Source organism: Nicotiana attenuata, chromosome 3 (assembly GCF_001879085.1).
Source record: "Nicotiana attenuata strain UT chromosome 3, NIATTr2, whole genome shotgun sequence".
Classification (NCBI taxonomy): Eukaryota; Viridiplantae; Streptophyta; class Magnoliopsida; order Solanales; family Solanaceae; genus Nicotiana; species Nicotiana attenuata.
The window spans coordinates 72,259,270-72,331,358 of NC_031991.1; the positions used below are offsets into that span (position 1 = coordinate 72,259,270).

Below are 72,089 nucleotides of genomic sequence, written 5' to 3' on the forward strand. Positions count from 1 at the left end.
CACCAAAACACATGAAATTTTCAAAGAAACTTAAGAACTTACAATTTAACAACCGGACGTCTGAATCACATTAAATCAACTCCATTTGCACTAAATTTTTTAGGTAAGTCATAGATACTGAAATGAACTTATACCAAGTTCCAGAACTGAAATCCGAACCCGGTAGCAACAAAGTCAACATATGGTCAAACTTAGGAATTCTTTTAGCCTTCAATTTAATAATTTTCGATAATTATGTTAAATCAAGTTGGGGACTTTCGCATTTGATTTCAGGCATACGCCCAAGTCTCAAATTATGATACGGACCCACCGGGACAGTTAAAAAACTGATCTGGGTCCGTTTACACAAAACGTTGACCGTAGTCAACTTAAATGAGTTTTTAAGGCTAAATTTCATTTTTTCATAGATTTTGCACATAAAAATTTTTCGGAAAAAGACACGGACTGTGCACACAAATTAAGGAAGGGTGAATGGAGCTATTCGAGGTTTCGAAACACAAAAAGAGGGCTAAAACTGAAAATGACCTATCGGGTCATCACAGCGACTAGGCAAGCCTTGTATCTTTTAGCTTCATTTTTATAATTCCTTTTTCTCACAAAAACCCATTTATGACCAACTGATTTTATACCAGCATGTGTTGGAGTACTAGTTCAAAGACCTCTCTTTTTATCAAGTGAGCTCAATTCTGATTGAATTGCATTCGTTCGCCGGAACCAGAAGTTAAAATTTTGGTAGATAGGGATCCCGTAACTAAAGGGCCTGATACTACCACTTGGATCTGGAACCTACATGCTGATGCTCACGATTTCGATAGCCATACCGGTGATTTGGAGGAGATCTCTCGAAAAGTATTTAGTGCACATCTCGGTCAACTCTCCATCATCTTTCTTTGGCTGAGCGGCATGTATTTCCACGGTGCTCGTTTTTCTAATTATGAAGCGTGGCTAAGTGATCCAACTCACATTGGGCCTAGTGCCCAGGTGGTTTGGCCAATAGTGGGCCAAGAAATATTAAATGGTGACGTAGGCGGGGGTTTCCGAGGAATACAAATAACCTCTGGTTTTTTTCAGATTTGGCGAGCATCTGGAATAACTAGTGAATTACAACTCTATTGTACAGCAATTGGGGCATTGTTCTTTGCAGCGTTAATGCTTTTTGCTGGTTGGTTTCATTATCATAAAGTGGGCCAAAATTGGCTTGGTTTCAAGATGTAGAATCTATGCTGAATCACCATTTGGCAGCGCTACTAGGACTTGGGTCTCTCTCTTGGGCGGGGCATCAAGTACATGTATCTTTACCGATTAACCAATTTCTAAATGCCTTTTTGCTATTTTTTCCAATTAGATCTTTGTCGACATTCTTCGACAGATCTGGGTTCAAGATCATCGCTATCTTGCATAATGTTAAGTGCAACATTATATGCAAATATATTGTCCACCACTATTTCAAATTGATTTAAATTAATCCCATCACTAGTATAACTTATTAAAAGTTCCTCGCTCACTTGAGTCTCGAGTTCATTGATTTCTTCAGGAATCTCAGAACTAATCAGATCTTTGGTCGCTTCATGAGATCCCTTCATATTATCATTTTGATCGTTTGTCGATTTTCTTTTTCTAGGATTTCGATCCTTAGAACCCAAAGTCCTACCACGCTTTAAGCGTGCTTTAGGTTCACTAGCTCTCATGCTAGTAGATGGTCCTGCTGGGATATCAATACGGATAGTGTCACTACCCCAGTTCGCCCTCCGTGAACCATCGTGACGGCACCTAGTCTCTACGACTAGGTAAGCCTAAATTGCGGAAAAGAAACCAAAATTTGCCGAAGTAAAACAATTTAAAACAGAAATAAAGGAAATAAACAACTTTTAAGGGTGCCGCTCGGCATACACAATATTTAACTCTCAAAACCAACACATAAATCCAAGACCCGAAAACCCATGAATCACAAGCTAAAGGAGTACTACATAGCTCTAACTCCAGAATGTCTAACAAGAACTGAAATACAGAAGGGCTAATACTAAACAGCAAGAATGGAAAGAGACTCCTCGGTCTGCGGACGCGGCAGATATACCTTGAAGTCGCTATAGCAGTCGCCTCGCCTCAGGGGTGGTAGGACTGAGTCGAAGTACCTGGATCTGCACATGAAAAACATGCGCAGGAAGGGCATGAGTACACAGCGGTACCCAGTAAGTGCCAAGCCTAAGAACTCCAAATTTCCCAAAATACGCTTTCGATCAAAAAGTCTATCAAATCTCGTCCGAATGACCTGAAATTTTGCACACACGTCACATTCAACACTACGAAGCTACTCCAACTTTCAAAATTCCATTCCGACCCTCGGATGAAAATCTCACTATCGAACCGGAAACTTCAAAAATCTAACTTTCGGCATTTCAAGCCTAAATTAGCTACGGACTTCCAAAACACAATCCGACCACGCCCCTAAGCCCGAAATCACCCAACGGAGCTAACAGAACCATCGGAATCCCATTCCGAGGCCGTCTTCACCTTGTTCCGACTACGGTCAACTTTCCAACACTTAAGCTCTCATTTAGGGACTAAGTGTCCCAAAACTCTCCGAAATTCAAAACCGACCATCCCGGCAATTCAAAATAGCAGAATAAACACGGGGAAGGCAGTTAATAGGGGATCGGGGCGTAAATTCTAAAAACGACCGGCCGGGTCGTTACATCCTCCCACACTTAAACATTCGTTCGTCCTCGAACGAGCATAGAGACATACCTGAAGTAGTGAAAAGATGAGGATACTGGCTGCGCATATCCTGCTCGGTCTCCCAGGTCGCCTCCTCGACCGGCTGACCCCGCTACTGAACCTTCACTGATGCAATGTTCTTTGACCTCAGCTTCCTAACCTACTTGTCCAGTATTGCCACTGGCTCCTCAACGTAAGATAAATCCTTTTCCAACTGGACTGAGCTGAAATCCAACACGTGCGACGGGTCACCGTGATACCTCCGGAGCATCGAGACATGAAATACCGGATGAACTCCTGCCAAGCTGGGAGGTAAGGCAAGCTCGTAAGCAACCTCCCCAACACGCCTCAATATCTCAAAAGGGCCAATAAACCTCGGACTCAACTTTCCCTTCTTCCCAAATCTCATAACGCCTTTCATAGGCGAAACCCGAAGCAGAACCCGCTCTCCAACCATGTAGGAAACATCACGAACCTTCCGGTCCGTGTAACTCTTCTGTTTGGACTGGGCTGTACGGAGTCTATCCTGAATCATCTTGACTCTCTCCAAAGCATCCTAAACCAAGTCTGTGTTCAATAATCTAGCCTCACCTGGCTCGAACCAACCCACCGGAGATCTACATCGCCTACCATATAAGGCCTCGTACGGTGCCATCTGAATGCTGGACTGATAGCTGTTGTTGTAGGCAAACTCCGCCAATGGCAAGAACTGATCCCAAGAACCGCCAAACTCAATCACACACGCACAGAGCATATCCTCAAGAATCTGAATAGTGCGCTCGGACTGTCCGTCTGTCTGAGGGTGAAATGTTGTGCTCAACTCCACCCGAGTACCCAACTCCTGCTGTACGGCTCTCCAGAACCGCTATGTGAACTGAGTACCTCTGTCTGAAATGATAGAAACTGGAATACCATGCAGACGGACAATCTCCCGAATATAAATCTCTGCCAACCGCTCCGAAGAGTATGTAGTACACACATGGATGAAATGCGCGGACTTGGTCAGCTGATCCACAATAACCCAAATGGCATCGAACTTCCTCAAAGTCCGTGGGAGCCCAGATACGAAGTCCATGGTGATCCGCTCCCACTTCCACTCCGGAATCTCTATCTGCTAAAGCAATCCACTCGGTCTCTGGTGCTCATACTTCACCTGCTGACAATTAAGGCACCGAGTTACAAACCCAACTATATCTTTCTTCATCCGCCTCCACCAGTAGTGCTGCCTCAAATCTTGATACATCTTTGCGGCACCCGGATGAATGGAATACCGCGAACTATGGGCCTCCTCTAGAATCAACTCCCGAAGCCCATCAACATTGGGTACACAAACTCGACCATGCATCCTCAATACCCCGTCATCACCAATAGTCACATCACGGGCATCGCCATGCAACACTTTGTCATTAAGGACAAGCAAATGAGGGTCATCAAACTGACGCTCCCGGATACGATCAAACAAAGAAGACCGAGAGACCACGCAAGCTAGAATCCGACTGGGATCCGAAAGATCCAATCTCACAAACTGGCTGGCTAAGGCCTGAACATCCATCGCCATAGGCCTCTCTGCTGCTGGTAAATAAGCCAAACTCCCCAAACTCTCTGCCCGGCGGCTCAAAGCATCAACCACCACATTGGCCTTGCCCAGGTGATACAAGATAGTGATATCATAATCCTTCAGCAGCTCTAGCCATCTCCTCTGACGCAAATTAAGGTCCTTCTGCTTGAACAGAAGCTGGAAACTCCGATGATCAGTATAAATCTCACAAGGAACGCCGTACAAATAATGACGCCAGATCTTCAAGGCATGAACAATGGCAGCTAACTCAAGATCATGGAAAGGATAATTCTTCTCATGTATCTTCAACTGTCTGGACGCGTAGGCAATTACCCTACCGTTCTGCATCAATACCGCTCCAAGGCCAACTCTCGAGGCATCAAAATAGACAGTATAAGACCCCGAACCGGTAGGCAATATCAAAACTGGGGCTGTAGTCAAGGCTGTCTTGAGCTTCTGAAAGCTCTCCTCGCACTCTTCCGTCCACTGGAACGGAGCACCCTTCTGGGTCAGTCTGGTCATAGGTGCTGCAATAGATGAAAACCCCTGAACAAATCGACGGTAATAACCTGCCAAGCCAAGAAAACTACGGATCTCTGTAGCTGAGGATGGTCTGGGCCAACTCTGCATGGCCTCCACTTTCTTCGGATCCACCTGAATACCCTCTCTCGAGACCACATGACCCAAGAACGCCACGGAATCCAACCAAAACTCACATTTTGAGAACTTAGCATATAACTTCTTCTCTCTCAAGGTCTGGAGCACTGTCCTCAGGTGCTGCTCATGATCTTCCCGACTCCGGGAATATACCAGAATGTCATCAATAAAAACAATCATGAATGAATCAAGATATGGCCGGAAAACACTGTGCATCAGATGCATGAAGGCTGCTGGGGCATTAGTCAGCCCGAATGACATAACAAGGAACTCGTAATGACCATACCGAGTCCTGAAGGCAGTCTTCGGGATATCTGGCTCCCGAATCTTCAACTGATGATAGCCTGAACGCAAGTCAATCTTAGAAAACACACAAGCACCCTGTAACTGGTCAAACAGGTCATCAATACGAGGCAAAGGATAATGGTTCTTCACTGTCACCTTGTTCAACTGGCGATAATCAATACACATACGCATAGAACCATCCTTCTTCTTCACAAATAAGACAGGAGCACCCCAAGGTGATACACTGGGCCAAATGAAACCCTTATCAAGTAATTCCTGCAACTGCTCCTTCAACTCCTTCAACTCAGGAGGAGCCATACGGTACGGAGGGATAGAAATGGGCTGAGTGCCCGGCAACAGATCAATGCCAAAATCAATGTCTCTATCGGGCGGCATGCCCGGAAGATCAGCTGGAAACACATCAGAGAAATCCCGTACTACTGGGACTGAATCAACAGAAGGAGTATCCATACTGACATCTCTCACATAAGCTAGATACGCATCACAACCTTTCTCAACCATACGCTGAGCCTTAAGGAAAGAAATAACTCTACTAGGAGTGTGACCTAAAGCACCCCTCCACTCAACACGCGGTACACCTGGCATGGCCAGTGTCACGGTTTTGGCGTGACAATCAAGAATAGCATAATGGGGCGACAACCAGTCCATGCCCAAGATAATATCAAAATCAACCATGCTGAGCAATAATAAATCGGCTCTGGTCTCAAAACCACTAAGAACAACCAAACATGACCGATAAACGCGGTCCACAACAAGAGAATCTCCCACAGGAGTAGAAACATAAACTGGGGAACTCAAAGAATCCCGAGGTACCCCCAAATACGGAGCAAAATAAGAAGACACATAAGAATAAGTGGAGCTTGGATCGAATAGAACCGATGCATCTCTGTGACAGACCAAGATAGTACCTGTGATGACAGAATCGGAGGCGACAGCCTCAGTACGGGCTGGAAGAGCATAGTATCTGGCCTGGCCTCCCCCTTGAGGGCGACCTCTACCTCCCCGACCTCCACCTCTGGCTGGCTGGGCCGGTGGGGTAGCAACTGGTGCTGGGATCATAGCCTGAGAGCTCTGCGGGGCATGCTCTAGCTAAGGAGTCTGCGGAGGTGCACCCCTCCTAAGTCTAGGGCAATCCCTCACCATATGGCATGTGTCACCACACTCAAAACAAGCTCTGGGAGGATGTGGGGGTTGTGACTGGCTCGGGCCAGGTCTGCTGGACTGACCACTGGAAGCACCCCGTGCAGGAGGCGCACTAGACACTGGAGGTGCATAATAAGGCTCCTGAGGCCTAGGTGGAGCTGGAACACCACTGGCTGCTGGAAGAGCTGAATGAACGGGGCGACTCATATGACCCCTACCGTGACGACCTGCAGCTGGGGCACGAGCACCAGAATAATGGCCCGACTCTTGAGACCTCTTGGCCTCCCTCTCCTCTCTGTCCCTAGCATGATACCCTCAATCCTCCTAGCAATGCTCACCACCTGCTGATAAGATATATCCATCTCTAACTCACGAGCCATGCTAGATCTGATGTTGGGAATAAGCCCCTCAATGAACCGGCGAACCTTCTTGCGAACCGTAGAAACCAAAGCTGGTGCATGTCTAGCCAAGTCAGTGTAACGGATAGCATACTCCGAGACAGTCATGGTACCCTGGCGCAAATGCTCAAACTTTGCGCGCCAGGCGTCCCTAAGACTCTGGGGGACATACTCTCTCGTGAACATATCTGAAAACTGGGCCCAAGTCAGGGAAGCTGCCTCATCCGGACTGTCTAACTCATAAGCACGCCACCACTGATAGGCGGCTCCTCGAAGCTGGAAAGTAGTGAAGGAAACCCCGCTCGATCCTGATATGCCCATAGTACGGAGGATATGGTAGCACTCCTCAAGAAATCCAAGGGCATCCTCTGAGGCTAGTCCACTAAAAGTCGGAGGCTGATACTTCTTGAACCTCTCAAGCCTCTTCTGCTCCTCCTCTGAAGCTGCTGCCCTCTCCTCGGGTTGAGCTGGGGCTACCGGCTGTACAGGAAAAGCCTCTAGGACTTGATCAACATGCACTCGCTGCTCAGGAGTGCAGGCGGCGGGAGTCTGTGCTTCTCCCTCGGCCTGGGATATAGCTGCATCGAGGGGAAGCAACCCTGCCTGAGCTAGAGTGGTGTACATAGTCATAAACTGTGCCAAAGTCTCCTGGAGTGCTGGAGTAGTAGTAGCAGACGCATCAGGTGTCTGGACTCCGGCTGGTACTGCTGGTGGTACCTCGGCGGCAGCTCGCGCGGGTGCTCTGGCTGCACCACGAGCGCGTCCTCGACCTCTACCCCGGCCCCGGCCTCTGACGGCTCCAGTAGGGGGTGCGGGTGCCCGGTCATCTCGAGTAGCACGTGTCCTCACCATCTGTAAGAGAATAGAAGACAGAAGTTTAGAATTGTGATATCAAAAATCTCGCACGACAAGGAAATCAAACAAAACAGAATTTTCCTAACAGTTACATAGCCTCTCGTATATAAGTACAGACGTCTTCGTACCGATCAGCGAGACTTTAATAAACCGACTTGTGATTCATGACTCCTATGAACCTAGAGCTCTGATACCAACTTGTCACGACCCCGGTTCGGCCTCCGTGAACCATCATGATGGCACCTAGTCTCTACGACTAGGTAAGCCTAAATTGCGGAAAAGAAACCAAAATTTGCAGAAGTAAAACAATTTAAAATAGAAATAAAGGAAATAAACAGCTTTTAAGGTTGCCGCTCGGCATACACAATATTTAACTCTCAAAACCAACACATAAATCCAAGACCCGGAAACCCATGAATCACAAGCTAAGGAGTACTACATAGCTCTAACTCCAGAATGTCTAACAAGAACTGAAATACAGAAGGGCTAATACTAAACAACAAGAATGGAAAGAGACTCCTCGGTATGCGGACGCGGCAGATATACCTCGAAGTTGCTATAGCAGTCGCCTCGCCTCAGGGGTGGTAGGACTGAGTCGAAGTACCTGGATCTGCACATGAAAAACATGCGCAGGAAGGGCATGAGTACACCACAGCGGTACTCAGTAAGTGCCAAGCCTAAGAACTCCAAATTTCCCAAAATACGCTTTCAATCAAAAAGTCTATCAAATCTCGTCAGAATGACCTGAAATTTTGCACATACGTCACATTCAACACTACGAAGCTACTCCAACTTTCGGAATTCCATTCCGACCCTCGGATCAAAATCTCACTATCGAATCGGAAACTTCAAAAATCTAACTTTCGGTATTTCAAGCCTAAATTAGCTACGGACCTCCAAAACACAATCCGACCACGCCCCTAAACTCGAAATCACCCAACGGAGCTAACGGAACAATCGGATTTCCATTCCGAGGCCGTCTTTACACTGTTCCGACTACGGTCAACTTTCCAACACTTAAGCTCTCATTTAGGGACTAAGTGTCTCAAAACTCTCCGAAATTCAAAACCGACCATCCTGGCAATTCAAAATAGCAGAAATAAATAAGGGGAAAATGGTAGATAGGGGATCTGGGCGTAAATTCTAAAAACGACCGGCCGGGTCGTTACAGATAGGCACATTCTCTGCAAGGATATGTGACTTAGTTATCCTTTTCAAATCAGTAAACGCGTCTGGCATTTGATTTGGACCTCCTGATTACATATAGGGGTACGCAGATCAAAATGAGATAATGATGAAACTTTTCACACAATTTCTCTTTTGATTTCCTTTTTCTCTCCCCCTAATTGTGGGAAATTTATTTCATCAAATCGACAATCTGCAAATTGAGCAGTAAATAAATCTCCCGTCAATGGTTCAAGATAGCGAATAATAGAGGGTGATTCAATCCCAATATGTATTTCTAACCTTCTTTGGGGTAGCTGTGGTGGTGCTACTGTCACATATACAACACATCTAAAAATTTATGGATGAGCAATATTTGGTTCATGACCAAAAACTAGTTGTGATGGAGAATATTTATTATGAAGTGTCGGCCTGAGACGAACAAGTTATATTGCATACAAGATAGCATGGCCCCAAACAGTAGTGAGTAATTTTGTTTTCATAATTAGTGGTCTTGCTATCAATTGAAGGCGTTTAATAAATGACTCTGCACTGCCATTTTGAGTATGAACATGAGCTACAGGATGTTCAACTTTTATTCCAAATGATAAACAATAATCATCAAAAACTTGAGATGAGAATTCTCCAGCATTATCAAGGCGAATAGCCTTTATAGGATAACCTGGGAATTGTGCCCTTAATCAAATTATTTAGGCTAATGGCTTTGCAAATGCCAGGTTGCGAGTTGATAGTAGGCATACGTGAGACCACCTTAAATATTCATCTAGTAGGACCATAAAATATCTAAACAACCTAATAGGTGGGTGAATATGTCAATATATATCCCCGTGTATACGCTCTTAAAAGGCAGGGGATTCAATGCCAACCTTCATTGGTGATGGTCTGGTGACCATTTTGCCTTGATAACAATCATCACAAGAAAATTCATCATTTGTAAGAATTTTCAAGTTCTTTAATGGATGCCCACTCGAATTTTCAATAATTCATCTCATCATTATTGATCCAGGATGGCCCAAACGGCCATGCCAAAGCACAAAAGTATTTGAATCAGTAAACTTCTGGTTTATGATAGAGTGTGCTTCAACTGTACTAATCTTTGATTAGTACAAGCCAGAAGATAAAGTTGGTAACTTTTCTACAATGCACTTTGGCCAAGAACATTCTTTGTAATACAAAGATATTCCACATTCATTTCATCTATTGTCTCAACATGAAATCTATTGCGGCGGATATCTATATAACTCAACAAATTTCTTCGGGACCTGGAAAAAGAACAATGCATTCTTTATAATAAGTTTTGTTCTCTTAAACAGAAATATATTGGCTCTTCCGGAGCCTTTAATCAAACATATATTACCAAAAATTGAGAAATATTTGCCTTTTCCCTATGCAAATAAGAAAAGTATTTATGATCTTTGAATATGAAATGAGTTGTTCCATTATCAATTACACAAATATCTTCATAGTTGGTCTTTGATCCAAATAAAATTTGAGGATTATCCATATTCTTCAAAATAAAATGACATAAATAAAATAAATATTATAGTAAACATTATTACCATGCATGACTTTTATTTATGTACAACATAACCATACCAACTAATAAAAACAACAAAAATTTAAATTTCTACGGATGCATCAACGATCACATGACTTGTTTCTCTTTCTGGGAGTGCAAAGTAATCAACTATATTCAAATGCATTAAGTCAATATTATCTTCAGAAATGAAATTTGCTTTAGCATTTTTCTTTGTCTTCTTTAGGGAGGCTTGATAAAGCTCAATCAGGTGCTTTGGCGTATGACAGGTACGTGACCGGTATCCTTTTCCTCCACATCTATAGCATGCATTTTATGCGTTTGTTGCTTGCACCACTTCATGCTTTTGTTCCTTCCTTTTTCACCGCTAGTGGTGAGTAGGATTCATTGGTGCATCATTACTACTATGATTAGAGTTTCTTCCCCGACCATGGCCATGACCATGACTGGGGCCACGACCTCTTCCACGCTAAGCATGGTATAAGTTTGTCTCTGTGGTGACCCGACAGGTCATCTCATGTTTTAAAACCCAATTCTGTGTTCCGAAACCTAAATACCCCATTTTAGCCTTTCTCAATTTGCGTGCACGGTCCGGGTGTTTTTTCGGAAGGCTTATATGTTAAAAACTGATAAAAATAAGAATTTTTACCTTAAAATTAATTTGAGTTGACTTCGGTCAACGTTTTGAGTAAACGGACCTGGATCTGTGTTTTGACGGTCCTGGTGGTTCCGTATCGTAATTTGGTACCTGGGCCTATGCCCGAAAACGAATTCCAAGGTCCCTAGCTCGAGATATGAATTTTTGTTGAAAATTGAAATTTTGAATGTTTAATGATTTTTAAGAATTGACTGTTGTTTGGCCTTGTTGATACCGGGTTCAAATTTTGGTTTCGGAGCCCGGTACAGGTTCATTATTATATTTCATGACTTGTCTATGAAATTTGGTGAGAAACGGAGTTGGCTTGACGTAATTCGGACGTCCGGTTGTGAAAATAGGAGTTTTAAAGTTTTCTTGAAAATTTCATTTGATTTGGTGCTCAATTCGTAGTTCTAGGTGTTATTTTGGTGATTTGATCACGCGAGAAAGTTTGTATGATATTTTAGGACTTGTGTGCATGTTTGGTTTGGAGCCCGAGGGTTCGGGTGAATTTCGGATAGGCTACGGAGTGAAATTTGACTTGGAAAATGTTGATGGTGTTTCAGATTTTGTTTTAGGCCTCTGATCTCGCATTTGTGAGCTACTCCTCACAAATGCGAAGAGTAGCTAGGCCACACAGATTTTGCATTTGCGAAACATTCTTCGCATTTGCGAAGTGAGTATGGGGAAGGGAAGGATTGCAAATGCGATCACATGGTCGCAATTGCAGAGGGTCATGTTCGCAATTGCGAACTAATATTCGCATTTGCGAAGAAGGCAGAGATGTGAGGGGCTTCGCATTTGCGATGGTTCCTTCGCATTTGCGAACCCCAGGTCGCAAATGCGACATCTGCAGCTAGGTAAATATGACATAGACGGGATTTTTTATTCATTCTTCAAATTTTCAAACTCAAGAACCCTAGAGGCGATTTTTCAAAGAACTTTTCTTCCCCAAATCATTGGTAAGTGATTCTAAACTAGTTTCTTTCAATCTTTCACTACTTTTCCTAAGATTTCAACCTTAAATCTAGAGTTTTCATGGTGGAAATTGGGGGGTTTTGGTAAAATTAGGGATTTTTGAAAAAAAAGGAGTTAACCTCAAATTGAGGCCGGATTCCAAAACAAATTACATAACCGGGCTCGGGGGTGAATGGGTAATCGGGTTTTGGTCCGAATTTCGGGTTTGGACCAAGCGGGCCTGGGTGTTGACTTTTGTTGACTTTTTTAATAATGACCTAAATTGAATTCTTTACAATCGTGGGTGGTTCCTAATGCTTAATTTGAATTGTTTGGTTGGTAATTTGCTAGATATGGTTGGTTCGGAGGCGTGTTTGAAAGGCAAAGCTGTGATTGAGCTTTGAGTGGTCTTTGGATCGAGGTAAGTGTTGTGTCTAACCTTGACTTGATTGAATTAGGAACCCTCGGACTATGTGCTATGTGATTCTCATGTGAGCGGTATATATGCGAGGTGACGAGTGCTTATACGCCGCCGAATTATCTATTTTCCCTGATTTTTCGCTTTTCCTTGATTATCTTTCCTTGCTTTAACTATTATGTGCTCTAAATTCATTCCATGCTTAACTGCTACCTGTTAATCAATATCTTCTCTAGTTAATGATGTTAGCTCTTTTCATAGTTTCATGATTCTCTGCTATTTGCTTAAATTGACTTGCTTGCACTTTCTAATTATTAAATGCGGGATTGGTCTCGCTGTGTAGTATTAGTTGTGTAGATTCTTATATGGTACAAGGTTTCCTTTTTGGTTCAGTTTGGTATTTATTGATCGTAAAGGTTTTGTGATTCGAACGGTTGATTCGACTGTGTACATTGAGTGTTTGGTACTGGTATGGTGGGATCGGACTGCATGCCGCATCAGGTGTAATAAGGGTGGATTGATATGGTGGAATAAGGGTGAAATTGTACTATACGGTGAGATCGGGTTACACACCGCAACAGGTGGAATAAGGGTGGATTGATATGGTGAAATAAGGGTGAATTATGATACTGATATTGATACATGGTGGGATCGGGTTGCGCGCCGCAACATTATATGTTATTTACTGTTGTTGATATTATTACTGTGAAATAAGGGAGGATTTCGTGTTGTCTGGTGGGATCGAGTTGCACGCCGCAACAACTTATATGTTTCCATTTCTTGAGCTATGTTGGTTTCTGGTGTTCTTAGTTGAACTGTTAAGGATTGGTAAATTTTGGACGACACTGTTTTATTTCTTGAGGCTTTGGTTATTACTTTCAGTTGACTGTTTTGCCCTGTCTTGTATTTCTATTTTCTGTCATTATTATATATTGCGTACAGGTTGTAGTGTAAGTGACCCGCCGTAGCCTCATCACTACTTCGTCGAGGTTAGGCTCGACACTTACATAGTACATGGGGTCGGTTGTACTCATACTATACTCTACACTTCTTGTGCCGATTTTGGGTCAGTCCCAACGACGGTTATTAGCGTGCTCGGATCGGACAGTTGAGGAGACTTGAGGTACGGCTGTTCCGCGCCCGCAGCTCCTTGAGTCCCCTTCCTCTTTCTATTTAGCTGTGTATTTTCAATCAAACAACTTTGTATTTATTTCAAACCCTTGTATGTATTTTTCTAGAAGCTCGTGCACTTGTGACACCGGGTTCAGGGATTTGTAGCGGGTGTTTTATGGTTTTAGCTTCCGCATTTATATTTGGATTATTGCAGTTAAATCAGTTCTTCTTCGTTACTTAAATTTAAATTGTTAAAAAGGATAAATTGTTCTAATGTTGGCTTGCCTAGCAAGTGAAACGTTAGGCGCCATCACGGTCCCGGTGGTAGGAATTCTGGGTCGTGACAAGTTGGTATCAGAGCACTAGGTTACATAGGTCTCACGAGTCACGAGCAAACTTAGTAGAGTCTGGAGGATCGGTACGAAAACGTCTGTACTTATCTTCTAGAGGCTATAGAGTTAGGAACAGTTTCACTTCTATTCTTCTCTATCATGCGATTTTATTCTATCATTGCTGATTGGACCTTTCTATTCTGTTCTCTCGCAGATGGCGAGAACGCGTATCACATCTTCAACTGAGCAGCAGCCAGAGCCCCCATTGGTAGCTCTTACGAGGGGTAGAGATCGAGGCCGAGGTCGTGCCAGTGGCCGAGGCAGGGGCAGGGCTCAACCTCGAGCTCAAGCAGCAACACTAGCAGCGGAGCCTCGGGTGGAGTTTGACGAGGAGGTTCCAGCCCAGGCTGTGCCTGTCGGACCAACTCAGATCCCGAAGGGGTTCATTGCCACCCCGGTACTTGAGGATGCTTTGGTCCGTTTGGTTGGCCTTATGGAGAGTGTGGCTCAGGCTGGTACATTTCCCATGGCACCTTCTGTCTCTCAGGCTGCGGGAGGAGCATAGAATCCTGCTACTCACACTCTAGAGCAGATGGCTCCCTAGTTTCATACTCCAACAGCCCAGCCAGTTATGGTAGTTTAGCCGGGTGTTGCGGCACAGGCCGGTGATGGATTGGCTATGTCTTTTGAGGCTTTATGGAGATTGGACAGGTTCACTAAGCTCTTTCCAGTTCACTTCAGTGATGCATCTTCAGAGAACCCCCAGGACTATCTTGACAACTGTCATGAGGTGCTACAGAACATTGGTATAGTGGAGACCAATGGGGTCGCTACATTTTAGTTATCGGGTTCCGCCAAGAAATGGTAGAGGGATTATGTGTTGACCAGACCAGCGGGGTCGCCTGCTCGTACTTGGGACTAGTTCTCTCAGCTATTTCTTGAGAAGTTCCTTCCTATTACACAGAGAGAAAGCTACCGCAGGCAGTTCGAGCGCCTCCAGCAGGGCGGCATGTTAGTCACGCAGTACGAGACCCGTTTTGGATTTAGCATGTCATGCCATTCTTCTGCTTTCTACCAAGAGATAGAGAGAGAGAGAGAGAGAGAGAGAGAGAGGGTAAGGAGGTTTATTGAGGGACTCGCTCATCCTATCAAGTTGCAGATGGCCAAGGTGACCGGGAGTGAGATTTCTTTTTCAGACGGCAACCAACGTCGCCAGGCAGATCGAGGATGTTCTTTCATAGGAGAGAGGGCAGGGGTAAGATAATAGGCCTCATCATTTCGGTAGTTTTAGTGGTGCCTCATCTGGAGGCAGGGGTACTTTTGGTAGGGTTCATCCTCCTAGGCCATATCAGTCAGCATTTCACGCATCCCACAGTGCTTCAGGAAGTCGTGGTCCTTATGTGCCTCATTCTAGGCAGCCAGCCCACAGTGCACCACAAGCTCCTATCAGTGCACCTCCTATCCAGAGATACTACCGTGGTCATCCGGCCCGTTCGGGTCAGTCNGCAGGTTAAACTATATCAGTCGGTTCATCGCTCAACTGACTACCACCTGTGAGCCCATATTCAAACTGTTGAAGAAAGATGCGGCAATCAAATGGACATCCGAATGTCAAGAGGCCTTCGACAAAATCAAGGAATATTTGTCAAATCCTCCAGTATTGGTCCCACCGGAGCATGGGCGACCTCTCTTCTTGTATCTGACCGTGTTGGAAAATTCTTTTGGCTGTGTTCTTGGGCAGCATGATATAACCGGAAGAAAAGAGCAGGCAATTTACTATCTGAGCAAGAAGTTCACCAGCTACGAGGCCAAGTACACTTTGTTGGAAAGAACATGTTGCGCTCTGACGTGGGTCGCTCAAAAGTTGAGACATTATCTTCAAGCCCACACCACCTATCTAATAACCAGGTTGGATCCTTTGAAGTACATATTCCCAAGGTGACCGGGAGTGAGATTTCTTTTTCAGACGGCAACCAACGTCGCCAGGCAGATCGAGGATGTTCTTTCATAGGAGAGAGGGCAGGGGTAAGATAATAGGCCTCATCATTTCGGTAGTTTTAGTGGTGCCTCATCTGGAGGCAGGGGTACTTTTGGTAGGGTTCATCCTCCTAGGCCATATCAGTCAGCATTTCACGCATCCCACAGTGCTTCAGGAAGTCGTGGTCCTTATGTGCCTCATTCTAGGCAGCCAGCCCACAGTGCACCACAAGCTCCTATCAGTGCACCTCCTATCCAGAGATACTACCGTGGTCATCCGGCCCGTTCGGGTCAGTCTCAGTTTTAGCAGCCACAACACCAGGATGGATTTTTTGTGTGTGGCGGTTTGGGGCATATCAGGAGGACCTATCCGAGATTATTGGGCGGTACGCCACAATAGAGTTCTCGTGCCATGATTCCGGCACTGGTTGCATCACCGCCTGCTCATCCAGCTAGAGGTAGGGGTCAAGGAGCCAGAGGTAGAGGTCAGACCGTTAGAGGTGGAGGTTAGGCCGCTAAAGGTGGAGGCCAGCCAGCAGGAGGCCGTCCTAGAGATGTAGTTTAGAGTGGTGGGGCCCAGCTCTGATGCTATGCCTTTCCAGCCAGGCCTGAGGCTGAGTCATCTGATGTAGTTATGACATGTACAATTTCAGTTTGCAGTAGAGATGCCTCAGTTCTATTTGATCTGGGTTCTACTTATTCCTTTGTGTCGTCTTATTTTATTTCATATCTAGTTGTGCCTCGTGATTCTTTGAGTGCTCCTGTGTATAAGTCCACACCTGTAGGAGATTCTATTATTGTAGATCGTGTCTATCGATTATGTGTGGTTATCATTGGAGGTCTATAGACTAGCGTAGATCTTCTACTTCTCGATAAGGTTGATTTTGATGTCATTTTGGGTATGGATTGGCTGTCACATTATCATGCTATATTGGATTATCACGCCAAGATGGTGACCTCAGCCTTGCCGTGGTTGCCTCGATTAGAGTGTAGAGGGACTCCTGGCCATTCTACCAGTAAGGTTATCTCTTATATGAAGGCGCCACATGGTCGACAAGGGGTGTCTAGCTTATTTGGCTTATGCCCGTGATCCTAGTGCAGAGGTTCCTTCCCTGGATTCAGTACCAGTTGTTCACGAGTTTCCAGAGGTGTTTCCTGCAGATCTGCCGGGGATGCCATCTCGATAGAGATATTGACTTCTGTATTGATTTGGCTCCGTGCACTCAGCCCATTTCTATTCCGCCATACCGTATGGCCTCGCCAGAGTTGAAAGAATTGAAGGAACAATTGCAAGATTTGCTTGATAAGGGCTTCATTAGACCTAGTGTCTCGCCCTTGGGTTCGTCCGTGTTGTTTGTGAAGAAGAAGGATGGATCAATGAGGATGTGCATAGATTATCGGCAGTTGAACAAAGTCACCATCAAGAACAAGTATCCATTGCCGAGGATTGATGACTTATTTAATCAGCTTCAGGGTGCCAAACTGTTTTCGAAGGTTGATTTGAGGTCTAGCTACCATCAGTTGAGGATTAGGGCATCTGATGTCCCTAAGACAGCTTTTCAGACTCAATATGGGCATTATGAGTTTCTAGTGACGTCGTTTGGGCTGACAAATGCCCCAGCATCATTCATGGATTTGATGAACCGGGTGTTCAAGCCTTATCTGGATTCCTTTGTGATTGTGTTTATTGATGATATTTTGATCTACTCCCGCAGTCGAGAGGAGCATAAGAAGCACCTTCGGATCCTTTTTTCAGACTTTGAGAGACAACCAATTGTATGCTAAGTTTTCAAAATATGAGTTTTGGTTGAGCTCAGTTGCTTTCTTGGGGCACGTTCTATCAGTTGAGGGCATTCAGGTGGATCCTAAGAAGATTGAGGCAGTTCAAAACTGGCTGAGACCCATATCAGCTACGGAGATCTAGAGTTTTTGGGATTGGTGGGTTATTACCGTCGGTTTGTGGAGGGGTTTTCATCTATAGCAGCCCCGTTGACCAGGTTGACCCAGAAGGGTGCCCCGTTCAGATGGTTAGACGGGTGTGAGGAGAGCTTTCAGAAGCGCAAGACTGCTTTGACTACGGCGCTGGTGTTGGTGTTACCTACAGGTTTAGGATCTTATACGATATATTGTGATGCATCTCGTATTGGACTTGGTGCGGTATTGATGCAGGATAACAGGATGATTGCATATGCTTTGCGTCAGCAGAAGGTTCACGAGAAGAATTACCCTATTCATAACTTAGAGTTGGCAGCCATTGTTCATGCACTGAAGATTCGGAGGCACTATCTTTATGGCGTGTGGTGTGAGGTATTCACGGATCATCGGAGTTTGCAGTATTTGTTCAAGCAAAAGGAGCTCAATTTGAGGCAGAGGAGGTGGCTGGAGCTATTGAATGACTATGATATCACCATCTTGTATCATCTCGGGAAGGCCAATGTGGTGGCCGATGCTTTGAGTAGAAAGTCAGTGAGTATGGGAAGCCTTGCGTTCATTCTAGTCGGTGAGAGACCGCTTGCATTAGATGTTCAGGCTTTGCCAAATCAGTTCGTGAGGTTGGGTGTTTCTGAGCCCAGTCGTGTTCTAGCTTGCACAGTCGCTCGGTCTTCATTATTTGAGCGCATCAGGGAGCGACAGTATGATGACCCTCATTTTCTTGTCCTTAGGGACACAGTGCGGCACATAGATGCCAAGCAGGTTACGGTTGGAGATGATGGAGTTTTGAGGATGCAAGGTCGTGTTTGTATGCCTAATCTGGATAGACTTCGTGAGTTAATTCTAGAGGAGGCCCACAGTTCTCGGTATTTTATTCACCCGGGTGCCGCCAAGATGTATCAGGACTTGCGGCATCATTATTGGTGGAGGAGGATGAAGAAGGATATAGTTGCATATTTTTCTCGGTGTCTAAATTGTCAGCAAGTAAAGTATGAGCATCAGAGACCTGTTGGTTTGCTCCAGAAGATAGCGATTCTTGAGTGGAAGTGGGAGCGTATCACTATTGATTTTGTTGTTGGACTCCTACGGACTCAGAGGAAGTTCGATGCAGTTTGGGTTATTGTGGACAGGTTGACCAAGTCAGCGCATTTCATTCCTGTGGCAGTTACTTATTCTTCAGAGCGATTAGCAGAGATTTACATCCACGACATCGTCCGTCTTCATGGTGTGCCCATTTCTATCATTTCTGATCGAGGTACGCATTTCATCTCGCACTTCTGGAGGGCAGTACAACGTGAGTTAGGAACGCAGGTTGAGTTGAGCACATCATTTCATCCTTAGACGGACGGACAATCCGAGCGCACTATCAGATATTAGAGGATATGCTCCGCGCTTGTGTTATTGACTTCGGAGGCTCTTGGGATCAGTTCTTGTCACTTGCCGAGTTTGCCTACAACAACAGTTATCAGTCGGGCATCCAGATGGCTCCCTATGAAGCATTATATGGTAGACAGTGTCGATCGCCGGTTGGATGGTTTGAGCCGGGGAGGCTCGTTATTAGGTACAAATTTGGTACAGGATGCCTTGGATAAGGTTAAGATCATTCAGGATAGACTTCGCACAGCTCAGTCCAGGCAGAAGAGTTTTACCGACGTAAGGTTCGTGATGTTGCATTCATGGTCGGAGAGAGAGTATTGCTCTGTATGTCACCCATGAAGGGTGTAATGAGGTTTGGAAAGAAGGGCAAGTTGATCCCTAGGTACATCGGACCTTTTGAGATTCCTCAGAGAGTGGGTGAGGTGGCTTACAAGCTCACATTGCCACCTAGTTTGTCAGCAGTTCATCCGGTATTCCATGTGTCCATGCTCCGGAAGTACCACGATGATCCGTCTCATGTGCTAGATTTCAGCTCTGTCCAGTTGGACAAGGATTTGACTTATGAGGAGGAGCCGATGGCTATTCTAGCCCGACAGGTTTGCCAGTTGAGATCAAAAAGTTATCCTTCAGTTCGAGTGCGGTGGAGAGGTCAGCCCGTCGAGGTAGCTACTTGGGAGTCCGAGTCGGACATGCAGAGTAGATATCCACACCTTTTCACCAGCCCAGGTACTTTTCTATGTCCGTTCGACGACGAACGATTGTTTTAGAGGTGGAGAATGTGATGACCTGATAGGTCATCTCATGTTTTAAAACCCAATTCTGTGTTTCAAAGCCTTAACTAACCCATTTTAGCCTTCCTCGATTTGCGTGTGCGGTTCAGGTATTTTTCGGAAGGCTTATATGTTAAAAACTAATAAAAATAAGAACTTTTGCCTTAAAAATTAATTTGAGTTGACTTCGATCAACGGTTTGAGTAATCGGACCTAATTGACGGTGCTAGTGGGTTCGTATCGTAATTTGGAACCTGGGTGTATGCCCGAAATCGAATTCTGAGGTCCCTAGCTCGAGATATGAATTTTTGTTGAAAATTAAAAGTTTGAAAGTTTAATGATTTTTAAGAATTGACTGATGTTTGGCCTTGTTGATACCGGGTCCGTATTTTGGTTCTGGAGCCCGGTACATGTTCATTATTATATTTATGACTTGTCTGTGAAATTTGGTGAGAAACAGAGTGGGTTTGACGTGATTCGGACGTCCGCTTGTGAAAATAGGAGTTTTAAAGTTTTCTTGAAAATTTTATTTGATTTGGTGCTCAATTCTTAGTTCTAGGTGTTATTTTGGCAATTTGATCGCGCGAGCAAGTTTGTATGATGTTTTAGGACTTGTGTGCATATTTGGTTTGGAGCCCCGAGGGCTCGGGTGAATTTCGGATAGGCTACGGAGTGAATTTGACTTGGAAAATTTGCTGGTGTTTCAGATTTTGATGCAGGCCTCTGATCTCGCATGTGAAATCAGACACCGCATCTGCGACCCCTGAGGGGTTCACATTTGTGAGATACTCATCGCAAATGCGAAGAGTAGCTGGGCCACACAGATTTCGCATTTGCGAAATAGTCTTCGCATTTGCGAAGCGAGTCTGGGGAAGGGAAGGATCGCAAATGCAATCACAAGGTCGCAATTGCGAACTAATCTTCGCATTTGCGAAGAAGGCAGAGGTATGAGGGGCTTCGCATGTCGCAAATGCGACATCTACAATTGGGTAAATATGACTTAGACGGGATCTTTGATTCATTCTTCAAATTTTCAAACTCAAGAACCCTAGAGATTTTTCAAAGAACTTTTCTTCCCAAATCATTGGTAAGTGATTCTAAACTAGTTTCTTTCAATCTTTCACTACTTTTCCTAATATTTAAACCTAAAATCTAGAGGTGGAAATTGGGGGGTTTTTGGTAGAATTAGGGATTTTTGAAAAATAGGGATTTAGACCTCAAATTGAGGTCAGATTCCAAAATAAATTACATAACCGGGCTCGGGGGTGAATGGGTAATCGGGTTATGGTCCGAATTTCGGGTTTGGACCAAGCAGTCCCGGGTGTTGAATTTTGTTGATTTTTTTATGAATGACCTAAATTGAATTCTTTACAATTGTGGGTGGTTCCTAAGGCTTAATTTGAATCATTTGGTTGGTAATTTGCTAGATATTGTTGGTTCGGAGGCGTGTTTGAAAGGCAATGCTGTGGTTGAGCTTTGACTGGTCTTTGGAGCGAGGTAAGTATTGTGTCTAACCTTAACTTGAGGGAATTAGGAACCCTCGGACTATGTGCTATGTGATTCTCATGTAAGCGGCGTATATGCGAGGTGACGAGTGCTTATACGCCGCCGAATTATCTGTTTTCCCTGATTTTCCGCGTTTCCTTGATTATTTCTTTCCCTTCTTTAACTGTTATGTGCTCTAAATGCTTTCCATGCTTAACTGCTACCTATTAATCAATATCTTCTCCTGTTAATGATGTTAGCTCTTTTCATAGTTTCATGATTCTCTGCTATTTGCTTAAATTGACTTGCTTGCACCTTCTAATTGTTAATTGCGGGATTGGTCTCGCTGTGTGGTATTACTTGTGTAGATTCTTATATGGTACAAGGTTTCCTTTTTGGTTCAGTTTGATATTTATTTATCGTAAAGGTTTTGTTGTCCGAACGGTTGTTTCGACTGTGTACATTGAGTGTTTGGTACTGCTATGATGGGATCAGGCTGCACGTCGCAACATGTGTAATAATGTGGATTGATATGGTGGAATAAGGGTGAATTCGTACTGTACGGTGGGATCGGGTTGCACGCCGCAACAAGTGGAATAACGGTGGATCGATATGGTAAAATAAGAGTGAATTATGATACTAATATTGATACATGGTGGGATCAAGTTACGCGCTTAGCATTTATATGTTATTTACTATTGTTGATATTATTACGGTGAAATAAGGAAGGATTTAGTATTGTTTGGTGGGATCGGGTTGTGCGCCGCAACAACCTATATGTTTCCATTTCTTGAGCTGTGTTGGTTTCCGGTGTTCTTAGTTGAACTGTTAAGGATTGGTAAATTCTGGACGACACTAGTTTATTTCTCGAGGCTGTCGTTATTACTTTCAGTTGACTGTTTTACCTTGTCCTGTATTTCTATTTTCTGTCTTTATTATATACTGCGTACATGTTATAGTGTAAGACCCGCCTTAGCCTCGTCACTACTTCGTCGAGGTTAGGCTCAACACTTATAGAGTACATGGGTCGCTTGTACTCATACTACACTCAGCACTTCTTGTGCAGATTTTGGAGTCGGTCCCAAAGGCGATTATTAGCGTGTTCGGATTGGACAGTTGAAGAGACTTGAGGTACGGCTGTTCCGCGCCCGCAGCTCCTGGAGTCCCCTTCCTCTTTCTATTTAGCTGTGTATTTTTATTCAAATATCTTTGTATTTATTTCAAACCCTTCTATGTACTACTCTAGAAGCTCGTGCACTTGTGTCACCGGGTTCAGGGATTTATAGCAGCTGTTTTACGGTTTTAGCTTTCACATTTATATTTGGATTATTGCAGTTAAATCAGTTCTTCTTCGTTACTTAAATTTAAATTGTTAAAAAGGATAAATTGTTCTACGTTGGTTTGCCTAGCAAGTGAAATGTTAGGAGCCATCACGGTCCCGACGGTGGGAACTCCGGGTCGTGACAGTCTCATTCACTTCAGGGAATGATAAGAACCAGTAGGCCGGCTTTCATGTTTTTTTATTAATAGCCCATTATGTTGCTCGGCAACAAGAAGATGTGAAATAAGTTCAGAATACTTTTTGAATCCCAACTCTCGATATTGCTGCTGCAGGAGCATATTCAAGGCATGAAAAATGGTAAAAGTTTCTCCAACATATCATGATCAATAATATTATCACCACATAATTTCTATTGGGAAATAATTCTGAACATAGCGGAATTATACTCACTAATAGATTTAAAATCTTGTAGCCTTAAATGAGTCCAATCATAACGTGCCTGTGGAAGAACAACCATCTTCAGGTGGTCATATCTATCTTTCAAATTATTCCACAATATGACTTAGTTTTTGACAGTAAGATATTCAATTTTCAAGCCCTCATCAAGTTGATTGTGCAGGAATATCATTGCTTTGGCACGGTCTTGATTTGATGCTTGATTTTAATCATTGATGGTGTCTGCTAGACCCATCGCATCAGGATAAATTTCAGCATCAAGCACCCAAGACATGTAGCTTTTGCCCGATATATTCAGGGCTACAAATTCAAGTTTAGAAAGATTTGACATATTTAGACAAAGAAAGTTCGTACCTTTGATACTTTCAAAATATTTGCTCAAGATGGCAGAGTCTCGTGTTGATAACGTGTTATAAAATAATGACTATAAAGTAAATAAACCAAAGACAAGTATAGAGAGAAACTGATATATTATTCAACTTCAAACTGATGTACATAATGAACTGAAATCTCCTCTATTTATAGAAGAAAGGAAGCTGCTGTGTAAGCTGCTTGTAAGCTCCTACTGCAAGCTGCTGTGTAAGCTTCTTGTAAGTTGTTATTGTACTAGCTATAGATAATCTTCTACATGAGGTAATATTTATCCATAACAAAGTGCCAAAATGATAAGCTTCTTCGGGAGGCTTATTTCTAATATAGTACTAAATAGATAAACATATTTACGGCGGAGTCTAATAATATGAATAAACTTTTTCAGAAAGCTTACTTACAATGGAGTATTAAATAAACATCCATAATATAATATATTTATAATAATAACTTCATTCTAATAAAGTAAAAAAAATGAAATTGTATCCTTTTGTAAGCACTATCATCATACTCGAATTGGGAAGTGGCAAACTGTAGCCGAAACTTTTGTCTTAGCTTTTGGATTATTATATACCGTTTAAGTACGTCGAAGGCTCATTTTAGATTGGAAAGGTTAGCCATAAAATTTGGGAGCTTTTTCCAAATTTTATTTTTAAATATTTATTTGCTTATAGATTTGAACTATTTTGCGGCAGATTTTGAAAATAAAATCTTCAAATCCCAAAAACAGCTCTAGAGCAGTATTTAAAATTTTCTACTCTCAAAACTTCAAATTCTTTTCAAGTAAAATACATGTTCAAATACCATTTCAACTTTCTAAACTCATTTGTTTTATCTCATTTTTAAAAACTCATTTTTTTTAAGTTTCAACCAAATCTATGTACAAACGTTAGCGAAAAATCTACACTTTTGCATATTTGGAAATTTAACATCTTATTATGAAGAAAGACAAGTGGAATCATTTTGAAAATAATTTTATGAATACCATATCTGGTTCTTGTATTTTGATTAACGTTATACCCTCTTTTTTGGCACATTAGAATGCCTTCATTTGACAAGATACACATATATATGGAGTTGGAGGGAATGAAGAGTATAGTTCTTTTGAAATTTCCTCTTTCTCTTCTACTGTCTATATTTGTGTGTATTTTTACATGTTTACATGGTGGTATGCGTGATGTACCAACAATTTATTTGATTGGCCATCTTGTTAGCCCCTTTTACAGTCTAAAGATAAATGATAGGTAAGGTCAATATTACATAAAACACAAAGAATGTTTTTCTTTCCTTTTAATAGAAGAGTTATGAGGTACTTGTCGAAATAGATGGGAACTAGATTGCGGTAAATGGTATCCTTCTTTGACATAAATGTCAGCTCCTTAATGGGGAATGGGGATGAATAGCATTACATAACACAAAATTTGAAGAGAGAATTTATATATAGAAATAAAAATGATTTATCATGAATTAGACTAGTTTCTCACATAGGATTGTTCTATAGATATAATAAAAGGATCTTTTTCAAGTTGAAACGAACATATATTTACATTTATTTTCCTATTAGATTTCAAAAAATTATATACATGTGTTTTTCAACATTCGCAAACCCTAGCTCTATCTACATATCATCAGTTTACTTATGGGGGTCGACGCCAAAGAGAGATGGTTATTGAAAAAAAAAATGTTGTAACTTAAAGCAAATTGCAGCAAAAATAGCAATACTCCAATACTTATGTTCTTGGCATCGCCTAAAAGATGTAGGATTTGGGACATTTGATAAAACTGGAACGTTAAAAGTGGATGGCCTAAAAAGTTGGGTTAAATATATTGAATTTGGTCTCAACTTCGAAGAGATGATGCACTTTTGGCCAACTCACGAAGTGGTTTGTCTGTGGACCGAATCAAGTTATACACAAATGCTCCGGCTAGTGTTCCGATGATTGGACCAACTACATATACCCAAAGACCTGTATAAACATGCTTCACTATTGCTGGACCAATGCTTCTTGCTGGATTCATTGATGCTCCTGAAATTGGCCTGCATTTATAACTTGATTTGATTACATTTTAGACAGAGAAATTAAAGGTTAAAAAATTTACTAAATGAAGCAAGTCATACCCTGCTACAAACACATTCAAAGTTATGGTCATTCCTACTGCTATTCCAGCAACCTGTCCAATCTGCAAGAGTAAAACAAGGTAAATAAAAAAAAGGAAATCATTGTTTTTTCCAGAAAGAAAAGATATATACTAATTAACTTACTATGAATTGTAAATTAAAAAAGAAGAAGCTTACTGCTCTATCATCTGTAGCAACGCCAGAAATGACAAACATGAGAAGGAAAGAAATGATGATTTCGATAGCAAGTGATTGGCCATTAGATCCAACTGGAACAGTACCAAAATAAGCTTGAGGAGTTACGTCAAACAATAGAGCCAGAGTTCCACTGGCCAAAATCGAACCCATTAGTTGAGCTATTATGTACAAAGGTACCTGCATTACATATTAGAGTTGTATTTTAACATCATTTGCAAAACACGTTTTAATTGTTGATTTGATGCCTTTTAATCGAGAAAGATTTGATGCCTTATTTTTTTTTAAAACAAATGATTATCACAGATGATATATTATCCTACATTCTTAGACTTAGTGATGCTGAAACCTGAAAGGTTAACGATTTGATAAATCCTTCTTTTTAGAAAAATATTTACCGCTGCTTATTCTATCCTTCAAATATCCGATAGCCTCGAATAATATGCTGTTTATGGATCTTATATTTACGAAAAAATCTCTCCTTATTGTGAAAGTTACTCATAGTGTAATTTTAATACTAATACTAGCTAGTAGTAAGATACCAAATTACAATTTTAATTCTTATAATTTACTAGGATAACTTATATGCACCAACTTTTAGAATACCATATAATTTAATATGGTGCATGTAGCTGATAATTAACAGTGTAATTTACAATCTTAGTAACTAATACAATGAAAAAAACCTTATGTTGCGTCGAACTATCCAAAACGCTACCGCACCCGTATTGAATCTTTCAAAAAGACACTACTTTTGGAAGATCTGACACACACTCCGAAATTTTCAAAGAGTTCGAGCAACATAAAAAAACAGTACATACTTGTTTCCACGGGAAGCGGCCGAAGATGCTGAAAGTAATAGTGACAGCAGGATTAAAATGAGCTCCTGATATATGTCCCACGGTATAAACCATCACCATCACGATTAGTCCCCATGTCACACATATCCCAGGAAACGTAACGCTCCCATAGATCTTATTCACTGCAACTGATCCACACCCTGCAAATATTACAAAGTACGTCCCTATAGCCTCCGCTATCAACTGCAAAGTCAAACACAACCCGATCCATCAAATTAAATAAAATTAATTATTTGATACTGGCTCAGTCATGGCATTACTTATGCCTAATTAATTTTACCTTTTGTGCGATGACAACGACAGAAACGGATGAACAAAATCCGACATTGGAATCGGACTGGGAGGCTGCATGGATATTGCCTTCTTCCATCTGGGAGATTTCTTCTTCTCGATTGCCATCCTTCTTTGCCATTGTTCTTAATTGAAAGAGTTGATAAGTTAGGAAAATATAAGGGTTTTTTTTTTTCTTCAGGATGTCGCCAAAAGGCTTATTTCATAATAATAATACTTAGAGCTAAATATGATATATAGGACAGGAAGGATAATGATAGGTTTTGCTTTAGATTACCTAAATAAGGATAAGATCCATAGTTGGAGAGTTTTTTGGAGGGTGGAGTTTTACAAAATGCTGACAAATCCCGTATTTTATAGTTATCTAGTTAATAGTGCAAATTCAAAGGGATATTACGGATTGGAGTTTGCAGCTTATTAATATTGAAACTCCATCCTGCACTATCGAGCAAAACTCCTCCCCTCTACTCAGTACGATCTCTTCCCCAACTACAAATACATTCTCAACTGATTAAAAAGGAAAGAAAAGATATGTAGGATTTTTACGGTTTATTAGGAATATCGTGGAGAACGTTGAATGTTTCAAACTTTGAATCAGTATAATACTATTTTTTCCGTAAATATCTGAAATTTTGCATGGTTGTTGTATACGGGTAAAATAGGGCTTGCCCGACTTTGCCAGTTAATCGAGACCGGGGAATCACGTCGATTTTGCCCGATTTTGCACAACTAGCTCGAGGGTGTACTAGCTCGAGGGCTCTGTCCAAACATTGGTTTGCTTTACATTATTGTCAATTTCCATCACTTATCTTTACGTTTATCAATCGGTATTAGGTGAATCACGTATCCTTAAAACCATATTATAAGTTTAATTGTTATCCAGTTTTTAGGGTAAACAGTTTGGCGCCCACCGTGAGGCTAAGGATAATAGTGATTGCCTGGTATTAATTCTCGTAACACACACTACTTTACGTTTGTTCTTTTGAGCATCTTTGATTTCAGGGTCAACATGTCTAACTCGCAAGCAGTACCCACTCATGCCGATGACGGCCTCGGTTTCTACAAAGAAAACGGTAATGTAGCCGCCCCAGGAATCGAAGTGCCTCAAGCTGTCCACGAGGGAGTACCTATCGCAGACCCCGTCAATGTCAGTTCGCATATCACCCTAAATGCAAATCTGGGCGTCGACCCTGGAAATAGTATCCGTAGAAATGCCCGAGCAGCCGATCAGAACGCACAGAGCGGTGAAGAAGGCGGAATTAGACTTGGAGTGATATTCGAAATGCTGCAGACTCAGCAAGCTGCTATAGCACAACTCCAAAATCAGAATCGAGCACCAAGTAGAATTGAGCTCGAAACATCACAAGAGGTTGTTAATAGAGTTGAACCTGTACCGGAGAAACCAAATGCTAATGAATCGGGGACTGACCCCGCCATTATGAAGATGCTTGAAGAGCTCACTGAACGGATAGAATCAGGTGAAAAGAAAATCGAGGCTAATGAAAAAAAGGTAGAAACATACAACTCACAAGTGGACCAAATACCGGGGCACCCCCGATCATAAAGGGTTTGGATTCGAATAAGTTCGTGCAGAAGCCTTTCCCTCAAAGTGCGGCTCCGAAGCCCATTCCTAAGAAATTCCGTGTCCCAGACATCCCCACATACAATGGGACCACCGATCCTAATGAGTAGGTTACTTCGTACACATAAGGGAAATGACTTCGAAGATGATGAAATTGAATCCGTTCTATTGACGAAATTTGGAGAAACTTTATTGAAAGGTGCCATAATATGGTATCATAACTTACCACCCAACTCTATTGATTCGTTTGCTATGCTCGCAGATTCTTTTGTAAAAGCCCACGCCAGAGCCATTAAAGTTGCAACGAGGAAATCGGACCTCTTCAAAGTAAGACAAAAGGATAACAAGATGCTCAGGGAATTCGTATCTCGGTTCCAAACGGAACGAATGGATTTGCCTCCAGTCATCGACGACTGGGCTGTTCAAGCTTTTACACAAGGTCTCAACACTCGGAGCTCCATAGCTTTGCAACAGTTAAAGCAAAATTTAATCGAATATCTAGCTATCACTTGGGCCGATAATGGGTATCAGTTGAAGATTAGGGTCGAAGATGATCAATTGGGAACTCTAGTTGGTTTGATTTATCCCAACAGGTCCGTGGACAGAGTTAAAAGGGATGTCGATCAGGAACCACGATCAAATAGAGACAGGTACCGGCCATACAGTGGAGATCGGAGAAATAACAGGCCCGGACGCAACCCCATACGAAATGATAGAAGAAATGATCGGGGACAGAGTTCCCGAGGACTTATGAGCAAGAGTGGTTTCGGTAGGGATGACGGATCCAGGGAAGCACCTCGGTTGTCAGAATACAACTTCAGCATCGATGCATCGGGTATTGTATCAGCCATCGGTCGGATTAAGGACACTAGATGGCCCAGACCCTTACAGACTAATCTAGCTCAAAGGAATCCAAATCAAGTGTGCAAATATCTCGGAACCCATGGTCAACAAAACCGAAAACTGCAGACAATTAAAGGAGGAGGAAGCTCGTTTATTCAACGAAGGTCATCTTCGAGAGTTCTTGAGTGACCAAGCTAAAAATCACTTCAGAGACAGGGATGCAAATAGGAAAAACAAACAGGAGGAACCGTAGCACGTGATTCATATGATCGTTGGTGGGGTCGATATTCCTCAGGGCCCGACATTCAAACGCACCGTTACAACCAGAAGGGAGAAGCGTACCCGGGACTACTTACTAGAAGATACCTTGTCTTTCAACGATGAGGATGCAGAAGGGATCGAACAGCCTCACAATGACGCACTGGTAATATCTATCCTTATGAATAAAATTCAAGTTAAACGTGTGTTGGTTGATCCAGGTAGTTCGACAAATATTATTCGATCGAGGGTCATAGAGCAACTCAGCCTCCAGGATCAAATCGTGCCTGCGGCTCGAGTACTCAACGATTTCAACATGGCGAGTGAAACCACCAAGGGGGAAATCATTTTGCTAGTAAACGTGGCCGGAACTATCCAGGAAATGAAGTTCCATGTAATCAATGGTGATATGAGATATAATGCACTGCTCGGAAGACCTTGGATTCATAATATGAGGGCAGTACCTTCAACGCTTCATCAAGTCTTGAAATTCCCAACACTGGGAGGAATCAAAATGGTGTATGGCAAACAACCCGCAACCAAAGAAATGTTTGCAATTGATGAGGTAATACCAGTATCGGCGCTATCATCAATGGAGGGACCGAAATCGAAAGGAAAGCAAGAAGTCAAATAGCAACCACAGTCACTGGCTCGACCAGATCGGAGCAGCAAGAAACTTTCGAGGATGATGATTATATGATACCTCGAACCTTCGTAATCCCCAATGATTCTGATGCCACTAGTTCAACGGTTGAAGAGCTGGAACAAGTCATATTGATCGAGCATCTGCCCGATCGGAAGGTATACCTGGGCACGGGGTTAACTCCCGAGCTTAGGGAAGACTCATTAAATTCCTTATTAAAAATATGGATTGTTTTGCTTGGTCCCACCTTGACATGACAGGGATCCCACCGGAGATTACCACTCATCGATTGAGCTTGGACCCAAAGTTCAGACCGGTAAAGCAAAAGAGAAGGCCACAGTCCGAGGTTAAGCATGCATTCATCAAGGATGAGGTAACCAAACTTCTCAAAATAGGGTCCATTCGGGAAGTAATATATCCTGAATGGCTAGCAAACGTAGTCGTAGTCCCTAAAAAGGGGAATAAAATCAGAATGTGCATAGACAATAAATACTTAAACAAATCATGCCCTAAAGATTACTTGCCTTTGCCGAATATCGATCGCATGATCGATGCCACGTCCGGCCACGAGACCCTCAGCTTTCTCGATGCATACTCCGGGTACAATCAAATACAAATGAACCCGGAGGATCAGTAAAAGACTTCGTTCATTACTAAGTACGGTACTTATTGCTATAATGTAATGTCGTTTGGGTTAAAAATGCTGGTGCTACTTATCAATGCCTAGCAAATCGAATGCTCGAAGAACATATAGGTAAATCAATGGAGGTTTATATTGATGACGTGTTAGTTAATTCCCTGCGCGTTGAGGACCATTTGATACATTTGCAGGAAACCTTCAACATATTGAAAAAATACAACATGAAGCTCAATCCTATGAAATGTGCATTCGGAGTCGTTTCGGGAAAGTTCCTCGGCTTTATGATGTCAAATTGGGGAATCGAGATCAACCCCGATAAAATCAAGGCAATCGAAGACATCACAGTCGTGGACAGAGCTAAGGCCGCATAGCCACCGTAGGCCGTTTCATCTCGAGGTCTTCGGATCGAAGTCACAGGTTCTTCTCACTGCTCAAAAAGAAGAACAATTTCGCTTGGACCCCGGAATGCCAACAGGCGTTGGAAGAGTTAAGCGGTATCTTTTGAGCCCCTCATTGCTTCATACTCCGAAAGCGGACGAGCAACTCTATTTATATTTGGCAGTCTCGGAAGTTGCGGTAAGTGGTATCCTAGTTCGAGAATAGCAAGGTACGCAATTTCGTGTTTACTATGTTAGCCGAACTTTAGGTGAAGCGGAGATCCGGTACCCACACTTAGAAAATCGTATTTTCTATGTCACCCAATTTGTGTTGTAACCACTTACCCCTTTTACAACTTTTTGCACAAGCCCGAACTCTCGGGCTGATTGGCCAAACGGGCCGTGGAGATTAGCGGGTACGATATTGATATCAACCCCGAACAACCATCAAGTCTCAAATCTTGGCAGACTTCGTGGCCTACTTCACGCCAGCCCTCGTACCCGAGGCCGAAAAGGAAGTATTTTTAAAATCGGGTACATCCTCAGGGGTGTGGACCCTCTTCACGAACGGCGCTTCGAATGTGAAGGGGTCGGGGCTAGGCATCATTTTTGATCCACCCACAAGCAATACGATTAGACAATCTATCAAAACCCCTAAGTTGACTAACAATGAGGTCGAGTATGAGGCCATGATTGCATGTCTCGAACTAGCTAAAGACTTGGGAGCAGAAGTCATTGAGTCCAAATATGACTCCCTAGTTGTGGTTAATCATGTCAACAGGACCTTCGAGGTTCGAGAAGATCGAATGCAGAGGTACTTGGACAAACTACAGGTAACCCTGCACCAGTTTAAAGAATGGACCCTACAGCATGCCCTCACAAATTTGGGGTCATCGATCGAAGATGACGAAATTAGCTCGGGGACTGTCGTGCAACTTTTGAAGCCGGTAATCGAATAAGGCCACGCCGAAATAAACTCCTCAAGCCTAACTTGGGATTGGAGGAATAAATACATCGAGTATCTAAAAACGGGAAGCTTCCATCGGACCCTAAGGAATCAAGGACTCTACGCAAAGGCTGCATGATTCGCATTGGCCAAAGATGGCACGTTATACAGAAGGATGTTCGCTAGACCATTGGCAGTATTGTTTTGGTTCGGGAGACACCGACTACGTTCTACGAGAAATTTATGAGGGTACTTGTGGGAACCATTCCGGTCCCGAATCACTAGTTCACAAAGTCATCAGAGCGGGATACTACTGGGTCAATATGGAAAAAGATACTAAGGACTTCGTTCAAAAATGCGACAAGTGCCAAAGCTATGCACCGATGATCCACCAGCCCGGAGAACAACTTCATTTAGTCCTATCCCCATGGCCGTTCATGAAATGGGGAATGGATATCGTCGGCCCTCTGCCATCCTCCCCAGGTAAAGCCAAATTCATTTTATTTATGATTGACTATTTCTCTAAGTGGGTTGAAGCACACGCTTTCGAGAAATTCAGAGAAAAAGAAGTTATAGAATTCATCTGGGATCACATCATATGCCGATTCAGGATACCCACCGAGATAGTATGCGACAATGGAAAACAATTTATCGACAGAAAAATAATGAAGTTCCTCGAAGATCACAAAATAAAAATGATGTTATCGACGCCGTATCATCCTAGTGACAGGCCGAATCAATAAACAAGACCATCATTCAGAATCTAAAGAAAAGGTTGAACGACGCTAAGGGAAAATGGAGAGAAATTTTGCCCGAAGTCCTTTGGGCATATCGAACAACGTCAAAATCTAGTACGGGGGCAACACTGTTCTCCTTAGTATATGGTGCCGAAGCTCTGATTTCGGTCGAGGTCGGGGAACCTAGCGTCAGGTTTCGATACACAACGAAAGAGTCGAATCACAAGGCTATGAACACAAGCCTCGAACTGTTAGATGAAAAACGGGAGGCCTCCCTCGTTAGAATGGCAATACAGAAGTAGCGCATCAAAAGATACTACAACCGAAGAGCCGATCTTTGCCACTTTCGAATCGGGGACTTAGTTTTGAGAAAAGTCACCCTCAACACTCGAGACCCAAACAAAGGGATGCTCGGCCCAAATTGGGAAGGACCGTATCAGGTCCTCGGTGTCATCGGAAAGGGATCTTACAAACTTGGCACGATGAACGGCGAACAATTGCCAAATAATTGGAACATATCGCTCCTCAAATGATATTATTGCTAAGGTATGACTTTCTCCTTTTTCATTTGTATTTGATGCTAACTTATTGTAGGTGTTCGATCGAAAACATTGAGAAATTCTTCAACACAAAGACCTTAGGTTTTAAACCACGTGTTGCACTCTTTTTCCCTCAAATCATTTTTTTGTCCCAAATGGGTTTTTCCGGCGAGGTTTTTGACGAGGCAACAATTATTTGTGCTACCTAGGGACAATTCAACAGTATCTTAGGCCTCTTTGCAATCAACCTCGAATACTGGGGGGCATCTGTCACGACCCGGATTTCCCACCATCGAGAGTCGTGATAGCGCCTACTATCGGAGCTAGGCAAGCCAAACATTTAAAACATTTTTACTGATTTCATTCAAACAATACAATAAACGAGAACAATAAATAAGCGGAATATTTTAGATTAATACAACTGAAAACCAAAAATGCGGAAGTTTGAAACATAGTTCTACCCAGAGTCTGGTGTCACTAGCTCACGGACTACTATAGAATGCTAAAAACAAGTCTGAAAGGAAATACATAGTGTTTGTTTGATACAAGGTAAACAAACTAAAACATAGAAGGGACTTCGGCCTGCGAACGCCCGCTAGGCTACCTCGTGAGTCCCTGGACTGAAGATAGCTCCCGGAAATCCTACTGCTGCGGTCCAAAAGCTGCTCCCTGATCTGTGCGCAAAAATGCACAGAGTGTAGCATCAGCACAATCAACCCCATGTGCTGGTAAGTGCCTGGCCTAACCCCGCCGAAGTAGTGACGAGGCTAGACAGGACCTACCAAAAACAACCTGTATAGATATATATACATATACAAGAGCAACGGAAATAATAACAGAAGATATCAAGTAAAGCTGGGAAGGGGGCATGCTCGGGGATAACAAATGAAGACGAATTATTAGAAATAACAGCAGAACTACTCCGGGTTTCCATGATATATATAGTGGACGGCGTGCCACACGATCCCATATTATAATACATAAGTGGTCGGCGCGCCACAGGATCCCATTTCATAACATATATAGTGGTCGGCGTGCCACACGATCCCATTTCATAATATATAAGTGGACGGCGTGCCACACGATCCCATATTTATAGTATATAAGTGGACGGCGTGCCACACGATCCCATATTATAGTATATAAGCGGACGACGTGCCACACGATCCCACACTATAGTTCAAAATATCTGACTTTATAGAGAAGGCCCCATTAGGGAAATTCGACAACATAACACTTTAACCCGGCAAGGGTACAGCTAACAGCCCAAATATCCCGGCTAGGGAGAGTACATAATAATAGTCTACACGTCCCGGCAAGGGAATAATCACAACACATCCTCTTTTAAATCACTTCTTTCTCCACTATCACATTCTTGTTCGAGCCAACGCTCCAAAATATACCAATCACAATTCTTCCTCAACCGTTCACATTATATGAAATTTATCGAGTAAACAGGGAAATTGTGTCACATCATTCGAATTACAAGAAATTAAGACTCACGGTCATGCTAGACTCCGGTGCATAGACAACCGTCACCATGCCTATACACCATACTCCACATTTAGCAAGTAGCAAATAACATCCTAATCCTATTCCCTCAAGCCAAAGTTAGAACAAACACTTACCTCGGTCCAAAGAATAGCAATCAACCCTCAAATACCGCCTTTCCTCTACAATCCGACTCCGAAACAATGGTATCTAGTCATAATTAGTTCAATAATATCAATAAGGGCTCAAAAATATAATCTCATAGCCTAGAAATGAAATTCCCATCATTCTTCCAAAAATACCAAAATTCGACACCGGTCCCACATGGTCCAAACACGAGGCTCGGACCAAAACCCAATCACCCATAACCCCACGAGTTCAAATATACAATTTATTTCAAGATTCGACCCCAAATTGAGGTTGAATCTCCCAAAATCCCCAAAACCCTAGCTCTACCCAAAACCCTTAATTTCTACTTTGGTTTCATAATTTAGGTCTAGGAATTCAGTAATTAATGAAGAAGAGTGAAGGAATTAGGTGGGAAATTACTTACCCAAAGACTTTGGTGAAGAAGAGCTTCAAAAATCGCCCCTAGAGCTTGGAGAAGACAAGTTTTATGAAGAAATGGGAAAAATCCCGTAATGGGTCTGTTTTGAGCTTTTAAAATTAACTGGGCAAAAATGCCCTTCGCGTTCGCGGGAAAGGAGCCGCGTTCGCGAAGGGTTAATTCAACAGACCATCGCGTTCGCGATGAGGAGGCTGCGAACGCGAAGAGAAAGACTGGAGGGTCCAGGGAAATTAACTACGCGAACGCGTGAATTAGTTCGCGAACGCGAAGAAGGTGGAATTAAAGCTACGCGAACGCGGGAATAGGTTCGCGAACGCGAAGAAGGGGACCCGGCCAGCATCGCGATCGCGTAAGGGCGACCGCGAAGAACAAACCTGGCCTGCAACAGCTGAAGGAAAACCTGCTATATTTCTAAGTGTAAAATCACCCCGAACCACCTCCAATTCACTCCCGAGCCCTCGGGGCTCCTAACCAATCACACACACTAACTCAATAACATCCTACGAACTTACTCGAGCGATCAAATCGCCAAAATAACATCAAAATCCATGAATCAAGCCTCAAAATCATCATTTTCATTTCAAACTTCTTAAACTTCTAACTTTAGATATTTAGGTCCGAAACACGTCAAATGACATCCGATTTCGACCAAACTTTACAGAAAGCGCTTAACACCTATTTAAGACTTGTACCGGGCGTCGGAACCAAAATACGAGCCCGATACCATGGTCTTTTAATCAATTTTCATTTCCATTTTCCTTAAGAATTTCAGAAAAACAATTTCACAGAAAAATTCATTTCTCGGGCTCTCGACCTCGAAATTCGACTCCGGGCATATGCCCGAGTCTCATATTTTTCTACGGACCCTCCGGGACCGCCAAATCACGGGTCCATGTCCGTTTACCAATGTTGACCAAAGTTAACTTTAGCAATATTAATATCAAAATTCTTCAAATTTTTCACAAAAGTTCACATATTTCAACATAAAAGCTTTCCGGCTTCGCGCCCGGACTATGCACGCAAATCGAGGCAACTAAAAGCGAGGTTTTCAAGGCCTTGGAAGCACGGAAATAGGAAGAAGTCCGGTGATGACCCTTTGGATCGTCACATTCTCCACCTCTAAAACAACCGTTCGTCCTCGAACGGACAAAGGAAAGAAGTACCTGAGTCAGGGAATAGGTGAGGATAACGGCTCCGCATATCAGACTCGGACTCCCAGGTCGATGCCTCAGGAGGCTGACCTCTCCACTGAACACGTACTGATGGAAAACTCTTCGACCTCAACTGTCGAACCTGCCGGTCTAGAATGGCTACCGGCTCCTCCTCGTAAGACAGATCCTTGTCCAACTGGACAATGCTGAAATTTAACACGTGGGCTGGATCGCCGTGATACCTCCGAAGCATGGACACATGAAACACTGGATGCACGGCTGACAAGCTGGGCGGCAAGGCAAGTCTGTAAGCCACCTCTCCCACACGATCGAGAATCTCAAATGGGCCAATGAACCTAGGGCTAAGCTTGCCCTTCTTCCCAAATCTCATCACGCCCTTCATAGGCGACACTCGGAGCAAGATCTGCTCACCAACCATGAAAGCTACATCTCGAGCCTTACGATCCGCATAACTCTTTTGCCGCGACTGAGCCGAACGAAGCCTGTCCTGAATGATCTTGACCTTATCCAAGGCCTCCTGAACTAAATCTGTACCCAATAACCGAGCCTCCCCCGGCTCAAACCATCCGACTGGAGACCGACATCGTCTACCATACAACGCCTTATATGGAGCCATCTGAATGCTGGACTGGTAGCTGTTGTTGTAGGCGAACTCTGCTAAAGGCAAAAACTGGTCCCACGAGCCTCCGAAATCAATGACACAGGCTCGGAGCATATCCTCCAATATCTGAATAGTCCTCTCGGACTGGCCGTCCGTCTGAGGATGGAACGCTGTGCTCAACTGAACCTGGGTGCCCAACTCCTGCTGAACTGCTCTCCAGAAGCGCGAGGTAAACTGCGTACCCCGATCCGAAATAATAGATACCGGCACCCCATGAAGGCGAACAATCTCTCGGATGTAGATCTCAGCTAACCTCTCCGATGAATAAGTGGTTGCAACAGGAATAAAATGCGCTGACTTGGTCAGCCTATCAACAATGACCCAAATAGCATCAAACTTCTTCCGAGTCATCGGAAGTCCAGTAACGAAATCCATAATAATCCTCTCCCACTTCCACTCGGGAAGCTCAATCCTCTGAAACAACCCACCAGGGCTCTGATGCTCATACTTAACCTGCTGACAGTTCAAACACCGAGCCACATATGCAACAATATCTTTCTTCATCCTACGCCACCAATAAAGCTGCCGCAAGTCCTGATACATCTTTGCGGCGCCCGGGTGAATAGAATACCGAGAAATATGGGCCTCCGCTAAGATCAACTCTCGAATCCCATCGACATTTGGCCCACAAACTCGTCCCTGCAACCTCAAAACACCATCATCATCTAAGGTCACCTTCGTGGCACCTCCACGCTGCACCGTGTCTCTCAGGACACACAAATGGGGATCATCAAACTGCCGATCACGGATACGCTCCAATAATGAAGAACGAGCGACCGTACAAGCTAGCACTCTGCTAGGCTCAGAAATGTCCAACCTCACAAATCGATTGGCCAGGGCCTGAATATCCAAAGCAAGCGGTCTCTGGCTGACCGGAACATAAGCAAGACTACCCATGCTGGCGGACTTCCTACTCAATGCATCGGCCACCACATTGGCCTTCCCCGGGTGGTACAAAATAGTAACATCATAATCCTTCAATAGCTCCAACCACCTCCTCTGCCTCAAGTTCAACTCCTTCTGCTTGAACAAGTACTGCAGACTCTTGTGATCAGTGTACATCTCACACGTCACACCATATAAGTAATGCCTCCAAACCTTCAAAGCATGAACAATGGCTGCCAACTCTAGATCATGAACCGAATAATTCTTCTCGTGGATCTTCAACTGCCTCGAAGCATAAGCAATGACTCTGCCATCCTGCATCAATACAGCACCGAGCCCAATACGGGAAGCATCACAATAAAGTGTATAGGGCCCTGAACCTGAGGGCAAAACCAATACCGGTGCCGTAGTCAGAGCTGTCTTGAGCTTCTGAAAGCTCGCCTCACACTCATCCGACCATCTGAACTGGGCACCCTTCTGGGTCAATCTNGGCCCCATTAGGGAAATTCGACAACATAACACTTTAACCCGGCAAGGGTACAGCTAACAGCCCAAATATCCCGGCAAGGGAGAGGTACATAAGTAATAAGTCTACACGTACCCGGCAAGGGAATAATCACAACACATCCTCTTTAAATCACTTCTTCTCCACTATCACATTCTTGTTCGAGCCAACGCTCCAAAATATACCAATCACAATTCTTCCTCAACCGTTCACATTATATGAAATTTATCGAGTAAACAGGGAAATTGTGTCACATCATTCGAATTACAAGCAATTAAGACTCACGGTCATGCTAGACTCCGGTGCATAGACAACCGTCACCATGCCTATACACCATACTCCACATTTAGCAAGTAGCAAATAACATCCTAATCCTATTCCCTCAAGCCAAAGTTAGAACAAACACTTACCTCGGTCCAAAGAATAGCAATCAACCCTCAAATACCGCCTTTCCTCTACAATCCGACTCCGAAACAATGGTATCTAGTCATAATTAGTTCAATAATATCAATAAGGGCTCAAAAACATAATCTCATGGCCTAGAAATGAAATTCCCATAATTCTTCCAAAAACACCAAAATTCAACACTGGTCCCACATGGTCCAAACACGAGGCTCGGACCAAAACCCAATCACCCATAACCCCATGAGTTCAAATATATAATTTATTTCAAGATTCGACCCCAAATTGAGGTTGAATCACCCAAAACCCTAGCTCTACCCAAAACCCTTAACTTCTACTTTGATTTCATAATTTAGGTCTAGGAATTCAGTAATTAATGAAGAAGAGTGAAGGAATTAGGTGGGAAATTACTTACCCAAAGACTTTGGTGAAGAAGAGCTTCAAAAATCGCCCCTAGAGCTTGGAGAAGACAAGTTTTATGAAGAAATGGGAAAAATCCCGTAATGGGTCTGTTTTGAGCTTTTAAAATTAACTGGGCAAAAATGCCCTTCGCGTTCGCGGGAAAGGAGCCGCGTTCGCGAAGGGTTAATTCAACAGACCATCGCGTTCGCAATGAGGAGGCTGCGAACGCGAAGAGAAAGACTGGGGGGTCCAGGGAAATTAACTACGCGAACGCGTGAATTAGTTCGCGAACGCGAAGAAGGTGGAACTAAAGCTACGCGAATGCAGGAATAGGTTCGCGAACGCGAAGAAGGGGACCCGGCCAGCATCGCGATCGCGTAAGGGCGACTGCGAACGCGAAGAACAAACCTGGCCTGCAACAGCTGAAGGAAAACCTGCTATATTTCTAAGTGTAAAATCACCCCGAACCACCTCCAATTCACTCCCGAGCCCTTGGGGCTCCTAACCAATCACACACACTAACTCAATAACATCCTACGAACTTACTCGAGTGATCAAATCGCCAAAATAACATCAAAATCCATGAATCAAGCCTCAAAATCATCATTTTCATTTCAAACTTCTTAAACTTCTAACTTTAGATATTTAGGTCCGAAACACGTCAAATGACATCCGATTTCGACCAAACTTTACAGAAAGCGCTTAACACCTATTTAAGACTTTTACCGGGCGTCGGAACCAAAATACGAGCCCGATACCATGGTCATTTAATCAATTTTCATTTCCATTTTCCTTAAGAATTTCAGAAAAATAATTTCATAGAAAAATTCATTTCTCGGGCTCTCGACCTCGAAATTCGACTCCGGGCATATGCCCGAGTCTCATATTTTTCTACGGACCCTCCGGCACCGCTAAATCACGGGTCCGGGTCCGTTTACCAAAAATTTTGACCAAAGTCAACTTTAGCAATATTAATATCAAAATTCTTCAAATTTTTCACAAAGTTCACATATTTCAACATAAAAGCTTTCCGGCTTCGCGCCGGGACTGCGCACGCAAATTTTTCAAGGCCTCGGAAGCACGGAAATAGGAAGAAGTTCGGTGATGACCCTTTGGGTCGTCACAGCATCACTCTCGGATGTTGTGTTCTCAAGGAAAATACTTCGTATCAACAGGGTCTCGATAGGTAAATTTTGTAAAGGGCCAAACTGTCAAATGAACCGTGTCCATGTAGATTACTCGAACCTGGCAAAACATGTACGCATGATCTATTGAAAGTAGTATTTTTTTCCTTTCCAGATGTTCCATGCCTTAATAAAATTCCTACTTTACAATTTCTACTTTATTTATGATCTATTGCAGAAACTAGATCAAGCGCCGATCGCGACTAAAGCTCGAGCAATCAACCCCGTACTAGGGGACTGTCGTCCAAAAATCGACATGTTCGAAATACCAAACTTCGAGACCATAAGACCTTGAAAAGGCAACCCTCGGTTTTATAGGCCACGGCCACCCCACCCGGGGGCTGACGCTTCGAACAAGTTCGAAGCATAATTGAGAAACAAGCCCAAAGGGCAAATCTCAAGTTAAAGGCTACGACCAAACTAACACGGTTCGGAGACGTTCGAATTCCGTAACAAAACAGGCCTTCTAATATTTTTACAAAACTGGTTAAAATAGTCTACCCTCGGCAAAGTTACATAGGGTATCGATAACATCAACTCTCAAAAACCTTAAGGGGTACCAAGTTGTTCGAACTCTCGAACAAGCTTATGCTAAGGCATAACAAAGTAAAAGGTTTTCAATAACACCGAATCCTGATGGGTACAGATTTATCTCATGCTAAGGCATAACAAATTTTTATGTGATTAAACTTCTTAAGCCGAAAAGGAAAAAAGCCACTCTTTTGAGGCCATATCGGTCCAATTCAAGAGCCTAAGGACCATTATATTGAGTTCGAAAACCCACGCTCACTCAACTGACACCTAAGGATTTTTTCTACTCCGAGTTTGAGCAAGTATGCACTCGATTATAGAGACTATACTAATCCGACTTCGACAAAATTTCGCAAGGCAATGAAGTGAGTCAAAATTCTCACAAGATATAAAGTATATCCAAATTATCATAAGGCGAATAGCAAAACAAAGTTTTCACAAAACATAAATTGGAGACGAGTTAGAAAGAAAAGAGATCTTTCATATATGCAAAAATATTTACAAAGACCCCTCGGGGTATTGCACAAAAAAATCTGAAAAAGAAAAAAATTCTAAGTGCCTAATCTTCCCCGGGACCCTCATCTTCATATTCTCCACTCTCGGATCCACTCGCGCTCTCGGAGTCATCATCAGAAGAAGAAAGCAGCGCTTTAGCTTCGGCCTCGAGTACTTTCGCGTTCCCGATATCGACAGCAAGGTCAAAGCCACGAGCATTTATCTCCTCGAGAGTATCTCTCCGAGACTATCATTTGGCATGCTCGGCAATACAGAATGCTCGAGCGTGAGCAGCATCAGAAATTTCTTTTGCTCGAGCTTAAGCGGCCTCGGCATCGGATGGGTAGACAGCAGCAATTGCCTCAGCATCGGTTTTAGCCGTCTCAACCTCGGATTTGGCTTTTGCCAATTCGATGGCCAACCAAGGCTCGAGCTCCTCCATTTTCTTGGCCTGAGCTGAGCCTTCCTCCTTCATGTTTTGGAGCTGACGTTTGGCCGATGACAGTTGGGCCCGAGAAGTCTCCTTCTTCGAGGCAAGGCGGTCCATGTTTTGATTCCACCCCAAGGTCTCCGCCTCCTTCGTGATGGCCTCCTCACGGAGCTGCTCGATCTTCTCGGCCTTCTCACCTGCATGATTGAACTATTAGTCATCATCCCCGAACTGATACATCACACTTCTAAAAAAATTTCATTACCTGCTCAATCAGGTCGGTTTGCTCTTTATGGCCTGTGGCCAATTCTGCTCGGAGGACCTTGATCTCCTCTTCTTTTTGCCCACTAAGAAGTTTGAGGGCATCTCTCTCCTCCATGAGCCTCTTCAGATCGGCCTCACACCGGTTCATCTCTGCCCGGGATTTAGAAAACGCTTCCCGATGAAGCATCAAGGCCTATGAAGAAAGAAAGGAAATCAGGCAAAAGTATTGATAAAGGGAGCTAAGGCTTACATGACTCTGGAGTCGATGAGCCTCATCGAAGATACTCGATGCATCACCCAGATAGGAAGCATCTTCGACTCTCGTTAAGCAATTGTGAAAAAGGTCCTCCCCTTCATGGGCCATTCCTACATCGGGGGTCTCCATGGCCTGGGCCTCCTGAACTTGCCCCTCGGAAAATGTGGGGAGGGGCGGCGAATCATCAACGTCTATTTCCCCAAGCAAGTCACTTGGGGCGTTATTTTCATTTCGAAGGGCTTCGAAACCTACCCCTTCCAACACATCCGCCGATTTTTCGTCACGGTGGGAGGCATCGTCAGTCTCCGACGGCTTGGGAACTTTGCTCGGGCCATCTCCCGAGATCTCCTTGGTCCGAGGCTGAACCTCTTCGATCATTAACGGCTCAGCGGCCTTGGGGACCTCGGTGCTCCTCTTTTGAGCCACCAGCTCATAGTCAGCGTCACCATTTTCCTCTTCTTCATCTCGTAGTCGCTGAGCTACATCGACAGGCAGGGAGGAGGTTTCATTCTTCGACTTACGGGCCTTGTTCTTTTTAGGCTTTGGAGTCTCGGAGGGCGAGACCCTTTTTCTTTTCTTCTCCTTCGATGGCTTCGGGATCGGGGACAGAACCTCCTCCTCCCCAGACGGGGGCATCATGACGGCAATGTCTCCCAGGCCTATGTGAAAAGAAACCAAGTGAATGAGAGAGGAAACATTTCGGAAAAAGATCATCAAATACATGAAAAGAAGCTTACCATGATTTTTGGCCTCCCATCGGCCCCTTTCCAAATCGCGCTACGAGCGCTCGGCATATGAAGAAGTCGAGGCCAGTTTCCGAACCCAGCCCTCAAGATTCGGAATTCCACCAGGCATCCAAGAAACCACTGCATCGTAGGAAAAGGTACCAATAAAAAAAGGCAAAAGAAACATCACAATAAACAGAAGCTGTAAGTGGGTTTGTACTTACGCTTCATGTTCCATTGCTCGGGGAAAGGCATCTTTTCAGCCGGGATTTTTTCGGAAGTCCTCACTCGAACGAACCGACCCATCCATCCTTGATACTTGTCCTTGTCTATGCTCGAGAACAACACCTTGGTAGCCTGACGCTGAAGCCTTATTAACCTATCTCGATAGAGACAGGGGATGTACATTCTGATAAGATGGTTGAGGGTGAAAGACATCCCTTCGACCTTGCTCACGAAAAATCGGAGCAGAATAACGATCCGCCAAAAGAAGGGGTGGATTTGACCTAGGGTTACTCGATATTGGCGGCAAAAGTCGATGATGACGGGATCGACAGGGCCCAGCGTGAAAGGGTAAGTGTAAACACTTAGAAACCCTTTCACGTAAGTAGTGATGTCCTCTTCATGGGTCAGAATCACCACCTCTTTGTCTCCCCAGTTGCGATCCCTCTTCACCTGCTCGAGGTCGTCCTCAGTTATCGAGCATATATATCTCGACATATGCTCACATCGGCCAGGGACTGACGAAGTTTTCTCGACTTTAAAGTCAGAAGAAAGATCACACACCCCAGGAACACACTCCTCGAGACGTGGCTCCACCGGCATTTTATCGCCGGCCGGCCTCGATGAAGAAGCTTTTTCCTTTTGGGGAGCGGTTTTAGATGTTTTTTCCATTTTTATATGGATTCAGAGAAAGAAGAAGATGGGATTTGTTGTTTTGAGAAAAGGTTGACAACAGGATTTGAAGAACTTGCAGAATTGGAAAACTTGAAGGAAGTAGAGTGCTTTGAAGATTAAGGGAAGTTTTGAAAGTAAAGTTTGAGAAAATTATAATGAAGACCTATTTATAATGTTTTCTGTGACGGTTCAAAGACACTGGTGGCCGACCATCAACTGACGCTCATTAATGATTTTGGGAACTGTACCAGCGCGACGCTTCGATCGCTTATGTCACAAGGGTGATGTCATAACCGGTTGAGGTATAAAATCGAAGACTGAGTTCGTTTCTTCTCATTACACTCCAAGAAATGAGGGGACTATCTGTATACGGGTAAAATTGGGCTTGCCCGATTTTGCCATTTAATCGAGACCAGAGAATCACGCCGAGGGTCAGTCTCGTAATAGATCAGGTTAGAGCACGAAGATAAGGTATCGAGCTCCAGAACCGAGGTGCTCGTCAAGATCGAGGCCAACAATAGTCGAGACCATATATGACAGACTTCGAACGAAGCCCAATAATGGGAAGACGAGATATCCATAACTGGCCGAAGATCACGGCGAAAATACCAGAACAGATTAAATCAAGGGCGGGTGTTTAGGCCAATCATAGGATTTACTTCTATAATTAGAGTTATACCATAATTAGGATTTCTCTACTATATAAAGAGGAGTCCCCATCATTTGTAAGCACTTTACATTCACACAGATCAAAGGAATACAATATTCACTCTTTAATTTACATTCTCTTGTTTATCAGCTTGTTACGTTTTAACTGTCATTGCACAACTAGCTTGAGGGTGTACTAGCTCGAGGGCTCTGTCCAAACATTGGTTTGCTTTACATTATTGTTTATTTCCATCACGTATCTTTACGTTTATCAATCGGTATTAGGTGAAATTACGTATCCTTAAAACCACATTATAAGTTTAATTGTATCCAGTTTTTAGGGTAAATAATTGTATTTACTTTTTCTTATTCGAACTTTCATGTCACGACCCGGATTTCCCACCGACGGGATCGTGATGGCGCCTACTCGTGAAAGCTAGGCAAGCCAACTACTATGATATTAACTCATCATCAATTAACCCCAAGCGAGATAAATAGTAAGTAAAACTAAGCAGATATAAAGTACGGAAAATGTTATAGCAATTCAAATGCTCCAATACATGTCTACCCCAATGATCTGGTGTCACAAGTTCACGAACATCTATGAATATCTACAAACACTGGTTTAGAAAAAAAAAGTACAACCGTTCTCGAAATGAAAAGAGACAGTATATCTTAAACATAAGGGAAGGGGACTCCGGAGTCAGCGAACGCCGGCAGACCTACCTCGGGTCTCCTATGGACTGAAGGCAGCAACCCACGATCTACTTACGAGGTCCGGCACCGAAATCTGCACAGAAAGTGCAGAGTGCAATATCAGTACAATCGACCCCAATGTACTGGTAAGTGTCGAGCCTAACCCCCGCGAAGTAGTGACGAGGCTAGGACACGACAACCATATAAAACTGTGCAGTTAAACCATATACAAACAGAACGATAATAACAGAATATGACAGATAAAGATGGGAAGGGAAACATGCTGCGGGGAAGATCAAATACTAACAGAATTTCAGTAGAGAAGCATAAAGAACACCATATTTATATCAGCAGGAATAAGGAAAACAGTAATACGTGCACGACATCACCCTACGTGCTTTTACTCTCGTCCTCACCATAAGAATCAACAAAATCGGCACGGCATCACCCGTTGTGCATTAACTCTCATAATCATGGCACGGCATCACCCTTCGTGCATTAACTCTCATAATATCGGTACGGCATCACCCTTCGTGCTTTAACTCTCAAGTCATGGCACGGCATCACCCTTCGTGCATTAACACTCACAATATCGGCACGGCATCACCCTTCGTGCTTTACACTCTTCCTCACCCAAACAATAGAAACAATACGTCCCGGCAAGGGAATCAACAACATAAACAATAACATCCCGGCGAGGGAATCAACAATATAAACAATAACATCCCGGCAAGGAAATCAGCTATAACCAATCTCGTTCCAAGAGTTACTTCACAAAGCAAATCTCAACTTGAGCCAATACTCAACAATGGTCAATTACCAAGAAATTATCACGAATCATGTTCAACATTGATAATCATCAACCTAAGCATGGACAATACACAATAGAGTCACAACAATCATGGTATAAGACTCACGGGCATGCTTGACACCATCGTATAGTTACTCGTCACCACACCTATACGTCGTACTCAACACTAACACGTAGCAATTAAGACCACAACTCCTATTCCCTCAAGCTAAGGTTAGACCAAACACTTACCTAAATTCCACGGACAAATCAAGCCTCAATTACCGCTTTACCTCTCGGTTCCACTTCCAATCCGCTTGTATCTAGTCATAATTTACTTAATAACATCAATAAATGCTAAATAACTCAATTCTAATGCATGAATATAGATTTCCCCATGTTTTTCCCAAAAAGTCAAAATCCGACCCCGGGCACGCTTGGTCAAAACTCGAAGTTTGAACCAAAACCCGATCGCCCATTCATCCACGAACTCAAATATGCAATTGGTTATGAAATCGGACCTCAATTTGAGGTCCAAATCCCCAAAATTCGAAAATCCTAATTTCTACCCAAGAACACCCAATTTCCTATGAAAAACCCTAGATTTTGGAGTGAAATCATGTAAAAAGATGAGTTAGATTGAAGAAGATGAGTTAGAAATCACTTATTTATGATTTGGAGAAGTTTGAGTCCTTGAAAAAACGCCTAAGGATGTTTAGGACTTGAGAGAATTAAAAAAATGGTGAAAAATCCCGTCTGAAATCCCACTTAACAGGCTACAGTTATCACAATAGCGACCAGGGGTTCGCAATTGCGAACCCTATAAATTTTCGCTGCCTTCGCATTTGCGACAACTGTGACCTTCGCATTTCCGGCCAGAGTGTCGCATTTGCGAGGATGGCCTGCCCATGCCTGGTTCGCAATTGCGACACTATTGTCGCATTTCCCAGGCCTGCTCACTTCGCAATTGCGAAGCCTCATCTCGCAATTGCGAGATCAGAGGCCTGTGCAAAAATACCAGATGCATCAGCTGAGTTTTCCTAAGTTCTAATCACTCCGTGGCTTATCCAAAACTCACCCGAGCCCTCGGGGCTCTAAACCAAACATGCACGCAAGTCTAAATCATCATACAGACTTGCTCGTGCGATCAAATCATCAAAATAACATCAAGAACTACGAATTTAGCACCAAAATTCATGAAATTCTTAAGAACATTGAAATTTCTATTTTTTCAGCTATAGGTCCGATTCATACCAAATCAACTCCAATTCATACCAAATTTCACAGTTTCGACTTAATTATTATTTTAAACCTGTACCGGGACCCGGAACCAAAATACGGGCCCGATTCCATCAAGATTACACGCTATTTCATTTCTAAAAATGCTTATATTTTCCAGCAAACAATTTTCTTTAAAAATTCATTCCTCGGGCTAGGGGCTTCGGAATTCGATTCCGGGCATACGCCCAAGTCCCATATTTTACTGCGGACCCTACGGGACCGTCGGAACACGGGTCCGGGTCCGTTTCCCCAAAATTTTGACCGAAGTCAACTTAATTCCATTTTAAAGGCAAAACTTAGTATTTTTCTCAAATTTCACATAAAGGCTTTCCGGATATACGCCCGGACTGCGCACGCAAATCGAGAAGAAACAAAAGGTGATTTTCAATGCATCGGAACACATATTTATCTTCTAAAGCAAAAGACGACCTTTTGGGTCATCACATTTCAGATAAAAAAGTAAATAACATATGGATGGACTTTGGTCAACTTCAAAGGGTCAAACAAAATCCGGGACAAAAGGAACGGGAAAAAATTATCTGTATTCATTACACCAAATCACTAAATAAATTTTATATTTACTAGCCTTATGGTGCGTACTTTATGCTTGTACCATCAACGAGTATATTAAATTTTAAAAATTACAATTTCTTCATGGTTATATGTTTCTTTATCTAGGGTAAGTTGAATAATTAGAAAAACGAAACAAATTACGGTAGACAAGATATCCATCTCATCAACATACAACTTTATTTTACCTTTTTTAAATGTATTTTTGTATCCTTTTATAATGATAAACCAATGAATAATATATATTTTTAAAAATTCTAACTTTTTCCCAAGGGTGATTCACGTAGTTAGAACCTAATTATAATAGTAATAATACTCCATACACTACAATACTAAAATTATGAAATTCGTTTAAATTTTTATTTGTGTTAATTATAAGGAAACCAGCTCAACTCATGTTAAATTATTTAAATACATATTGTCTACAGATTATATCCTCAATCTTTCATGTTTGCAAGCGTTTTAACCAATTTGACTTGTAATACTATACCATAAGTTATTTTTGCTCTATGTTTTGACTTTTGATTTCTTTCACCGGCAATCCTCTATGGAACAAATTTTGAACCCAACTTGAAAAATAATTTTACTTATATGATAAATTTGGAAAAAGATTGAAATTTATTCTTTTGCTAATTATTTAATTCAAAGACTTAATTATTGCTCTCAATGTTAAAGGTTTTTGTTGATGTATTCTTAATATTAGCATATCCTAAATTTTAAAATTTAAATGTAATTATAATTTTACCTAATAATTTTTTTTTTCAAAGGGCAAAATATTCTCTTAGTTATTTTTCCTAATTGTTGAGTGTAGCTTTTAAATATTATACAACAAATCAACAAAGGAAAAAAAATATTATTTTAATAGAAAATGTGTTAAAATATAATAGGAGATGTATAATAGTTCATATTCAAAATAATATGAAAGGGGTTATAGTTATGTTATATTGTTCAAAACAAGAAAATTAATTATATTAGGTAAAATTTTAATTGATTTTCAAATATTAAAAAAATCAATATACATAATTATATATGTCGATTACTCCTCAAATGATAGTGGATGTAAGTCACATGTATGAGAGAAACGCTTGGATTATTTTGCGTGGTACTCCAAATCTTACGTAGTTACTTATTCCAGCATTAAGCAATATTTTAAAAGCCTAAGGTATTTATATTTTAGAATTCCATTTATTCTAACCAAATCTATCTGTAAAAATTGCACGGGGCGTCCTATTTGGTCGTCCCCATTTAACCTATGCCTATTCTTTTAAAAACTTTTAACTTGTACCCACTTTTTAAACAACTTCAGCTCCCTTTCTCCTCCTCAAAGTTTTATCTTTTCTTTTTCCAGAAGTAAGGTTCATCCTTATCTGCTTCTTCTTATTTCTCCGATGAGTTCTATAAATTTTCAGGCCAACTTATACATCTGAAACAACCAATTTGCTTTCTTCGTCACTTCCTATCACGTGACATGCATATATATACAATTGACTTGGTGATTTATTTGATTAATTACTACTGTTGGACCACATTTCAAGGAACTAACAACTCCCTATGGCCATTCCAGCTTAAGGCACCTCTTGGTGGACTCAAGAAGAAGAGAAACCACTATGTTGAAGGTGGTGACGCTGGATGAACTAAAAGAATCTCACTAAGCAGCAAATTTGTTTCTTTAGAAGTGTTTGTTTTTGGTGTTTGAACTGTTTGTAATATGGAACTAGTCAGGATTCAGGTCTTGTTCGCAAGGTTAAATTCAGTTTGGTCAAGATGGTGTGGCAAATGAAATTATAAACAAACAAAAACTTCAGCTCTAGAGCTGAAGTTCCCCAGTTACAAGGACAAAAACTTCAGCTCTAGAGCTGAAGTTCCCCAGTTACAAAGACAAAAACTTCAGAAGTTTGCCAGTTACAAACACAAAAACTTCAGCTCTAGAGCTGAACTTCAGGCCCGACTACTAGAATGCTGAAGTTTTGGGTGATTGCCTTTGCTACTTCAGCCTCGTATGCTGAAGTTATGCGAAAAAGCGGGTAAGCTTGTAATTTTTTTTGTAAAGCGGGCACAAGTTAAAACGTGACACAAAAAACGAATATAGATGCAAATGCCCCAATTTATCTTCTATATAATAATAATATAAAGCAGGGACATAGAAAAGTGATGTGGCAAGCCTTAGAGGCTAGGAAAAATATTTATCTATTTTATCCTCTCTTTTTTTGCCTTTTTCTCATTCTTTGCTTCTTTCCCCTTTTTCTTAGTTCTCAAGAGTTGCGACTACATTGAAGAGTTGTAACGAAGAGTCACATGAAGTATCTAACAAATAAAGATTGAAGCGACCTGTCCATTTTCATTGCCTAAGAAGGCCAAAACTACCCTCTTTTTCGTTAATTGCTAGCAATATTACCGTCTCTTCTTCTCCTTCTTTCAATTAATTTCCTTTAATTTTTTTATTACTCCTTTTTATCTTATTCATTCCCTCAAACAACTACACATACAATTAACATTCCCCAGAAGAATACTGATGAAAATTTTAATCTCTTATTCTTCAGAACAAGAATTGTGGCTGCGGTGGATGGTCTTCATTTTTTCTAACTGAAGTTGTAGTGGTGTTCTTGAAAAGGTGTATTACATACACATTTGTATTTTCCACTGTTCACTCTTTTTTGGTGGATTTTTCATTAAAGAACTGATTTTCTTTCTTGATGTGGTGTTCTATTTTCATGATTCTTAACATGTTGTCCAACAATAGGCACGTTTACCTTTTTGTCATAATCTTCTATTTGTGTTTATAAGCAAATTTATAAATTTTTATCTCTACAGGACATGGAATTTAATCTCTACGGGACATAATAGTCTCCAATCACCATTATTTTTTTTTAGGATTGTTGCACTATTATTACTGGCTTGAGGTATAGTGGAGGAGTTTTAATAGTATTTGATGCTTAAAGAAAGTTAGTGTGATGAGCCAAAGGGTCATCTTATGTTTTAGAACTCGATTCCGTGTTTCGAGGTCTTCAAAACCTCATTTTATTCCTCCTCGATTTGCGCGCAATCCGGGCGTGTATCCGAAAGCTTTTATGTGAAAAATTTAAGAAATAATAATTTTTGGCCTAAAAAGTTGATTTTTATTGACTTTGGTCAACGTTTTGGGTAAACAGACCCGGACCAGTATTTTGACGGCCCCGGTGGGTCCGTAGTAAAATATGGGACCTGGGTGTATGCCCGGAATCGAATTCCGAGGTCCCTAGCCCGAGAAATGAATTTTTGATGAAATTTGTTAAACTGAAATTATAATGGTTTTGAGAAAATGGTTAATAGTTGATCTCGTTGGTATCGGGTCCGTATTTTGGTTTCAGAACCTGGTGCAGGTCTGTTATGATACTTATGCCTTATCTGTGAAATTTGGTGAGAAACGGGACTGATTTGACGTGATTCGGACCTTTGGTTGAGAAAATAGAAGTTTTGAAACTTTCTTGAAAATTTCATGTAATTTAGTGCTAAATTCGTAGTTCTAAGTGTTATTTTGGCGATTTGATCGCGCGAGCACGTTCGTATGATGTTTTGGGACTAGTGTGCATGTTTGGTTTGGAGCCCCGAGGGCTTGGGTGAGTTTCGGATAGGCTACGGAGTGATTTGGAACTTAGAAAAGTTGCTTGTGTTCTTCAGCAGTGTTGTAGGCCTCAGACCTCGCAAATCCGAGGTCAAGGTTCGCATTTGCGACCACTGTGGTGGTCGCATTTGTGAGGCTTCCATCGCAAATGCGAAGGAAGCTGGGCCAGCCTATGTTCCCAAATGCGAACAACCTTCGCATTTGTGGAGTGGTCAGGGGAAGGGGGTCCTTCGCAATTGCGACAAATAGTTCGCATTTGCGACAGTAGCAGAAATGCGACAGGTTTGCATTTGCGATGCCGGTCTCGCATTTGTGGGTTTCGCAATTGCGAAGCTCAGGTCGCAAATGCGACATCTGTAACTGTGCAAAAAGGGACTTAGACGGGATATTTTATTCATTTCCCAAAATTTCAAAACCTAAACCTCAAGGGGCGATTTTCCAAAAACCACTTCTTCCCCAAATCAGATGTAAGTGAATCTTAGCTCCATTCTTTCAATCTTTTACATCCTTTTACAAGATTTTATCATAGAATCTAGGGTTTTCATGGTGAAATAGTGTGTTTTTGGGTAGAACTTAGGAATTTTAAAATTTGGGTATTTAGACCTCAAATTGAGGCCGGATTCCAAAACCAATTGTATATCCGGGCTCGGGGGTGAATGGGTAATCTGGTTTTGGTCCGAACTTCGAGTTTCGACCAAGCGGGCACGGGGTCGATTTTTGTCTTTTTGGGAAAATGTTGGAAAACTTATAATTATGCATTGGAATCGATTTCTTTAGGGATAATTGATGTTATTAAGTTAATTATGACTAGATACAAGTGGATTGGATGTGGAATCTAGAGGAAAAATGGTAATTGAGCTTTGAATTAGCCGTTGTATTGAGGTAAGTATTTGGTCTAACTTTGACTTGAGGGATTAGGGATTCCCGACTTAATTGCTATGTGAAATTTCATGTGTGTGGCGTATAGGTGTGGTGACAAGTACCTATGCGCCGCCAAATTATCTGTTTAGATTGTTCCCTTCCCCGTTCCATATATATTGTCCTCCTGTCTTAACTGCTACATGCTCATTGTTGCTTCCATGTCTAAATGCTTCTTGTTAAATGTTGTTTTCTTTACTGAAGGTATCAATTATTCCGTAGTTTTCTTGTATTACATTATTGGTTTAAGTTGGTTTACTGGTGTTTCATGGTACATTTTGGTTGGTCTCGCTGTGTAGTATTAATTGATGAAGTTTCATAATGGTATAGATTTCCGTTTGGTTTGGTTTGAGGCATAAATGTCGTGGACGGTTTGAGCTAAATTGTGAAATACTTGTTCTTATTGTGTGATTGGTACTGATATGGTAAGATCGGGTTGCACGACGCAACATGAGGAATAAGGGTGGTATATTGAGGATGAACAAGGGTGAAATGTGATTGTCCGGTGGGATCGGGTTGCTCGCCGCAACAGGAGTAATAAGGGTGAATAGGTGGGGTCGGGTTGCACGCCGCAACAGGAGGAATAAGGGTGATATATTGAGGAGCAATAAGGGTGGACTGGTGGGATCGGGTTGCACGCCGCAACATGAGTAATAAGGGTGAATGTTTATATTGTTACTGATTATATGGTGGGATCGGGATGCGCGCCGCATCATTTGTTGTTTATGTATTCTTTTTCTGCTATGATTTATTTCTGTAATATTGTAACTCTCTTAAGGATTGGTTATAGCTGAGTACCGGCAAGACAATTGGGTTCCGTATTTGTTGTTGCTGCAAGTTATTGTTCCATTTCGTCCCGTATTTCCTTTTTGCATTATTATATACTATTGCAGGTTATTTTATAAATGCCCCGCCGTAGCCTCGTCACTACCTCGTCGAGGTTAGGCTCGGCACTTACCAGTACATGGGGTCGGTTGTACTGATATTGTACTCTACACTTTCTGTGCAAATTTTGGAGCTGGGTGTGGCTGATCGAGAGGTCGATTGCAGATACTTCACCTAGGAGACCCAAGGTAGTCCTGCTGGCGTCCGCAGGCCATGGCGTCCCCTTCTATGTTTCTACTTTCCTGTTTTCTTTTCTTTCTAGACAGATGTACTTCTTTCAAACTAGTATTTGTAGTAAAATGGTAGTATGTTCGTGGATTGTGACACCAGTTTCTGGGTAGTAATAACTTCGGTATTATTAATTGTATATAGATGGCCATTTTATTATATACTTCCGCATTTATTTCAATTTGATTTAGTTATGTTAATTGTAATCTATAAAATGTAAAGGAAAAAGGCGAATATATCTCTAACGTTGGTTTGCCTAGCGAGTGCGATGTTAGGCGCCATCAGGGTCCCGATGGAAGGGAAATTCGGATCGTGACATGTTGGTATCAGAGCACTAGGTTGCCTAGGTCTCACAATTCACGAACATGCTTAGTAGAGTCTGAGGGATCGGTACGGAGACGTCTATGCTTATCCCCTAGAGGCTACAGAGTTAGGAACAATTTCACTTCTATTCTTCTTTGTCGTGCGATTTGATATTTCAATGCTAATTGAACTCTCTACTCTTGTTCCTTTGCAGATGGCGAGAACACGTACCGCTTCATCAGCTGAACAACAGCCCGAGCCCCCAGTGGTAGCTCCTACGAGGGGCAGAGGACGAGGCCGAGGTCGTGCTAGAGACCGAGGCAGGGGCGGGGCTCAGCCCAGAGCTCGAGCAGCAGCACCAGCGGCGGAGCCTCAGGTAGAGTTTGACGAGGAGGCTCCGGCCCAGACCGTTCCAGCAGGGCCAGCTCAGGTTCCAGAGGGGTTCATCGCTACCCCGGTACTTCAGGATGCTTTGGTCAGTCTAGTAGGCCTTATGGATTGTGTTACTCATGCCGGCATACTTCCTGTAGCACCAGCCGTCTCTAGGGCTGGGGGAGGAGCGCAGACTCCCGCTAGTCACACTCCGGAGCAGATGGCTCCCCAGTTTCAGACTCCAGTAGCTCAGCCACTTGGGGTAGTTCCGCCAGGTATTGTAGCACAGACCGGCGATGGATCAGCTATGTCTTCTGAGGCCTTGTGGAGATTGGATAGGTTTACCAAGCTCTTCACAGCAAGGTATAATAATAACTTTTAATACCAATTGTCTTATGTTTCTTCTTGAAACAATTTAATGGTAGTATATACCATAAATATTTATTTTGCTATAAAATATTAAAGGTAGCTATAGAAAATAATATTTTAAATGATTTTGATTTATAATAAATATGGTGTATACCTTTGCTATAGGAGGTAAAATTTCATATATTGTACTACTTCATTAGACTTTTGGGCCCACCTTAATACACCTAAACTCTTCCTAATTAAATTAATTGGAAATTTTATGATATCTTCGTTTTACGTGCACCAGCAGTTAGGGGTGTACATGGACCGTGTTGGTTCGGATTTTTCAAACACCAAACCAATTCAACTATGTCGGATTTTTAAATCGACTAACCAAAACCAAACCAATAAAAGTCGGGTTTTTCGACCTCATATTTTTTTGGGTTTTTCGAGATTTTACAGAAATTTTTTAATACAAAATATAACTTTTACTTCAAATATTTCTTTAGTCCTAGTAAGACTAGGGGTGTGCATTCGATTTATTGATTCGATTTTGACCCTTATCGATAATTACTTATCGATTACCGATTTGTACATATGCTTATCGTTATCGTTTCAATAAGGTTTCGATTTTTTTGATTTCGATTTATCGATTTTTGGGGCATATTGATTCGGTTATCGATTACACCAATAAGAAAATTTGCAAGATTCCACGGAAAGTATATCGCTATAAGCACGCCTAACTAATATGGACAAAAAGAAGCTAAAATAAGACGAACACCGTTTATAACATAAAAATTGTGTCAACAAGCACATGTAATGAAACTAAAGTAAGGGATCAAATGTATGCCACCAACACTCCAAAGAAAAAAGGGTACCTGAAGAGAGGTCAATGACAGAGAGAGAAGGTCTCTTGAAATGGATACGGAGGTGAAATCTGCTGATGCTTGAAATTGTAACAAAGGCACGGAGAGAGAGAGGGAGAAACGTACTATTGAAGTCGCCGGAGTACGCCGGAGTTCACTTTCTCTGATGGGTTTGTAGTTCGCGGGAGAGAGGGAGAAAGGTAAAAGCAGCGCTGAAGAATGGGTAGAGGAAATAATAGGGTTAGGGACTTAGGGTAAAGGAAAGGGTATTATAAAATAAGGGTATATTTGTCTTTTTAGTATACCTTATCGGTTTATCGATAAACCGATAATCGAAGAGGACAAAATCGAAATCGATAACTCGATAAGGAAAATTTCGAAATCGAATCGATAAATCGATAAACCGATAACAAATAATCGATTCGATTTATCGATAAACCGATTCGAATGCACACCCCTAAGTAAGACACAACTATATAATTAAGGTGTTTCTTAAGAAAATAACAAAAAGGTAAAATGAGTGATGACATTGTAATAAAATATCAAGAAGAAAGATAATGAAACAGTATAAAATAAATATTGCTAACTAATAAAGCATAATGAAAATGATCATTATCTAAAAATACTAAGTCATGCTTAAATAAGTTCGACTAATAAATATTAATTACATGACAAAGAAATAAATAAAATTATGTATTTTCATCGATTAAATTAACAATGCAAAACTAAATTAAAGATATCCAACATTGTTGCCATTCTTAGTGTAAGGATTAAATTACTTTTGTTAGCATTGCTATTTATTTGGTTTTGGTTTTGACTTTATTTAAGATACTAGCATATATAAGCTATAAAACTTATTGGAACATTCAAAATTGTAAGTCCAAGCTTCAAATAATATGTTAAAAGACAAAAATGATGAAAAAACTTGAGATATATTTACAAATTATATTATAAGTAAATCTTTTATGTATAAAATATTTTAAAATTTTTGTATACATGTAATGTCTGGTTGATTTGGTTCGGTTTGACTTTTTTTGGTTAAAACCAAATCAATTATGGTCGGATTTTTTTTCAATACCAGACCAAGTCAAACCAAACCATTAGTCGGGTTTATTTCTCGGTTTGATTTGGATTATGGATGTGGTACGGTTTGTCGGTTTTCTTTATACACACAGCTTTATTATTCATTTTCTTTTGCTTTCTTGTGTGAGCAACCTGATAGAGTTCTATGTCGCGTGACAACCGTTGCTCATCGCATGCTTCTCTTGGCACTCTTGAAGGCATATCGGGAGGTCTTTATTTAGAAGGTTTTTGGATAGGGTTGGAAAGAAGGAACGGCATGAAGGCTCAAAGTAGACTGAAAATGAAGGGCTGTAGACTTACAACTCTTGGAATAGACTCTTTCAAAAGTAAAATAAATACTTTGCCCCAGTTTCAGATACTAGGGATTTTTTTTAATTCTTATTTGGTTGGACCGAACCGTGTAAGGCTGCCTACGTGTCCTTTTTTAAAGGAATCAGGCCGAACTTAGTCAAAACATCTGACCTAACTATTTTTTTCATCTTTCTTTCTTTTTCTTCTTCTTTTTTCTTTTTTTTCAAAACAAATTGCCCCAGCTTCTATATTCTGGGGGCATGGACCTTCGACTGTTCTTTTTTTTTTTCACTTGAACTTTCTAAGAGTTGCCCCAATTTGTACTCTTGGGGTATGGACTTTTTAATTTTTGGACTTTTAACTCTAAACTTGATTCCAAAAGAGGGTGGTCAAAGAAAATAACACATTCTCAAAAGGGGTAACAAGGGTATAAAGTATTTGGATAGCAGAAAAATAGCCTCCCAGCCTTGAGAACGCCATCATGTTAGCCCTTCACAATCACGACATTGATTGACATGTTGCTTTCTGGGTCTTTTTCAGTGTAAAGCTGTATGGGCAATACTTTCCTTGAAGTGAGTGACCCTTGTCAATTTGGGTGAATTTTCTTGGATTTTGCTTGATGTGCATTTTGCTACTAAACTGATCCATTTCATGTTGTCTGGAATACACTTTCTTTTGAAAAAAACTTTCTATCTTAGTACTAAACAGACTTCAACCCATCCGATCATCCTTAAGCCCGATTTACTCAATGATTCAAAAAGTAGAGATCCTTAAATTCCATGAGCAATACTGCTTTGGTTCCATGTAAACATGGCTCATGACCAATTGTTTCATGTCTCTATTCATCTTCAAAAGTGTCTCTTTCTCACTTATACAATTCAAGACTAAGCCAGTTTTCTAAGATCTGGCCAAAAATTCGCATGCATGTCATGTCACTAGAACTATCGTGAAAAGAACTATGCACAAAATGGATACAAAATGACTGCCTATTTTTTATTGAATAAAGGAAAGTAGGGTCCGATAACACAAAAATAAGAAGAAAAGACGACAAAATAAGCTACCATGGCTAAAAGATGAGTGACTTCCAGTTACTAAGCGACATCTTAGTCACACATTCACACATCAACATTACTACATCATTTAACCATTTTGATTGTTTTGGACTCAACACTCAATTTTGACAATCATCCCGAGCAGGCCATGTCCTATTGCTCAAATCTGTTAAAGTTAACCCCCACATTTGCCTCCATTTTTTATTTTTCACTGCCAACTTGCCTACCTGCCTTTTTGTGACTTTGGATCAACAACAGTGGTGCTTGTTCCATTGGTTGAGAGGATGCTTTTATTTCCGAGGGTTCTTGGGTTGTTTATGTGACTCTCCATTGCAAACCAACAAACTGACCACCTTTGACTGGCTTTTATTTCAAAACAACAAGCATGTTAGAATAAACACTCTCTTTCTTTTTTTCCTTTTTTTCTCTTTTTTTCTTTCTTTTCTCTTGTTTTATTTTTTTGTTTTACTTTATTTCAAACCATTCGATCGAACCTGCTGTGGATTGCCTACGTATCATGTGAGAACATGAATCAGATCTTGCGTAGTTCGGGAAGATCAGGAATAAAATAAATAAACTAACTCTTTTTTCTGGATTGTGATTTTGATATTTTTTAATTTCCGAAAGAAAGATTTATAAAGAAGAAAGAAAACATTTTTTGATTTGATTTGTTTAATTTTTTATTTTATTATTTTGGGGGCATTTCGAAAGAAAAACTTCTAAAGAAGAAAGGAAATATTTTTGGATTTTTGGACTTGTATTTTGAATTTATGACAGAAAGACTTCTAAAGAAAAAAGATAATATTTTTGAATCTTGAATTTTCTTTTCAGTTTTCAAAAGAAAAACTTATGAAGAAGAATGAAAATATTTTTGGATTTTAGAAGAAATTAAAAGAATTTTTTTTATTTAAAAAACATCGGGGCCTCAAAATAGACTTTTCTAAAGAAGGACTTAAAGGAAATTTTTTTTTTTGGATTTTTTGGAAATTATGGGCCGGAACCGATGAGGTTTGCCTACGTATCTCACATCCGGTGAGAATCAGACCCGCGTAGTTCGTCAAGTTTTGACGCAACAGGAAAATATGATTTTTTTTAAATGACCTTTTCTTTTTTCTTTTTTTCAAAATTTCGGCAGAGTTTCGGGATATTTTTAATATCGGGGTTTTCAGAAATGGGTGATTTTCTCTCTCTCCTACCTCAATCTTGATTTTTCTTGATTTTTCTTCCCTATTCTAGAAGCCGGTCAACATGCAAGCCGAAGCAAATAAATGTACAAGTAGCATGTAAAAGGCATCAGGATGGTCTTTTTATTTCGGGTACACCTGTCCTAGACGGACCCAACCCCTATGTTGTGTCCCCAAAGTCAAATGCACGTGATGCAAACAAGCGTTCCTACTAAGGATCCGACATGAGGCTATGTTATTCTAGGTTTAAAACCTGGGTGTATTGCTCTAGACCTGGCTTACCCGAGCGGACAACTCAATCCGGGGGCAACGTACCGGTAACCAAAAGATCATCCGGCTTTGTAACTGATCCGATCCTCGTTCTAATTTAGGGTATGACTATAACGACCCGGCCGGTCATTTTGAGAATTAACACCCTGATCCCTTATTAACTGTTTTCTCCGTGTTTATTTCTGCTATTTTGATTTGTCGGGATGAATCGTTTTGAGTTTCGGAGTGTTTTGGGACACTTAGTCCCTAAATGAGAGCGTAAGCTTTAGAATTTGGACCGTAGTCGGAACAGTGTGAAGACGGCCTCGGAATGGAATTCCGTCAATTCCGTTAGCTACGTTGGGTGATTTAGGGCTTAGGGGCGTGTTCGGATTGTATTTTGGAGGTCCGTAGCTTATTTAGGCTTGAAATGCCGAAAGTTGAATTTTTGAAGTTTCCGGATCGATAGTGAAATTTTGATATCGGGGTTGGAATCTGATTTCGTAAGTTGGAATAGTTCTCTAGTGTTGAATGTGACTTGTGTGCAAAATTTGGGGTCAATCGGACATGGTTTGGTTGGTTTCAACATCGGTTGTAGAATTTTTGAGATTTTAAGTTCATTAGGCTTGGATTGGAGGGTGATTCATGGTTTTAGCATTGTTTTATGTGATTTGAGGGTTCGACTAAGTTCGTATGATGCTTTAGGATTGGTTGGCATGTTTGGTTGAGGTCCCGGGGGCCTCGGGTGATTTTCGAATGCTTAATGGAATTGAATTTGGACTTGGGCAATTTTCTGATGTGTTGAACCTGTTGGTTTCGCACCTGCGGAGTTTGGATCGCAGTGTGGCGCCGCAGAAGCGGTTTGGTGACCGCAGATGCGGTCTGAGGCTTGGAGATCAATTGTCGCAGATGCGGCTCAAGGACCGCAGAAGCGGAACCGCATCTGCGAGTAAAGGAACGCAGGTGCGGAATCTAGAGGCTTAATGAATTTTCACAGGTGTGGAGCCTGAGCCGCAGAAGCAGGACCGCACGTGCGGTTGTCCCCTCGTAGAAGCAGAAATCACTGGGCAGAAAAGACTGAAATCGAGGGTTTGAGTTCATAACTTCTAAAATCAATTTTGAGCTCGGTAGAAGGCGATTTCTCGAGAGATTTCGAAGGAGAACTATTGTGTAACGAATTCTAACTCTAATGTGGTTCTAATACATTAATCTACTGTTATTTTTCTCATCTAATTAAGTAATTTGAGGGTAGAAGTTTGAAAATGGGGGAAAAAGTTCCCCAATGGAAAATCTGAGTTTTGAATAAGAATTTGACGTTGGATTGGGATGATTTTTGTACGAGTGAACTCGTGAGAGAATGAGTGTTCATAATCCGTAATTTTTACCCAATTTCGAGACGTGGGCCCGGGGAGGATTTTTGGGCGTTTTCTATTTTCTTGCCTTAGCTTCGATTTCATTAGCTAAATTAGTTGTTTGTAGTTATATTTACTTTATGAAATTGATTTGAAGCGTGATATCGGATTGATTGAGCTTGGTTCGAGGTAAGTGTCTTGCCTAACCTTGCGTGGGGGAAACTCCCCTTAGGATTTTGGTATTGTTGTTATATGAATGCCTTGTACGTGAGGTGACGAGTGCGTACATGTGCTAATTGTTGAAAATCCCCGTTTTTATTAAGTAAATATCTGTGTTTTTCCTTTAATTGAGCAATACTAGTATTTGAAACCTCTTGTGTAGTTTAGGAAAGCATGCTTATGTGACTTAACTGTCTTAACTGCTTTAACTGTTTTACTTGAATTCTGTGTAGTATGTTTAGTGTAGAATTACCTATTTTTTTATACAAACTTGTATAGAACGGTAAATTCCTTGTTGAGACTATTGTGCATTTACTTTGGGACAACGAAACGGAATTCCGGAGATCCTCTTGCATGTTTACTTTGGGACTGCAGGACGGTATCCCGGGAGATCCCCCTGTACTGGATATTTATTTTGGGACTACAGATCGGTATTCCGGGAGATCCCTCTGCACATTTACGATTTGGACTACGGGACGGTATCCCGAGAGACCCTCTGCACATTTACGTTTGGGACTACGGGACGTTATCCTGGGAGATCCCCTGTTGTTTTTTTTCTGTGTACTGAGTTAGTTCTTTCTGTGAGTTCATCTTTATTGACTATTAGTAGTTCAATTATACTGTCATATTTCTTACTGTTTTTACCCCGTTATATATATATATGACCGGTATGGCCCTGACCTTCCTCGTCACTACTCGACCGAGGTTAGGCTTGGCACTTACTGGGTACTGCCGTGGTGTACTCATGCCCTTTCCTGCACATATTCTTCGTGTGCAGATCCAGGTTCTTCTGCTCAACTATACTATCAGTGAGGCGAGGCGATCCAGAGACTTCGAGGTATATCTGCTGCGTTCGCAGACCTAGAAGTCCCTCTCTATTCCCCCTTTTAGTTATAGACTTCTTGTATTTACTTTTTCTTAGACTTTTGAAGTTAGAACACTATGTATTTCTTTAGCTTGTGGTTCATGAGATTCTGGGTTTTGGGAGTGTTTTTGTTCAATTTGAGAGAGTGATATTGTATATGCCGAGCGGCATTTCAGCCTTCCTTATTATATTACCCGTAAATTGCTAGTTTCATATCTTTATTTCCTTTTTCTGCAAATTGTTAGGCTTACCTAGTCATAGAGACTAGGTGCCGTCACGACAGTTCACGGAGAGAGAACTTGGGTCGTGACAATGACACTAACAGAAAAGAAGTCACGCCAGCGTGCACTTCCCAGAAGATTTAGAAGACTCAGAGAGAAGAAGGGTTTCGTAACAATTTATATACAGTTCAAACAATATCAAAGCGGTAAAAGGCGGCATTTAGCACATTAGGCTCAAATACGTAAAAAATCAGATAATAAACAAAATCCAACTATAATAGTTATTCTAAGCTTGAATTTTGAACCCTGAACCAGAAGTTCTGGGTTCTTGTCCCCAGCAGAGTCGCCAGAGCTGTCACACCTCCTTTTTCCTGAGGGGATAGGGAGTTTTTCCAATTAAAGTGACATTAATTGAAATGTGATTATTTATCTAATTCAGAGTCGCCACTTAGAATAATTTATGGTGTCCCAAGTCACCGGTTTATCTTAAATCCCAAATCGAGGAAATTTGACTCTGTTTTACGGTTTGGGAACACAGAAGACTGGGTAAGGAATTCTGTTAATCCGGGAGAATGTGTGAGGCACTCCCAGATTTCGTGGTTTTAGCACGATCGCTCAACTATTAATAATTGGCCTAATTATCTAATGCAATACATATTTAAAACCTATTCTGCTTTTTTTTTGCTTTCTAACCGCTTTTAATAGAACTTTAATTGCTTTTAGGATTTATGGAGTTTATTTAAATAAGTCGCGATGTCGCGCACTTATTGTTTTTGTACACATTGTGAATCGCGCCACGTGAAATGCACCCGCGATCTACAACATGTTTTTTGTTATTATTTGAAGTGATGGTTGAGTCACGTGAAACACACGCTCGACTTGGGGATTACGTATCATGACTATGCCACGGGAACCGTACCCATAGTCACGATGATTTAATTTTAATCACGCCTAAAGCCACTAGCGCATTTGAATTATGTACCTAATCTTTGAGATTATTGAGAGGCTCAAGAGTTTATGGAATTATTTGGACAATGTATTCTAAATAGATTAAGTTGACTAAATATTTTTGGAGCATGCATAGACATTTATTCATTATTGAAGAATTGGGGCTAACTAATTAATAAAGAAATGGGCCAACGGTAGAATACATCTTCCAGATTCCTTCAAAACTAGCCACATATCCATAAGGCCCAAATATAACATCCAGCTTCATCTTCTTCTTTTGAAATTTCCTATGGAGTCCAGTCTTTTTGTCACGTACCCAGGAGCCAAAGAGTTGACACCACATAAAGTGTGTCTAAGCTCTCGATATATTGGGCAGGCAATGAAGTGTAATGACCCGACCGGTCGTTTTGAGAAATTGTATTCCATTTAACTATTTGAAGTCTTGAGTAGCTTCATATGATGTATCATGACTTATGTGAATCGTCGGTTTTGGTTTTTAGGTGTTTCGAAATTAGTTTAGAAGAATGAATTTCATGTTTGAAGCTTTAAGTTGGAAGAGTTGACCAAATTTGATTTTTGAGTATTCGACCCCGGATTGGAGTTTTGATGGTTCTTTCAGGTCCGAATGGTGATTTTGGACTTGGGCGTATGCCCGGATTTGCATTTGGATATTTCTAGAAGGTTTCGGCACTTATTGGCGAAAGTTGAAAATTTGAAGGTTTGGAATGTTCATGAGTTGACCGGGAGTTGACTTTGATGATATCGGTTCGTATTGTGGTTCTGGGAATTGAGATAGCTTCGTTATTTCATTTGGGATTTGTGCGCAAAATTTGAGTTCATTTCGAGTTGATTTGATTTGGTTCAGGACGAGCTTTGAAAGTTGAAAGTTCAAAAGTTTATTAAGTTTAATTTGAGGTGTGATTCATCATTTCGATGTTGTTATGATTTATTTGAGGCCTAGAGTAAGTCCATTATGTTATGGAACTTGTTGGCATGTTCGGACGGGGTTTCGAGGGGCACGAGCGTGTTTCGGATTCATTACGGATCATATTTCTCCATGTTTTCATTGTTGGTTTCTGCTGGTTTCTCATGCCTCGATTGTCCATCGCGATCGCGAAGATGGGGCTGCGATCCCGTAGGGGAATATCTGAAGTTGCATATTCCTTCTTCGTGTTTGTGAATATTTGTCCGCATTCGTGTAGGTTGTTGGAGCTTGAGCATCACGTTCTCGCAAGTGTGTACGCGTTCGCACAGTGTAGAGCTAAGCTAGGCAGGTCTTCATGACTTCTTCCTCGCGTTCGCGAGCTTGGGGCCACGTTCGCGTAGAGACTTTTCGAGGCTGAGAATTTTGTGCTTCGCGATCACGAAGCTTGCTCTACGATCACGTAGAGTATTTCAGGGGCAGTACATTTTTCTTCTTCGTGATCGTGATGGAGATCGCGATTCATTAATTCGTCCAGTGATTATAACTACTCTAATTTCGGGGGTTTCAGCCATTTTAGCATATTTGGAGCTATGGGGCTCCGATTGAGACAATTTTTGAGGCGATTTTTACCGTATGGATTGAGGTAAGTGTTCTCTACTCGGTTTTGATTATATTTCATGAATCTATCCTTGTTTTGGCATTTGGTTGATGATTACAAATGAGAAATGGAGGGGTTTTGTCAAAAAATTCATAAAGTGAATTTTTGAGTTTTGAGCATCGATTCGGAATCGAATTTGAGTCAAACTAGTGTGGTTGGACTCCTAATTGAATGGGTCGGATTTTGTGAGTTTTGTCATATTCCGAGGTGTAAGCCCAGGTTTGACTTTTTGGTTGACTTTGGGATTTTCATTAAAGATTCGACCTTTATCGATTGGGTTTGTTTTCTTTGGCATTATTTGACATCCTTTTGTTGCTTTTGGATAGTTTTGATCCGTTCGGAGGTCGGTACGCGCGGGATGGCGTTTCTAGAGTATTGTTTGGCTTGCTCGTATTAGATTAGGCTTGTTCGAGGTAAGTAATACTTCTAAACTTGGTGTTGAGGGTATGAACCCCCGAATATACGTGTTATGTGTTTGGTGTTGAGGTGACGCACGTGCTAGGTGATGGGCGCGTGGGCATGCACCGTGTGAATTATGACTTGGTTGATTCCGTGGAACTATGTAGTGACCTAATCTTGTTTCTATCCATGAAATTTTTACGTGCTAGAGTAATTGAGCTGTGATCCATGTTAGAGACAATGTTTAGGCTATTTGCTTATCCTGTTGGGACCCACTAAGGGCATTTCTGCTTTAGAGTTATTTGCTTAAATTGCTATTACATACTCAGTCATACTTATTCATTTGCATAACATATCTCAGTCTTTGTTATCATTTATTGTCATATCATGTTAGCATTATTTGTGCTGATTGGCATGAGATTTGTGAGGCTGAGAGACTGGAGAGAATGATTACTGAGTGAGGTTGAGGGCCTAATTGTGAGTGATATTTATGGGATGGGGCTACACGTCGCAACATGCTTTATTGATTCATGCCATGATTGGCTTATATTAGCGATTGGGCAGGATTCGCCCCTTCGGAGTCTGACATACAAGCAGTGAGCGCATGTACCTACTGAGTGCGAGTGCCGAGTGCCGACCCGAGTGCCGAGTGATTGGGAGGACTGAGTGACTGGGAGGACTGAATGATTGGGAGGACTGAGTGACTGGGAGGACTGAGTGACTGAGCTTGCTGAGTGAGGTTGACTACTCCGAGAGCATGAGCACATGAGTTTATTGGTGTGGTGCATTACACTTAACATGTATACTTGGCATGTAGGCATAGAGATGCATTTTCTCATGTTGTACGATATTGTGACATTCATCACTTCACAGCACCTTGACATGTAGGCATAGAGGTGTACTTTCCTCATGCCATCAGTTAATGAAACATCTTATCTGTTGTTGAAAGTTTTTGGGAAAAATCACAGTTTTCTAATAAACTCATTGGTGTTGCTGTGTGTGGAAGGAGCTAGCATTGAGGATGTACCTGCTTTCCGGATATGGCTGCCACTTGTCCTCGGTAGCTCTAGATTTGCAAATCTATTTATGTATATTTCGAACAGATGATGTTTTTATTTCATACCAGCATTGTGAATTCTAAGTCTTAGAAGCTCATGATTTCTACTACCAATCCTTGGGTAATTGTATAAAGATTCAGTTATTTCACTTCTTGACTTTTATCATTAATATTATACCCAGCGGGTTGGGTTAGGTGTTATCACGGCTAGTTGGATTTTGGGTCGTGACATCCCCAATCTTAAAATATTAAAGATTCGCTCTTCTGGTATAATATCCCTCAACCCTTTGCTTTTGCGAGGCCATCCGTATTAAAGTTGCTTCCCTTCGTTCTTATGCCAAATCCAAATTCGTTTGAAGTTCTCCCTCATTGGATAGTTCATTTGTATGTTCAAACCTCAGCCTCAGCCCTATTTCTACTGGAATTAGTGCGTTAGTATCATAAACAAGTGAAAATGGTGTTTCCCCCCGGCTTATTTTTGCCGTTGTTTTATAGGACCATAATACCCCAGGTAGCACCTCAAGTCACCCACCTTTTGATGCTTCCAAACGTTTCTTTATATTGTTGATAATAATTTTTTTTGTCGACTAAACTTGTCCATTAGCTATGGAATGATATGGTGCTGAAGTAATCCTTTTGATTTTCCATCCTTTGAAAAAATCGGTAACCTTTGCTCCCACGAATTGTGGTCCATTATCATATACAATTTTCCTTGGAACCCCGAATCTACATATTATATTTCTTCAGATGAAGTCGATAACTTCCTTTTCTCGTACCTGCTTGAAGGCACCTACTTCCACCCACTTAGAAAAATAATTAGTTAAAATTAATAAAATTTGTACCTTTCCCGGTGCTTGCGGCGGAGGACCTATGATATTCATTCCCTACTTCATAAATGGCCACGTGAGATAATCAAATGAAGTAATTATGTCGGTTGATGCATATTATTTTCATACTGTTTGCATTTATCGCACCTTTTTACGAAGTTTTCTACCTCGTCTTCCATTTTTTGCAGTAATACCCTGCTCTTATTAGCGTTTCACTTGTGACCTTCCACCAACATGATTTCCACAATGTCCTTCATGTACATCTCGCATCACGTACTCAGTTTATGAGGGTCCAAGACATCGAGATAAGGGTCTGCCAAACATCTTTCGATACAAATTGCCTACTATTAAACAGTATCGAGCTACAAACAGTTGTGTTGTTTTTTATCCTCGGGTAATATTCCATACTGCAGATAATCTACGAATTTATTTCTCTAATCCCATGTTAATTTATTAAAATTTACCTCATTCTTGGCTTGATCGATTGCTCAATGGAATAGATGCACCACGATTGCATTTTTCGTATTCGACACATCGGCTACCGATCCCATATTTGTTAATGCATCAGCCTTCACGTTCTTCTCTCTAGGAATTTGAATAGCTTTCCACACTCGTAGCTGATGCAATAATTCCCTTACTTTTTCCAACTAATGTTGCATTCGCATTTCTCTAGCCACGTAATTCCCTTGCACTCAATTTACCATAAGTTGTGAATCACTTTTGATTTCAACCTGATCAATCCTCATCTCTTTTATAAGTTCCAAACCTGCAATCACCACCTCATATTCGGCTTCATTATTAGTTATAGGGTAACATTTTATTGCTTGCCTAATAATTTCCCCTGAAGGTGAAATTAGGACAATACCCGAACCTGCTCATTTTATATTTGAAGATCTATCAGTGTATAATGTCTAAGTCCCAGATTAGATCTGGTAAATACTCATACCTCATTTTCGCTTTAGGAAGTAAGCTCGAACTAAAATCTGCTACGAAACCTGCTAGTACCTGTGACTTTATGGCAGTTCGAGAATGATAAACAATATCATATTCACCAAGTTCTATTGCCCATTTAGCTAATCTTCCTGATAATTCATGTTTGTGTAAACTATTCCTTAATGGAAAAGTAGTTACGATAGAAATAGGATAGCATTCAAAATAGGGTCGTAACTTTCTTGTTGCCATTATTAATGCAGTGCTAGTTTTTTTTAATGAGGATATCGTGTCTCAGCGTCCAACAAAGACTTACTAACATAGTAAATCGGAGATTGCGTACCTTTTTTTCTTCTCGCACCAATACCGCGCTTACTACTACTTCTGATACGGCTAAGTAGATGAGTAATCTCTCTCTATCCCTTGGTTTTGACAGCAGAGGCGATTTTGATAGATATGCTTTCAAAATTTTCAAAGCTTGTTGACAGTCATCACTCCATTCAAACTGATTTTGCTTTTTCGATAAAGAGAAGAATATAAATCACTTCTCTGAGGTTCTAGATATGAATCTCCCCAGAGCTGCTACTCTCCTAGTTAACATTTATACTTCTTTTTTACTCGTGAGTACATTTGGTATCTCTTCAATCGCTTTAAACTGAGCCGAATTTACTTCGATCTCCTTGTTAGAGACAAGGAAACCTAAAAATTTACCTTAGGATACACCAATGACTTCTCCGGGTTCAACTTCATGTTGTACTCGTGAAGTATGTCAAAGGTTTCACTCAAATGTTTAAGATAATCTTCCGTTTGAGTTGACTTTTTGACTTTTGACCTAAAGCTTAGCATTTTCTTATGAGATTGATTCATTTAGCTCGTGTTGATTGTATCGAATTGTTTGTGGCTAGATTCGAGGCATTTTGGGGCCGGTTCGAGAGGTAAGAGCATCGCGGAGTAGGGATTTGACCGGTTTGAGGTAAGTAATGATTGTAAATCTAGTCCTGAGGGTATAAAACCCGGATTTCGTATCGTTTTCCTATTTTGAGGTGAAGCACACGCTAGGTGACGGGCATGTGGGCGTGTGGGCGTGCACCGTTGGGGACTGTGACTTGGTCCATCCCGTAGCAGCTGTAAAGTTGCGTATTTTGTTGAAACTATATGATATTATGTGTTTTAGAAAGAGTTTCAGTAAATTGGGCTAAATGCCATGTTTTGGACCTGGTGCTAGTGCTGTTGGACCCTTAGGGGCCTTTTCTTCTTATCAACTCACTATTTTTGATTGAAAATCTATACTCAGTCATGGTTATACCTGTTTTACAACATATCTCAGTTTTATTACTCTGTTTTGAGGCATATAAATGTTGTTTCGGGCTGAGTTCCTTATTTTTTTACTGAAATGTCCGAGTGGCTTGAGAGGTTTATGACTGAGTGAGGCCGAGGGCCTGATTTGTGAGGATATTATGGTATCAGGCTGCACGCCGCAACATGTTATACTGGTTCATGATTTAGTGAGGCCGAGGGCCTAATTGATTTATGCCATGAGGTGGCCTGTTATAGCGCTTGGGCTGAATAAGCCCCTCCGGAGTCTGCACACCCCCAGTGAGCGCGGGTACCCTGAGTGAGTGATATGAGATATGCTCGAGGGGCTGTATATGAGTGACTGTGAGGTTTTCCCGAGGGGTTGTACATGAGTGATGTTTTGCCCGAGGGGCTGTTTATGATTTTTATCACTTTTACTCTCTTTTGCATTGAGCCTCTGTTGAAAAATGTCTTCAAATGATTTTTACCGAAAACTGGATTTTAAACGAGATGATTTGACTCACATACTGATTTGAAAGCAATGTTGTATTTACTGAGATTTCATGTTGTGGACTTTATGTGTTTTATTGCTCATCACTACTGCTCAGTTCTTATTTACTGCTATTACTAATTGAGTTGGCGTACTCACATTACTCCCTGCACCTTGTGTGCAGATCCAGGGGGTTACTGGACATGCTAGCGAGTGTTGATTTCATCCGTCGCGGATCTATTGGAGTTAGCAAGGTAGTTGCATGGCGATCGCAGCCCTGCTCTTCTCCCTCCTATCCTCCTATAGATGTTTTAAGTTGTTTTCCAGACTGTATTAGTCTTAGTATTATCAGACAGTTTTTAGTAGATGCTCATGACTAGTGACACCCCAATGTCGGGCTTTTCTTTCCGCATTTTTGTTATTCAGATGTTCTTTATAAAGTGTCATTATTAATTAGCGTGAATTTCTCTTTGATAATGGGATATCGCATTGTTTTTGGTAACGATTCGGCTTGCCTAGTTCCACGATATGCGCCATCACGATAGGGTAATTTTGGTTCGTGACAAGTTGGTATTAGAGCCTAGGTTACATAGGTCTCACGGGTCATGAGTGGGTTTAGTAGAGTCTTGCAGATCGGTGTGGAGACGTCTGTACTTATCTTCAAGAGGTTGCAGAACCTTTAGGAAAACATCACATTCTTGAATTCTTGTCGTGCGAATCTGTTGATTCTGGTAACTAAACTTCTGTTATTCTATTCTCTCACAGATGGTGAGGACACGTGCTACCGGTCAGGATGGACGTCCACCAGTACCATCAGTTGGGGCCGCGAGGAGCCGAGGTCGCAGTTTAGGTCGTGGTAGGGGCAGGGGTGTAGCCCGCACAGCAGCTAGGGAAGCACCTAAAAATCCACCAGCCGCCCCAGTTCATGATCAGGTTCCAGTTGTGGATGCTCCGACGGGACCAGCTCAGGCACCGCCGGTGCCTATTGTTATTCCAGGTCTTCAGGAGACCTTAGCTCAGATTTTGACCGTGTGCACCAGTCTTGCTCAGGCGTTCGCTGTTTCTACTACAGCAGCTACTTCCCAGGCCCGGGGAGGCACTCAGACTCCCGCAGCCCGTACACTCAAGCAGGTTGTTCAGGGCTACAGACACTGGGGGCACCACCAGCCCAGCCGATTGCACCTGCTCAGGATTATGTGGTACCAGTCATGCCTGATGACGAGCAACGTAGATTGGAGAGGTTTGGTAGACTTCAGCCTACGACATTCAGTGGTACAGAGGGTGAGGATGCCTGTTTCTTGGATCATTGCCAGAGGATTCTTCATACGGTGGGTATTCTGGAGACCAGTGGGGTCTCGTTCACTACCTTTCAGCTCTCTAGAGCTGCCTTTACATGGTGGGAGGCTTATGAGAGGTGTAGGCCTATTGGTGCAGCGCCCCTAACCTGGTAGCAGTTCTCTGTTCTCTTTCTAGAGAAGTATGTGCCGCAGTCCCGCAGAGAGGAGCTGCGTAGATAGTTCGAGCAGTTGCGTCAGGATGATATGATTGTGACGCAGTATGAGATGAGATTCTCTGAGTTAGCCCGCCATGCTATCTGGTTGGTTCCCATAGACAGGGAGAGGATCAGGATGTTCGTTGATGGCCTCACTTATCAGCTACGGATTCTTATGACTAGAGAGAGGGTGTCTTGTGCTTCGTTTTAGGAGGTTGTTGACATTGCTCGGGACATAGAGTCGATTCATCGCCAAGAGCGAGTGGAGAGGGAGGCCAAGAGGCCTCGTGGATCCGGCAGTTTTGGTGGTGCTCCTCATGGGGGTCAGTTTCAGCATGGTAGAGGCCGTCCATTCAGACATGCTCAGTCAGATCGATTGGTTCACCATGGGGCATCATCGGGCCATGGTTCTCACAGTTCTCATCAAGGCCATTGATCACTTAATGCCCTCCCAGCCCAGAGTTCGTCTCGTGCTCCATCAGTTCAGGGCTCCTACATGCCAGGTTCTTCTACCAGTCATCCCGGTGCTAGGGGTTTCCTTCAGTCCCCGTCACCAGCACTAGGGGTTGTTATGAGTGTGGAGAGTTGGGCATATGTGAAGGCAGTGTCCTCGTCGTCATGGGGGTCTGCCTCAATAGAGGAGTCAACCATCGACATCAACACCAGTCGTCATGTGTACCTAATGTGG

The 72,089-nt window shown here is 41.9% G+C and overlaps 1 protein-coding gene across 1 annotated transcript; it reads right to left on the minus strand.

Annotated features, from left to right (window-relative positions):
* On the minus strand, positions 24,964-27,424 carry LOC109224103 (probable aquaporin NIP-type). Its single transcript, XM_019388688.1, has 6 exons — positions 27,202-27,424; positions 26,914-27,049; positions 26,595-26,816; positions 25,756-25,953; positions 25,579-25,640; positions 24,964-25,497 (listed from the first exon to the last, which is right to left on the minus strand). Exons 2-6 carry the CDS (start codon positions 27,043-27,045, stop codon positions 25,299-25,301), a joined length of 813 nt encoding a protein of 270 aa, XP_019244233.1. The 5' UTR covers positions 27,046-27,049; positions 27,202-27,424; the 3' UTR covers positions 24,964-25,298.

Coding starts and splice junctions, on each gene's coding strand:
- LOC109224103 (XM_019388688.1), bottom strand. CDS start 27,045: ATGGCAAAGAAGGATGGCAATCGAGAAGAAGAAATCTCCCAGATGGAA. Junction 26,817..26,913: donor TCGTTGTCATCGCACAAAAG/GTAAAATTAATT, acceptor TTGACTTTGCAG/TTGATAGCGGAGGCTATAGG. Junction 25,498..25,578: donor TTGAATGTGTTTGTAGCAGG/GTATGACTTGCT, acceptor TTATAAATGCAG/GCCAATTTCAGGAGCATCAA.